Consider the following 72,089-nt stretch of genomic DNA (forward strand, 5'->3'; position numbering starts at 1 on the left):
TGTCTTCAATTGGTAGCTGGCTATAGACCTTCTCTCTGTCAATCATACAATTCTTCTTCCCCTAATCACATAGTTCTTCTCCCCCTTTGACAACAATGCCAAAGTGAAAGTAGAACATGCAATGTCAAACTTCATTGTTAAGAATCATCAACCTACAACTTGATGCTCCCCCTGTGGAATAGCTCCACTCTACACCAATCCTGTTGTAAAATTCTACAAGTAGCTTTGGGACTGATGTAATCCACATCATGCTCAATTGACCTCATGAAGGGGTACAACCCCTAGCTAACTTCTAAGATACTCAAAAGTAGTCTTAGGCAAAGGTTTAGTAAAGATATTTGCAAGATGCTCCTTGGTAGAAACATGCTCCAATATCACATCTTTACTCTGCACTTTTTCCCTCAAGAAATGATATTTCAATTCAATATGCTTGGTTCATGCGTACAAAACAGGGTTCTTTGAAATATTTATGGCACTAGTATTGTCACATAAGATCTTTACTGGATCTGTAATCTTCAACTTGAATCCTTCCAAAATGTGCCTCATCCAAATAGCCTGGGTACAATTCATATAAGCTACAACATTCTCAACTTCAGCAGTAGACTATGATATACAACTCTTCTTCTTGCTACTCCATGAAACAAGTCTTCCTCCAAGAAAGAATGGTCCACCTGTTGTGCTCTTTCTATCATCAACATTACCTGCCTAGTTTGCCTCTGTATACACCTTCAAATAAAAGTTACTTGCATATGGATACCATAATCCATAGTCAATAGTACCTTTCAAATATCTTAATATCCTCTTGGTTGCTATCAAATGTGTTTCCTTAGGATTCTTCTGAAATCTAGCAACTAGACCAACTGCATGAGCTATATCCAGTATGTTGTGAACAACATAGTGCAATTTTCCAATCATTGACTTGTACTCCTTTTCATCAATAGATGTGGCTTCATCCTCTTTAGACAATTTACAACATGTAACCATTGGTGTCCCAACTAGTTTACAATCACTCATTCCAAACGTCTTCAATACCTCTTTCACATATTTATATTGTGTGATGAAAACACCACTCTTCATTTGTTGTATTTGCAAGCCTATGAAAAATTTTATCTTTCCCACTAGAGACATTTCAAACTCATTTTTCATCTCATTTTCAAAGTCATTGCTCATGTCATCATTGCCTCCAAATATGATATCATCTACAAACACTTCACTAACCAGTATCTTATCTCCTTCGGATTTGAGATATATGTTGTTGTCTTCATTGGTTCTCTGAAAACCTATCTTCATCAGGTGTGAATGAAGCCTCTCAGACCATGCTCTCGGTGCTTTCTTTAACCCATATAGTTCCTTGTATAATTTGCATACCATGTCTTTTTCATGAGTCAAAGCATAACCATCTTCATTCAGTTTATTCCTGAATACCCACTTAGTACCTATCACATTTTTATTCACCGGTTTGGGTACTAGGGTCCATGTGTTATTCTTATCAATTTGATCAAGCTCCTCCTCCATATCTTTGACCCAATGATCATCTCCAAATGCTTCCTTAGCAGTTCTAGGCTCAATAGTCGATATCATGCAATAATTCTCTCTAATTATTCTTCTAGTTAACACTACAGCATCTTTATCTCCAATAATCTGGTCAGGATTGTGATTGAGTCTCACATACCTCAGAATAACATGATCATTATGTTTAGGTTCTTCTTTATTATCATCATCTTCTTCTGAATCTACCTATTTTAGTTGAACTGGTACAACAGCATTCTCTTTACCAGTTTCAGGCTTCACCAGTTCTTGTTCCAAAATCAGAATGTAAGGATCTTCATCATTTTTCTCCACACTAGTTTCCTCTAAGACTTCAGGATACTCATCCACTCGAACATCAACACTCTTAATAATTCTTTGTGTCTGGTTTCTATAACATTTGTAGGCCTTACTCTTGGTGGAGTAACCAAGAAATATACATTCATCACTTTTAGCCTCAAATTTGCTAACATAGTCACCTCTCTTAATAAAACATTTACTGCCAAATATCTTGAAATAGTTGAAATTAGGTGATCTACCATACCAGTAATCATAAGGAGTCTTATCCTTGCCTCTTTTTACCAATATCTGATTCACAATGTAGATAGTTGTGCTGACAGCTTCTCTCCAGAAAGTTTTTGCTACACCTCCTTGTATCAACATCGTTCTAGCTGCTTCAACAACTGACCGGTTGTTCCTCTCTACAATACCATTCTGTTGTGGTGTCCTCGGTGCAGAAAGCTAACGTTTGATACCATTTTCTTCACAATATCTAGTGAATTCCATATAAGTGAAATCACCACCTTGATCAATCCTCAAACACTTTATCTTCTTGCCACTTTCCTTTTCAGCTAAGGTCCTGAATGCCTTTAACTTACTAAATGCTTTTGTTTTATCCTTCAAAAATGTGACCCACATCATTCTTGAGCAATCATTAGTGAAGATCATAAAATATATGTCACCTTGAATACTTTTGGTCCTTATTAGTCCACAGAGGTCTGTATGAACCAAATCTAACAGATGTTCCACTGAAAAAGATTTGCTCTTAAAAGTTGTGGATGTCATCTTTCCCAACTGACATTCCTTAAACGGAGCATTAACTGGTTTGTCCAACTGAGGCAAACTTCTCACTGTCTTGGACTTACTCACTTTAACAATGTTATCAAAATTTATATGAAAAAATATCATATGCCAAAGCCAACTATCATCTATTTTTGAAATTAAACAGTTATTGACTTTAGGATTTAGGTGAAACATGTTATCTTTTAGTCTTCTTGTCGATTCAAATCAGTTCACCTTTGCTCCCATAGATTTTGCACATTCCATTCTTAAACTCCAATGGATATCCTTTGTCATTGAGTTGTGCAACACTCAAAAGATTGTACTTTAGTCCTTCAACCTAGTAGACATCATCTGCACTGTTCTTCCCATTAAGAGAAATAGTTCAATTACCTTTTACTATGCAGGGTGAGTCATTACCAAATCTCACAACTCCACCATCAAATTCCTTCAAGGTAAGAAATTTGCTCTGGTCACCAGTCATGTGATGTGAACAACCATTATCAATGATCCAATCATCAGAATCATCCATGCAAGAAACTAATGCTTTATGATCAGGTGTCTCCTCTTTAATAGCTACAAAAACAATGTCTTCATTAGCATCTCCCTCGGATTCCTCGTCAGTGATACCACCATCAACTGCAACAAGACAAACTCTTTTGCCTTTTCCCTTGTACTTCTTAAATTTATCACGCTTGTGCTCATTGTCACCATTAGGACAGTTAGCTACAATGTGTCCAATCATGTTGCATGCAAAACATTTCAAAGCTAATTTACCTTGGTACTTATCGGTACCTCTGAGCAACTGCTTGGCCAACAATGCTTCGAGCTCAACCAATTTGTCTTCATCATCAACTTCTTTGTTGGATCTAGATTCATAGTTGTGACTGACATCGCTACTTTTCCTCATAGATGGGTTAGAAACTGAAGCTCTAAATGCAGATTCATATTTCTGAACACAACCATCATAACCATTTGATTCAAAAGCAGTAAGCTTACTAATGATGGAGTCAAGGGTTACCTTAGTTTTGTCAATTGACTTTCGCTCCTGAATGGCTGCAACTCGGATAGCGTAGACCGGTAGCAGGGTTCTTAACACCTTGCTAATCACTATGGCATCTTCCACTTTACCACCAGCACTCTTGATCTCACCAACTATCTCTTTGATCCTCTGACCATACTGTTGTATATTCTCACCTTCAGCCATCTGCATGTCATCAAATTTTCCTCTTAGACTCTCTTCTTTGGCAATCTTCACATGTTCATCACCGCTACAGATCTCTTCAAGTTTCTTCCATACCTCATATGCAGACTCCAGACCATGGACATCTACATACTCTGCATCAAACAAAGAACTAATAATATCCTCTAATGCTTGATTGTTTTATTGTTGCTCTTTCTTCTGATCATCAGACATAATCTCACTAGGTGCAACAGATTGAGTACCAACATGTTCCCAGTATTGACTTCCTAGACTCTTGATATAAATTTTCATTCCATCACTTCATATCCTATAGTTCTCTCTATTAAACTTCGGACCTTCCTTCTTCATCATGTTCTACAAGATCTTTACCTCAAGTTGTTAGGCTTAGACCTTAGAGGACCTGAAATGCTCTGATACCAATTGATGATATGATGAAAGAATAAGGATCCGATCAACTACTGAGAGGGGGGGATTGAATCAGTAGATAGAAAACTGATATAAACTTTCACCAATCTCAAAATCAACCTCTCAATGAAAACTCTAAACTGACAAGTTAAACACTGAACTTCAAATGCTTTAATACTGACAAGTTAAACCGGTTGATTGTTATAACAGACTAACAGTAAAACATCTCTGAAACTCTCAAACCATTTAACTGAATCATTCAAATACTTTACTGACATAAGAAAAACCTCGTTTCAGATTGTTGTCGATTAACATAACATATCAAAGTGGAATTAGCAGTTAAGCAATTCAACCATAGTAAACATAACCACAAAAACATTCACCACGTGAGACAATATTTTTGACGTGGAAACCCAAATGGGAAAAACCAGGGCGGGGATGAATACCCACAAGTATTCTAAACTCTTCTAAAGTTTGCCCTATTAGGAGCCAAGCCTGTTAAGCTTTACAATAAGTCTTGTTAAGAACAAATCCTGTTAGGGACCACCTGGTTAAGGGATTGACTATAACGCCCTATTAGAAGCAATACCCTGTAAGGAGTAACCTCGGTAGAGGATTTTAAATCCAAGCTAATGGATCACCTAGTTAGAGGATTTGAATAACACTAAGCTTATTAGAGCTTACCCGGTTAGGGGATTTAGCTTTTGTAATTTTTAGAAAACAACAGGGATTTGCTGATCTATTTGAATAGCACTACACTTGCTTGTTCGGATCCTTTTCATTCTCCTATCTGCCTTTACACAAACTGCAGATACATCATCTAGTTTGGCAACCACTCTCTCACTCTCAATTACAAATTTCCAACTCTTCAACAAAACAACTCATCGAACTTATAAACAAAATAATAGGTCGATAACACATCACAAACCTAATTCTCTCATAGAGATTACAAACAAATCGGTTCAAGTATGACCATTGGATTACATAACAATCATTGCACATCATTCAAGATAACCTCAACCACTCTTTGATCACCGCTTCATCAAACATTGTAACTCATCATGTGGTTTACATTACATGAAATGAACTTGCTCATTCCCAAGATAAAAATTGTTATCTCTATGCGCCAAAAATCATTTGAAACTCTTCTCATACAACATGCATGCGTGTCATAATCATTGCCGCTCATCATCATATCATAAACCAATATAACCGATTCACCAAACTTCATCGATTAGGCTTTATCATATCAACAGGTAGGGTTTACCAGTTCACCTTTCTATTTCATAGCAATATCAATTTCCACCACAAACTCACCTACCGATTGCAGTTCCCTTCACTAGCTCTTCCTACTAGTTATAAAACAACATTATAACAACATCATTACCGGTTAATTGACATCAATGACAACATAAAATTTTATTAATGCAATCTTCATGCAAATGCCAACATGCATGTCTGACCTAGTTATTTGGGGGATTTCTCCCTTGGTTAATTTTTCTCACTACCTACGGGTTGTTGTATTAAGGGTCAATACCCTTGTTTTTGTTGCTATTAATATCAAAAACATGGAGAGATTCCATGGAAATATCCTCGAGACCACTATGATGTTGTATTGTAACATTTTCATATTATTGTAATTATTTAAAATTGGGGAAATATATTTAAAAAGAGAAAACTTAGTACCCAATACTAAATGTGGGGTCAAGTGTTAGGTAACACATGGTTTTAGGCACATGGTTTTACGTTACCACTCGTTATTTTTTGTGCAAGGTTTTGTCTATAAAAGCAAGCACATGTTTAGTGGTCAAGGTTGGATGGTGGTTTGGGTTGTCATTGTATTGAGTCCTTTGGAGTATTGCATTTATGGAGCATGGCATGGGATGTGCGGATTCATGCTTGGACACATGGGATGCATTGGAAGGCTTGATGGTTCGAAGGCATTCATTGTAACTCCATAAGTGCTTTGTATTGTTTTGCAGCTGATTAATATGATGGAGTATGGATGCTTTTGGAGACTAACTTTCTACCTCATGAGGGTTTTCCCAAGGTTTTTTCGTATTATCTTGTGTCATGGTTATTTGATATTTTCATAATGGTGATTATGTCATCTTGTATGCATTCTTTGCTCTCATGGGTTATGTAAGAAATGGAATAAATGTAACTGGGTATTCCTCATTGTTTCCTAACAATTTCATATTATTTGTGAGCATGAAATTATTCTTTTTGAAATGTATTTAATGTGATGGGTGAAAATGGGATAGAGTAGGCTAAGGCCTAATCCCACTCTCATTCATACATTGGAATACAAAAGAGCCTAAGCAAGTCATTCACATTGACTAACTCTTGTGCAAGAGAGTCAAGGAATACTTTTAGGGTTTCTATCCCTTTGCTAATATGAAAAGGAATGAGTCAAATGTGAGGGAATAACAAACTAGACTAATAGAATGAATTAAAACAACTATAATAACAACAATAACAGTCTAATACAAAGATGAAATTGAAACACAAATTATAGGTCCTAAAAAGTGAATTATGATGTGCACCTAATACTGAAATTTGGGCTTGATTTGATAGGAGCAATGTGTTAGGCACTCTAAAATTGAGGACCAGGGTGTTGGGCGCTCCGGTATTGAGGACCAAGGCATTGGGTGCTCAAATCTCTGAGATCTGAGGCCAAATTTTGGAAATGGGTATGTACCTATCCACTGAGATCTCCCAGAAATTGTCCGCTCCAACAAAAACCTATAATTGCACCTACAAGGTGAAAAATGGTGTGTTTGTGACTATATAGGGTTTTGCCTTAGTCAAACCCCTTGTTTTGGTGATTTCTACCTCCACAAATAGCCAATAAAGTATCGAAAAGTGTGTGTGCCCTAGAATCTCATGTTTTTGTAAGATCTTATGAACTAAGAAGCAAACTAGAGTTCTACCCTATGTTTGGAGTAAAAACCCTAAATGAACATAATGTAAATGCTTCAAATCACAAATGCAACATGGAGCTAAAGCAATAATGTAAGCCTAAAAATGAATGATGTGTAGATCTAAAAACTCAAATAGAGATATGAAAATAACATGAAACCATAGCAAACCCTATGAGAGGTACAAGCCAATCAACAGTCAATGATCTCATTATTATTCTTCAATATCTCCTAAGCTTCCATGGATGTTGAAAATGTTGATGAAGACTTAATGAATGATGAATTTGGTGATTGAAGACGTCACATAAAACCTGCACTTTTACTTCTTCAATTGCTTGATTTCAGGATCCTTCAAATGAGGAAAGAAAATGTTATATATATGAAACCCTAACTTTAATTTTGATCATAGGCCTACCTAGAATTGATTAAATTTCATAGAAAATGAAATTTGAACATTATAATACCACCAAATTAAACACCCAAAATTCGGAGAGAAAAAGTCGGGACTAATGTGGTGGTCGCTATGGTCCAACCAACATTTTTCCAAAATTCTAGAGATGCAAAATATTGTGATTACAAAGTCAAATCCAGCTTGGCAGGTCAATCCAAGGTGTTTAGATGCGAAAAAATGTGCTCTGAAGTTCAAAATTAGTACTTTATCAAGATTACTTAAAATGAAATAAAAAGGGGCACACTTAAGGTTAAGGGCCCAATTGTATAATATGTGAAATGATGAGAGAAGACTTTAGATTTATTTAAATTAATAATTAAATGCTTCAAGGATCCTTGAAAATGCAAAATGAAATGAGACACACTGAGGTAGATGCTAACCTAAGCGTGGAATTAGACAACCCTAATTAAGGGTGTACAATTTACGATGCTACATTTACATATGTTACACTTATTTCAACAATTTAATTTTTGTAGCTTAATCAATTTGTAGACTTGTTTGTTTCTCAATAGTTTTATTGTTGGTCTTGAATTACTTGTTTGTTCTTAAATAATGTTGTACATATATATCACTAATAGTAGTTGGTCGTTCATTGAGATTTACTTAGTTTAAATCTAGTTTTATTTATTAGCTTAGATTAGTTCCTCTAACAATCATTTGTTAAGGAATATATGTACATTATTATTTATTTTCCCAATTATATGTTCTTTGTGTTCAATCCATTACACTTGCAATTTAGTAATCAGATTAAAGTCGAGTTTAGTTTATTATTTGCTTGAACTTATCTTTCAAGATGCCATTTCAGTAGTTATCTTGATTAGTGAATTAATTATAATGCAGTTTGATATCTTGGCCTATGTAGTCAACATACAATTACGCTTTGTTAATATGTTTATATCCGACTATGTATCAATTGTTTATCTTCTTTGAAGTAGTTATAGGAGTCCATAGATGGTTTTTTCCACTTGACAACATTTGAGTCATTTAAATAACCCGTGTAAGAAAGAAAAAATATCATGATTCTCGATTACCTATCTTTGGTCCACTTATGTAATAACTTTAGTGCAAATAAAGATACATTTTACTCCTTTGTCCAGTATGTGTTGTAAATATGTTATTAGTTCAACTATTAATTTTATCAAATGAAATAGAAAACATTTTGGCAACATTGCCTTAAAAGATGCATGATAGATTTAAGAGATTCATATCTTTGGGCCCTAATAAGGGCGGGAAGAGACCACGATGTGATCAAGAACAATAGATTAGGTGATCTTTTAAGATTAATAGAGAAAAGAAAATGGAGAAGACTACAAGAAAAAGCAAAAGAAATCTCATCTATACAAGTTCAAAGTCAAAGACTATCCCAAGAAAGAAGTTGAAATCCAAGTGAGTCTATTGTCAAAGTTGTAGATGGAAAAATGAAAATGCCTCTATTACAAAGAACCTTACAAGGATAGAGTGGTAAGAGATAGCAAGGCACTTACCCCTATCCAATGAAGCATGGGTAGATCTTTTTGACCAAGTGCAAAAACCAGTACAACTAGTAGATGAAGAAGAATGGTAGATGGAATCCAAAGACTCATTGACCATATGAGAGAAATTTTCAATGTATTGAAGAATTGATGATTGAAGGAACCAAGCCAAAAACTCTTGCGTTAGTATACAAGAAAGTACCTAATGGCAGCTCAAGTGAGTGGAATGCTAAAGCAAGATGAGTTGAAGATTCTCATGTGATAAAAAGAAGAAATGAATCTTGTGAATCATAATTCACTAGAAGGTTGTATCATAACATAAATATGGCAATTGTCCCATAAATTCTTAGTATCAAAAGGCAAAAGTTGTCCTAATTCATAGGCAATGGGTCAAAGAACCTTGCAAGGCATTATAAAACATAAAAGAAAATCTACATAAACAAATGGTGAAGATGATAGATCCTATCAATTGTAGTCCTTCTCAACAGTACTAAAGGGCATAACTATTAATTGGCAAACAAAAATTGACCTCACTTCCAAAAATTCTTGAAAAATATTGAAAAAAAATTAAGAGTTCAAGATAATTCAAGACAATAATGAAATACTAGCAAAGATTTATAACGCAAAAGAAGGCAAACACAGTAATGTTAGAGCCTATAATAGTAGGCTCAAGGAACTACTAGTAAAGTTAGAAAAGGAACTAACCAACGAACTCAAGAAGATACGGTTCATTGAAGGTCTCATTCCATCACTACAAAAAAAGATGAAGGTAGTACCACCCTCTTCCTATAATTTCTTCATGTGGCAAAAGAAAAGCATAGGAAGATGAGAGTCTAAATGACAATAGAAAGAATGAGTATGGAACCATGATAGCCCTAAGAAGAGATATGACGTAAATGATGAAGGAACTAAAGCCAAAAAAAATTAAGGCACAAAATGTAAAGGTAAAAATCATATCAAAAATAATTATCCAAAAAAAATGGTAGTATTTTTAAGGTTTTGGATCATTCAATCAAAGATTGCCCCATATAATCTGAGTGGGAGCACACAAGTGCTATCCACACAATGAGAGTAGCTCACTCCACCTAGCACTCCACCAAAGCCATAGAACAAAATAAAATGCATCTTTAGGTGGCTAACAAAATAAAAAATGAGGAAGTCGAAGCCAATATAATGACTCTGAAGGTCATCATATTGTACAATGTCAACAGTGTGATGAATGGAGATGTTTTGCAAGAGACTACTATAGAAAGTATACATAGTTGGATTACTATGCAAATGATTTTGTCCTAAAGATCATGAAAACATTGTATATTAAAAGCAAAAGGCCAATATCAATACAAAAAAATAAAAAATTAGTGATCATTAATAGAACCTAAGCAAAGAAGGTTGTGTACTTGAGCCCATGTATAGAAAAATAAAAGACTTTGTGAAATAAGAGTTAAAGTAGAGGATGTTATAGCTAATGAACATCATCACTCAATTATAAATGCAAAGCGCAATAATAAATCAATTGCAATTTGATTAAAAAAATATTATAGAGAAAGTTTGTACAAGAATATCTTGTCAAGAAGGATGTGCAAAAGCATTTATGATAAATATATGGTGTTAAGTATAAAAACATTAGTAAAAAGGTTGCATTATGGTTATAAAAGCATTTTTATTATTGGTTGGTCATATGATGTAATTATTACTTCATATGAGAGTTCTTGGGAATTGCACATTTTATCTTACACAACGGAAATCAAATATTCTTGTATGAGTCCTTTTCTATTCCTAAATGACTCCACATGTGTGAGGAGTGTAAGAATTCATGTGTTTGTATTATTATTTGGTAGTTTTTGGGACCTAGTTAAATCTATATATTGGAGGCATGGGATAGAATATGTATGAGTAGCATTTCTACAATGTCATGCTGTCATATTTCTATTAGAAAGAGGGGATGTTGATCAACATGGAAACAAATGTCTGATATTGTATTGTAACAAATTTATTGTAGTTGAATAATATATTGGCTTTGTAAATGTTATTGCAATTTCCAATTTAATGAACAAGTTATATGCTAGATGGTGTATTTAAGATTTTGGTATTATTACTATGACAATAATATTATCGTCTTTCTTTTTTGCAGGTAAGGAGGATGAACATGTATCGATTTCAATGTCATTCATTTTCTTTTGAATGACGTATATATAGTAAAGCAGTCACGATCAAGTGGCACCTTGATCGGACATGTCTTTTAGACATGTCCGACCAAGATGTCACTTGGTCGTGACTGTCTACCGATTCACTCGGTGTTTATGATAACTGAATCGGTGCCATTGTAAATGATAACAGATCGATATAAACACACCCGATAATGAATCGATGTCAAATCAAATGATAACAGATTGATATAAACACACCCGATAATGAATTAGTGTCAAAGCAAACAAGCCCGATAACTAATAGCATTATATATGCTATCGGGTTAATACCCCGATAGTATATTAATACCCCGATAGTATATTAATGTCGATTCATATTTTCTTTTGAATGACGTATATATAGTAAAGCAGTCACGATCAAGTGGCACCTTGATCGGACATGTCTTTTAGACATGTCCGACCAAGATGTCACTTGGTCGTGACTGTCTACCGATTCACTCGGTGTTTATGATAACTGAATCGGTGCCATTGTAAATGATAACAGATCGATATAAACACACCCGATAATGAATCGATGTCAAAGCAAATGATAACAGATTGATATAAGCACACCCGATAATGAATCAGTGTCAAAGCAAACAAGCCCAATAACTAATAGCATTACATATGCTATCAGGTTAATACTCCGATAGTATATTAATGCCGATTCATAAATGAATTGACATTAATATGCTATCGGGTTACTAGCCCGATAGCATTTAGATCAACGCTTAACTATGTTAAGCAGGTCATCGATCTAATCCATCTTTATCCAATATCAATATCATAATCAAGATCAAGGTTACAGTCTGATAAACATATTCAGTTCGGAAAACATAAATCAGATAATCTAATAGCATATATGAGTAAACCAAAACAGAATGGAGGAAATTAATGAGTTAGGAAAATCTTATCTTGCAGAAGCTACTAATGCATTAACAGGCTTGATACTTCGAAGGCTTTGTTTTTCTAAAGAAACTCTTCCCACTATGTCATCTCTTTCATGTGGTTGATTTTCCTCTCTCACATTCCTTTTTTATGTGATTTACATGCACAAAAATACTACTGATTTTTTTGTAATCTGATTAATGTGTTAATCTTTTTTAAAGGTTAATTTGAAAATACTTGTATACTTAATTTTTCTGCAAGGGTTTTGTGAGTACTTTTGATAACATATTAATGCTTTAAGATTTTCATATGTATCTATGTATCTAGAAACAAAGCTGTCAAAATTTTTCCAACTGGTCGAAGCCTTTTTAATGGATATATTTACACAAATTCATGAGTTGTTACATTTTAAGGTTTGAAGCATATAAAACATTGGCTAGATGATTGCCAATGGCTTTGTGAACTGTAGTCCCCAATTTTGTTGACAAAGAACGCTAACCAATACTACAGCAATACTAGTAAGTTCCCCTACTGCCTAGGAAACTTGTTTCCCACTCTTCATTGGAGGGATTGAAGGGAACCAGTATCAAAAAAAATATCCTCTAGATCCAATGACCTTTATTTTACATTTAATTTCAAATTAGTTTTCAACTATCCAACAACCCTTGAACCAAAAGGTTAAAGGTTAACAACGAAATAGGGTCTTTTCTTTAAAGAACCATATGTGCCATTGGACTCCATTTGTTATTAGAATGTCAATAATGGGTATTAATTTCAAAATTCTGATTTGTATTTTCCTTAAAGAACCAAATATGGCATTGAACTTGATTTCTCACTGGAATGTAAATGATGGGGACTAAATTCCAATTTCTTATGTAGATTATAGATTTGATCCCTGTAAATTGTTGCATATAAAATTCAGTTTTTCTGCATTAGAATGGGAATTACCTCCTACCAACTATTTGTTGTACGATGGAGGATGGCAGCACCGTAGACTCCCCAAGATCAGAAATGTCAAATGGTTTTAATGTATCATATGGGCAGTAATTATGGTTATATTCTGCAGCTAAAAAGAAACTAATTTGTAGAACATTGGCCAATTGGTGAAGACTATCCCATAAAAAAATTCATTATACCCTTACGATATGAATGTTAAATTGATGCCGGTACCTCTGATGCGATGTTATTCGTTACAACACCCAGTCAGCTATGGACTACCATTTAGAATGTTCCAACAGTTTATGTTCCAAAATTGAATAGACCTATGCCTATTTTTGGAGTAAAATTTTGAATAAAAAAGGAGATCGTTTGAGAATGCATAGACGATACAGAAACAGGTGAGGTGAAATTTTTTGTCAGCTTTATTCACAGCCCAGAGAATAATGTTCACATTATTGTAGGAAAATTAAAATGGAATGATTGCATCAATCAATCAATTCAACAAACAAAATTAAAATCTACTCAGGCTGTTACTGGTCGAATGAAGAAAATTATATCAGCTGCAGTAAGCTTCAACAGCTAAACTTTTTGAAGCCCCAGGGCATGGATCCTCTCCAAATTTCTCTACTGAGAGTGTCACTGAACAAGACTTACATCCAATACAGTCCTGAAATGCATATCATCAAAGAAAAATCAGATCAAATTTAGCCAGTAATGAAAATTATATAAGCAAACAGCAGTGAATTGATAAAATCAAGGAGTACTTATAATAGTTCACCTTCTGTACTATGGAAGAAGACTGAACTCCATGACAACTGCCCTTCTCAAAAGCTCCACAGGCTCCTTGAGGATTGCCAAAGCTCGCAAAATTAATGGATGAAATCTGACTTCCCTCTGGACACTGAAGGTTAAGAGTTGGTCTGGCTGTATTTTCTAGCTCTATGCTATTGGTTATTGTTTTCCTCCAATATTTAAGGTGTGGAGGATGTGCCTCAGAAATGAGGCCACATAGTTTTATAGCTTCTCTTTTAACAAATCTGATCTGAGTTGGATCACCTCCTTTATCCTCAAAAAGTACGAGCAAATTGTCTGTGGGATTAAACCAAGACCTTGGAACATGATACCTGAAACCAAAAATGCTTATTTTATTTTCCAGAATAATGGTTGGAAGGGGAGAAAACTTCTACCAACAAGCAGGAATAATACACAATGACATTTACAGGATAAATTGATTAAAATTTCTTACCATCTCTGTGTAGGATTGCCACAATCTGTACTGCATTTGTTTGGAAGGAATTTTCCTCTATAGTTGCATTTACTTGGGCAACCCGCAAAAGGGGAGCTAGATATTGGCCAGTATCTTCCAATCATACGACCATTTAACCATGCTTGGCCTTTACCCATACTTAACATATCCAAAGCTACAGGATCATTTCCTGGTGGAGCATTTATTCTAGCCTGCAAATATAAGAAACGAAGCAAGGAAAATTTATGCATTGCTGAATTTATCACTTCAGGCAGATTGATACTAATCTTGTCTTGTGTGCTTGCCATATTCACTTTCTCTAATAATATTACATAGAAAAGTTTGCAGAGATACTTAGACCATACAATATTGTCTTCCATATTTCACAAAAAGGCACTATAAAGCTTATCACAATAAATCCTACATGGACAAAGGGAAAAAGCTAGGGTATTTGGAAAATCTATATCTAAAAGAATTATTTGAATCAAGACAATAGAGAGTTGGAACTCTGTAATATATATCCTGAGAGTTGTCATACATTATATTACATGTCTGAGTTGCACTAAATAACACTACAGTGTAGTATACATGCATCTACAGAGGATGTCACAATTTTATGATGACTAAAACGTATATATTATCAAAAGATAAACTACATTATAAGATACATCAGAGATGTTCTTCAGACTGCATCAAGAAGAGTATTGGGCATAAGATCAAGCTCAGTTTGTAACAGCTAAAAGTATAAACTCTAACAAATTAAAAGAAAATGTATAACTCTTAATTGAGTAATTCTATATAATCTCTTGTATACAGATTGAGGAAGTCCCTAGCTACTTTGTGAAATTATCTAGACCAGAGGTATTTGGCGTTTTACATCTAGGAAGCAGTATTTCAAAAGTTAGGCTCTACATGGGACTCCCAAGAGTCAAGAACACTAAATTGGTTTCTTCTTTTAGTCTATTTCATCCATCGCCAGTGTTAACTGACCATTTTCTTCATTGGCCATTAGATACATGAAACAAAGTACCACTTGGACCTCTCAAACATTGTATTCTCACACTCAAAACAGAAATTCAGCTACCTAACCTCAGTCACATCCCAGATTCCAAACTAATGGGATAAGATGCGTATTACCAATTTCCTCTCTACATCTAGAGAAGCATCAGCCATAACGTTGGGAGAAGCATTATAAAAGTACCCTGACTCTGATTCAAACAGGATCCTTAAGTTTAGCCCACTTATACATCATTAGAACTTTACATTTGCCCATTTATGGTGATCAATGAGAATGGTTTCCCTTATGCTCTCGAATCTAATCTAGACCATAGTATTGCTCTACATTGCCCCACTCTGCCTCACTTTTTTCGGAAGTTATTTTGGTTCTCCACCATCCCAAAAGCTTGGCCCAAACTCCCAGAAACTTGCCCTGCTGTTTTGTGCTACTTCTTATGGAAAATATTTATTGACCAAAATACCAAATTTAGTTAAGATATCAATTGATTTGATTTTTATGTTTGACTCAAATTTAAATTAATGAAGTTGAGTTTTAAACTCAGGGCTGACTGCAATCAAAGATAATTACAGTTGTTTTTAAGTTTGAGCACGTAATCATGTGGGATGGAGAAAGATTATTTCCTAGCTGTCTAGTCAGGAATGATGAAGACTGATTAGTTGTTAACCAACAATTTAAGTAAAGTGGCATGCTATTGGCCAACAATCCTATAAAGAATGGTAGTAGACTCTTAGCTAGCAATCCCATCAGGGATGACAAATCATAGCTTGCAGTCCTGTAAAGTATCCTAATGAATTCTAATCATTTTTTTGTTTGAATATATATAGTAATGAAAAAAGGTATTACAAATAAGTACACACCCAATTACAAGTCATTGAGTTGTCAGTAGGGATCCTTGCATTAGAAGGCAGAAATATAATAATATATACAAATAATTAGGTGTAAGAGCATTCTTCTAAATAGTATCCAGGAAATAGGTATAGGAGTATATCATTTGATGGTATACTAATGGTACTTGGAAAAACCGCCCACTGTAAGAGTTGTCGGCAACAGATATATAATGAGAATCTAAATGTCAATGTGAATTGCTGAAAAGGATGACGAAACAAATTGTTTGAAAGCTGACGTATATCAGGGTACAATTGACAATGCCTAGTCCTTTAGAGGAGGATGCGGCTAATTGTTCCCGGGCATTATGCTTGGAATATTTATACAATTGAAATATGATAACACAGAGGATTAGAACCCCAAATATCAGTAGGATGTATATGGGGACGAGAAAAATATTAAATATTGTAACTTGAATGAAATTATATATTTTAAATCTTAAAGACGACTTTCAATAATCATGTGGTTCAAATCATATTATCTAAAAGAAAAATATAAATGTTGTACTCTTTCTTATTCAAATCTAAAATAAACCACATCCCAAAGTTCTACAGACTCATGTCATGTGTTGTGTTGTAACTGTATTTTGTAGGACATTTATGTTTCTTAATGAAATTAAATTTTCTTTTTTATTTGTTGGGTTTTGCTGAGTCACAAATCAGAGTCAAAATTGGCCCTGCCAAGTTTTACTAAACTTTTAACATTATGGGTAGAACCATCTGGTATATTTGAGGCTCTTATGTGATAACTGGTATGTCTGGATTGTCTTGTGGGTTGGCATTTGAAGATTGATTTGGAGAGTGCCAGCTAGGCATCTGATACCTGTAGTTAGAACCATCTAGTGTATAAGAAACAGGTTATGAGATGAATGTGCATTATCTTGGATGTTGACTTCAAAGATTGATTTGGAGAATGCCAGCTAGATATCTCATACTCTAGGTAGAACCACCTCATATATTTGAGACGGTGAATGGATAATGATGGTTTAATGTGAATAGGAAGCATTCCATCAGTTGTGGGGATGAGAGAAGGAGAGACTTGCAGACCAACTAGGCAATAAAGTGTTGAGGGATAGCTATGCTTTAGAAAAGATTTATCAGAAAACTATGCAGCATCAAGACTAAGGCAATCATAAAAATGCAATCAATATAAAAAATGTGGGAAATGTAACAATTTGTAAATTCACATATGGTTGAGATTCAGAGCAATTTTGAATAACTTTTTAAATTAAAGATTCCTTGTGGCTAGGTACATCAAGAGAGGCAACATATTGAGACATATTCTGTGTTTTTTATGTTAACTTGAGTGATACGTGTGTAGGTACTTAAGTTTGTAACTTTGTATTTCATTGTTGTCTGTAAGTATATGGTGAATTGGTCCAAACGCAATGGCTAATTGAATGAATTTCATCAAAACAAGCGATAAACCTGTCAAAGATTTAAAAGTTCTAGAGCTACTAGAACAGAGAGATCCTAGATACAAAATTTACAAATACACCTTGCAAACAATGAGATTATTTTTCCTATCAAAAAGAAAACTGACTAGAAAACATAAACTATTCTAGTTCCTTCCACTGCTAAAGAATTATTCATGGATGTGACACTTCTCAGTGATTAAGGATAAAAGCTTCTGAAATTTGTGACTTTTCTAGAATGTGTTGATCATGAAATACATGCACACTCGTATTTGATTGAATACTCAAATTAGTTGTTGCCTATATCAGCTATCAAGAAATAATTCTCATTCATAATTGCATTAGTTTTTAATTATTCTCATTATTCATCTGCATAAGCACTTTGAAAATTTGAATTATTTATGCACTTCCCTGAAGAAATATATTTCTGACAGTTTCAAGTCATTCTTGGATTATAATTTTTTTGCTCTTTCTATAAAGATATGGCTGACAATATTATTTTAACAATAAACAATCATATAAATTACCTTGTACCAAGCTTTATTTTTGAAAGTTTCAAGTCAATCTTGGATTATAATTTTTTTTGCTCTTTCTATAAAGATATGCCTGTCAATATTATTTTAACAATAAACAATCGTATAAATTGCCTTATACCAAGCTTTATTTCTGACAGTTTCAAGTCAATCTTGGATTACAATTCTTTTTTCTCTTTCTATAAAGATAAGGCTGTCAATATTATTTTAACAATAAACAATCATATAAATTACCTTGTACCACGTCAAAGCTCGATTCTTAGGAGGACTGGCAGCTTTTTCCCATTGCACATTTCCCACTCCACTCTCTAAATAAAGATTCAATTGTTCACCTTTCAACCCAATCTGCAGAATCATGCAAAATTAAATTGAGAGATCAGTCCATCAGAAATAATGCAAAACATGATAGTTTTCTTCCATTCATGAACAATCATAATGTGGCAAGAACGCTTAAAAGCTTGCAGGAAATTAATGGTTTCAAGTTTGCTAGTAGTACTAACAGCTTGGATAAAAGTACTAAAGTAGTAGGCCTGATTGGGCAACCGGCAATGAATATATTTCCACAAGAAAAAAGAAAAAGTATTAATATGATATCTCTTCTTGTTAGGATATGATGATCCATTCTTTACGTGTGCTTTTTTTTTCATGCAATACAAATCTCAGTTATTCAACACCCCCCACCAATAAAAGGAAGAAAAAACAGTATATCAGCAGTGCAAAAAATAAAAAGGATAAAATATAGATAAGAATGCAGGGCCCAAAACATTTTCGAATTGAATGGAAACTGGAGTAATGCACATAAGAATTGAGCTAACAAATGAAGCTCAACAAGCTCATTGAATGGTATTCACTTTTTAACACCTTTAATTTCATGCAAGACAATTCGCTACATAAGCATTCTTATAAATGGAATGACAAGCATGTTGCTGATGCATGACATCACCTGATATGTCCAATCATTTGTGGACAAGTTTATTGATCCATCTCGAAAGCCTTCTAATTTGACCTTGGAAATGCCTGCTCCCACAAAATCATAATGTGGTCCACCATTCTGTTACCAAAAATAAACCATGAATAGTTGTAAGACTATGATATATATAGTATTTTCATAGAGGGAATCACTCCCACACAAACCAGGTTAGATCAAAATTGTGAAAAATCATGCCATAGGGTCAGATATTAAGAGCCTGAAATAAATTAACGTGTTGGTACCATTATGGTGATAAATGTGCATATGCACGTACAAATGAGGAAATCATAATTTGAAGAGGTCTCTGGTCTACAAAAATTTAGTGCAATGATAAGATTTATTACACATGTGACTCCAACTATTTCCTGATGGATTCTTAAATATTCCAGTATTATAATACAATATTTTTAATAATAAAACAAGAGTGGAGAGTTCTTAGTTTACAAGTGTATCTTTTCACTACAGCACAAACCTGTGATTAAGAATCCTTACCTGTAAACCCACTGTCATGCTCAAGAAAACAATGTCATTTTTTCCTGCCCTTAAATGAATAGCTTTTTCATACTTGAATGTGATATCATCCCCATTCCCTGATGCACTTCCTGTGGCAAATGAAACACAGTGCATATATGAGCATTTGGCATGCCTTCTTAAAAATGTGTTAAAAAATGTAATCAGATGAAGTTTCACTAACACATTTCTAATATATATCCTCATCTGATCAGCAATTATGTGCCTTTGAAAGGATGCAATCCACAAGTTGATGACTCAAAACTCATTACTTGGATATACAAAAAAATTTAAGGTTAATGATTAAAAGAACCCATTAACCTAGATTGACAAGAAACTTAAAATGATCATATTCTGGGAATCTAGAGAGAATTCTGATACAACTTTTTAGCAAGCAAAATAGAGAAATTTCTCTGATGAATTTTCTCTTTGTGATTACATCTTGCTGTGAATAATTGGCATAAAATAGGCCTCCTTAACAAAAATAAAACAAAATCAACATTGCACTCCCCATAAACCTAATAATAACAAACCTTTTACATCTTCTTCTCTCTGAATGATAGGAAATGTAATTCTTTCAAGGACTGCTAGAATATCATTCGTAACACTCTGGATTATACACAATCTAACAGAGTCCATGGCAGAAATATTGTGTTAGTTAGTAGCAGCTATTATAAAGTAATAATAAGATTATAACACCATATCTTCAACGTCAAGAAATATGCCAAATACATATACCCTTTTGAGTGCATTTATGTATATGCATTTGGCCTTTAAGCATACATACCAAAGACTTGCAGTGCTAGATGATGGACAATTTCACTGAATGATAAGACTGATAAATTGCACTAATTTTGAAATCTCAATCTAGGGTATACGTGTTTTACTTACAGCCCAAGACTTGTGAAGGCATAGTTTGAAATTAAACCATAACACCGTGAGTCAAGATAGCTTTCCAACAATATATAATAAGCCCATGTTTAACAGTAGAAGCCTTGTAAACCTAATGAGTCATCCTATGAGAATTCTCAAACCATGGGGTTAGAGTGGTATCATATGAAATTATATCTTAAGATAATTACAACAGTATATTGATATGCTTATTTTTCAGCTAAACAAAACCCATGGAGATTGTCAGACAAGTTTACGTGTCAGCTAAATAAACTAGACAATTTTCTTCATACTAGTCTTATTGCAGACAGTTATTTAACCAGGTAAGATCAGGTTTTCTAAGTTTGGCCAACCAAAAAGATATGCTTATATCTGGTCAAATCATAAAAAGAAAATGATGGCTACAAAAAAGGGTCTAAATGGTCAAGTGCATGACCAAAATTAAAAAGGTAAACAGGCACATAAAGACACCAACATTAGAATGGTGGGTTAACCATTTAATAAAACATACTTACTACTCAAAAAGAGCCATGTAAAGAGAACAAGCACAGAAGCTAGTTCACTGCATAAGCCATAAAACCTATGTTACTGGGTTCTCTCAGGACCCCCTTTCCGCTCACCGCCCAACCCATATGTGTCCAGTCCAAGGCCAGGTCTGAAGCCAGCACCCCATTGGGTTCACCCAAGGTTCTACCCTAGCAAGACCCTCCCCTACCCAAGGGCTGCCCAAAGAAAAGAAAAATTCACATTTTTTAAACATTTTTATAAACAAACAAAATGTCTACTACCGAAAAAAATTGTGAAAACGATGTGTGCCATGAAAGTTTCTGTGGTTTCAAAGGACTTTGCGCCTCAACCCAATTGGGGTCTCCACTGCTAGACACACCCTCCTCCCCCCCCTCCCCCCAACTAGTTATAGGGATTTCTTGTCACATAAGAAACTTGATTGCAATGAGAGAATGACAGAGAATTGGAGTCTAACTCTTGAATGTGCTAACTTAGATGTTATTGTTGCACAACTTGCCAAAAATCTCTTCAGATGAGGCAGCTTCTAGATATAACATGGCTAGCGAAGTTGCATTGATCTCATTGACAGAATTGTGAGATTGAAAGAACAAAACAAATGTAGAAATGCAGAATTGTAGGATTGGAAGACCAACATGATTCTCTTTAGAATATGTTTTTTATTTTTATGCCGGTAGTGCTTCACCAGTGTCAAATTGAGCCAGCAACACATCAAAATGGGGCAACAAAGACAAAAATAAATCCAAAAGTGCTCGATGATAATCACAAATTCCCCTATGAGATTCTATTGGCAGAAAGAAGCACATTTCATTTAGAAACAACAGCTATGATCTGCCTGCTAGGATAAAAGAAGAAAACATAAGGCATAGAGAGTAATAGATGGCGTAGAATAGCAAGCGGGGAGTTGAATAAAAGAGAGGCACATGAATCAAAAAAAACAATATGTGGATGAACAAATGGTACATGGTTCCCAAGGATGTCAAATAATAATCTGATATCAAAGAATATGTATAAGAAAAATTTAGAATGACCATATGGATAAAAGGAACTTGGAATGAAACAATAACGCTCCCTCAATGAATTCAACCCCACATATGTACTCTACCAGAAATCTTAAATGGTGACAGAGATCCAGTGGAGGACAAAGATGTTCTTAGCCCAATGAGTTTAAATCAATTAAAATGTTAAAACAATCAATGAACAACACCCAATGAAGACTGGGAGCAGAGATCGTGTTTCTTTTGCACTTCGGGGTTGCTACAAACAAAAGGGAACTTCACAATGGATTGTTCTACATAGAGTGACATTTGGTCTGTGTGCATTGTTCCTACTAAATTCTACACAACCAGACAATAGAGATGGTATCAGAAGCAAGTGTACACAATGAACATCTGACAAGCAGATATTACATATAGTGATAGTGTCTAATTGTACCAAAAACAATTCCCTTCACCTGTTATAACACTTAGTATTTGAATGTAAGACTTGTGGTTATTGGTTACACAACCATCAACAACCTGTCATGTCCCCTTTCTAGAGTGGACATCGGAGACGAAGGAGTTGGCCTATCATTGGAGTCTCGTAGGCTAGCAGAGGTTGATTGGGACTCATTCAGTGCATATAGTGATTGGATTTTGGCTTTACAGGCAGTTTGGAGCCAGTTTGGATCAGTTCCTAGATTTTAGGGGGTATCCCTAAATTTTAGGAGGTCGTGACAGTTGCCAGTCGTGAGGTTATTCATGACCTTTTAGATGGTTTCAGTTTCAGGAGATTTGGGTGTGTTTCCTAGTTTCTAGGAGCATCCCTAGATTTTAGGGATGAGACTGCCAGTTGATCCATGATTTCCGACTTCAGTCACAGACAGGTGGCAAATTTCGTTTCAGGTTTTTGGAGTCATTTGAGCCTTCTACAGCTATTTGGGATATATTTTTAATATATTTAAATATTTCTTAAGTTAGCGTTTAATTATTTAAATAAGGCTATGTTTATAGCCATTTTGGAGTGATAAGGGGTTTTTGGCCTCATCTGGATGCGTATCCCTTGGTGTGATAGCTCGTTGGAAAGGTCTTGGACTTTTCTAAATATTTCTCTTTTGACTCAGATCCTTTCGGTGAACGGATTTCTTTATATTTGAAAAAAGGTCATTTTCTATGCACTTGACAACTTAAAATGAGAAATATAACATTTTAACCCTAAACGCCCCATTGAGTCACTTTTAGGGTTTGAGCTTAGTGGGAAGGTGTTATAAGGAAGTTGAGACCTAATTCTTATTATCTTTTACACATTTTACATCTTGGATTTGAGATTTGGCTCTGGAAGAGCTTTTCAGCATCTGGGACGCCAACCCCAATGCCTTGCCTGTTTGGGACGTAGCCCCCAATACAGTGGTTTGGATTTGTTTGCAGCTATTAGCATCTTGGAGATTGTACGGCATTCTTTCTGGAGGTTCAGCAATTCTGACAGAGTTCAGCGTGGGGTTTGGGGTTTCTAACCAGTTGGGTGTACTTGGCAGCCGTACGGCTGTACCTGGCAGCCACTTTCCTTCCCACGTGCAGCACTTGGAGGGCTGGAATCTTGCCACAACTTCATTCCTAGATATGTTACTCTTTCAGCATCCAGGTTGGAATTATTCCTGATTGTAATCTTCCTGAAATTATTGGAAATCTTCATCTGGTCAAATATTTGATTTTATATTCAGAAATCTGCCTTGAATCGAATTTGTTTTGGCTGTATATGAACTTCATTTTCAGTACTTTGTTCATGTACTTGTACTTCATTATTTACTTGTTGAAAAATCATCAAAATACAAAAAGAATTCAACCCTTCTGCAACTTCTATCTATTTCTGAAAGAAAATATTAATAAGCAGGAAAAATCAATTTAAATAAATAAAAATTACAGCAGATTGGTAAAAGAGATCCATCAGGGATCTTTCACAACCAAAGCACAAACAGTTACTACCTAATGCTGACAAGGATTAACATAACAAGTCAACTTAGAAACAAACATTATTTATTGCCACAGTCTACATACATCAGTATCTTGATGGTTGATTTATGCCTACTCTACTAAAATACGACAGCCCAGAAAAAAGAGGGGTCCCCAATTAAAACTACCAATAGAAGCTCCAGCGTACAAAAGGCAGCAACCCTGAAGTCCACATCAGAATACAAGTTTGACTTTTGGATTCTATATGATATTTTGTTCTCATGGACGTTAATAAAATCATTTCATTTCTTCGTATTCTGTTAAAAACAGAAGCAAATGAAGGTGATTTCACCCTTATTGGGTAAAATTTCTTAATCTCTTTCACTGTTGAAATATGAGAGACTCAGATTTGCAAAATGTAGAGGAATCTGACTTGATTTCAATAAAAGTTACTTTTATACAGATTTTCAACATCCCAGCATGTATTTGGTCCTTGAATGATGCATGAAATCTATACCAGTAAAAACCCTCTGAAATTTCAATTCCTTATTTCATGGCCAGTTGCATTTGCTCTAATTGGGTTGTTTGAAAATTTGAAATAAATGTAACAAAAGTCATTTATAACCAGCGGAAAGATATACTGCCTTCTGCTGTTAGATTATCCATCTGCGGCCTTGTGGAGATAGATATATTGCAACACATTAGAATTTCAATTATGGATCCTTTAGGAATATATGTTGCCTTAAATCTGATACATTTCATTTATAACCCCATTATTATTTGTGCCTAAATTCAAAGGTGATCTGTTTTTGGACCTCACAAAGAGGTAGTCATTTTACACACCTGTCTCTGATATGCAATACTAATGTTTCTTGATGACTTCCTTTTTATGTAAGTTGGATGGGTATGGCAAGTTCTTTGAAACCATAATATAAGCACAACCTCCATTGGGAGGCTAGCAACGAATGTTAAAGATCACCTATCTCTTCTAGGTTTGGTAATAGCTATTCTCCAATCTTCACTCTAAAGTTCTAGAAGAGTCTTCATACAGCTTTACACCTTCTAGGCCTGCACAGTGGCATCATTATGTTGGCAATATATTGTGTACTTGCACATGTATTTGGTGATGCTTTATTCAAATCAGATATGTTAAAACCATTTGTGACATTTAAAGCACTATATTCTGCATTTTATAAGCAATCAAAAGATCTTCACTTGATAAAAAAAACTGACTAGCCATACGATAATGACCACAGCTTACAAAATTAAAAAGTATCTTCCTACAATAAAATCAAAAAAGTTCTGTATTCAGAAAATTAGTATTTAAGTTCATTAAGAAATTGAAAACTCCAAAATAAAAATCTAGTTTGTACAGAACCAGCTTCATTATGCATCTTAACACAAACCTATAAATTCATTATTGATGAAGAGGTGCATTGCATGTCCCCTTGACTCAACTATTAGCACTGGCAGCAACCCATTACTAAAAAATGGTTCCTTTTCATCAACCTGCAGACTGTCAGTCATAAAATGAATTGCGTCATTAACTGTTCTGTGGTGAAAAACCTTATGAAATCATTCTTTATCATTATAACAGCAATTGAATATTTGATGAAGTAAATTACTAGGTATGTTTTTGCTGATAATAATTCGTATAAGACCTCAGAGATATTTGTAAAGTAACTCATAGAAATCGCTAAAAGAAGAAATGGAAATTAAGAAACTCCTTGTAATCATGCTGGAAAAAACAGTACAAAACAACACTTCTATGCAAGACTGGTACCACCAAACCAGCAAAATATCTAGGGTAGAGTTAGTAACCAAGGTGACCTGCAAGATTAATCTCAGTAGACTGTGACTGCATACAAAAATCAGATATAAACTTATAATCAACTATTAGATGTGATTTTTCAGTCGGCTGCATGAGAACTGCAACTGCATCTGTCTAGATGGCAATGGTATAAATGCTCAACAAATTTAGCATCACCTATCTAGACATTTATAAATCAACAATTGAATTCAAGGGTTGAGAATTAAGATGTGGAAACTCTTCCTTGCATTTACTATTAACCGACATAGCTTTTATTTGTATTCTCTTGTTGCAGCATTGTTTATCTCGGATTATCAGTTACTGTCTACAAAACATGAATCTCCTGGGCAGTCTTATGAGTGCTTGAATTTACACTTGCAGTGGTAGCATGGGAAGGGCCAGCAGAAACAGAAACCAATAGGGGTCGAAACATAGATGTAGTGATATGATCATTCAAAATCATTTTCAGTTCTTTGCTATTATTCCAACTTGGCAATGGGGAGTCCATAATTTAATCTTGGGTTATATCGGAAAATGGCAAGGTATTTTTAGAAATGAAACTAGAATGTCCTTTTGTCAAATTGGTCAGGGGAAAAGGGACATCTGTCAACATTGGGATTTGCAGGAAACGACAGGGTTTTGCAATTCCAAAGTTGAACAAAGAGTCTCCACATTTTTAGTGTCTTTCTAACCTGTAGTGGGGCAACCAAAGTAATGTCAAGGCAATAACAATTGTAATTGATCCTTCAACTGGCATCTCTGTTTTTTTATCTTTTTATTTGCCATGAATGAAATATTTTAATGGCATCCACAAGACTAAAGAGTCTATGGGACCAAGATCAGCATCTTTAGTTTATCTTCAGATTCTTTTTGATGTCAAATATCCTACTGTTAATTTTGACTAGGAGGCTGGCTGTCTGATTAATCTTATCTTCTTCAAATAACTGGTGCATGTTGTCCACCTGCAAGCCATTTTTATACTGAGTATGGATATCCTCATAAGTCATGCACTCCATGATGAAGTATCATTTTATTTCCACTGCTCCCTTATTGCAGAATATGCAAGCTCTTTCCTCCCATGTTTCCTTGGGTATCTTCCACCTACCAATCTCACACCTAAGATGATGTAATCCTATTCTCAATTGTGCAACTAGCATCCTCACTTTCCCTTTAATAACTGCCCCTAAATATGTTTTTTCACTGTGGTCCTTTGCTAGGTTAAAATCTTTGATGTAGTATGTTTTTTTCCACCCAATCTGCTTTGTCCACATGGCAGTTTGAAAATTTTTTATCGCATAACTTTTTATTTCACCATTGGTGCCAAGACACTTATGCAAATTGATGGCCAACTTGTTCATCCAATTGTTGTTCTGCTTCATCCAGGTTTTAACTTGAGATTGCTTGTTATTAGATATTTCTGAATTCTTTCTAGTTGTCTCCAACAGCAGTTTGACATACTACTTCCCCACACTTCACAACCATAAAGGACAACCAAGGTAACTAGTAAACCAAAAAGGGTTTTCTTGGTTTTCCGATCCCAAAGTTTAGCTTTTCTACACCTATTTTGAAGCAAGTATGAGGCTTTCCAGCCCCCTTTAATCCATTTTGTTCTACAAGTCTCTTGGGTGAAGTCAAAGTCAATCCCAAGATACTTGTATTCTTTCACTATTTCCAACGGTCTGCCTTCAAAAAGAAAGGTGATTCTAATGAGAAAATCATGATTTTGGTCTTGATGATGTTCACTTGCATCCCAGCCTCTTGACAAAAATGTTTTAACTTTTAAGGCCTTCAAATGTTCTCTTAACCCATGAGCTGTTGTAGAAATTAGGAAAAGATCACCAACATATAAAAGTAGTTTCACCACATAACCTACCAACTAAACACCATCTCCATCTTTCTTACTTAACCATGCTACCAACTCATCAATATACAGAGTTGGATTTTTTTAAGAGGCTTTATGGACACATTTAGAAGAAAAGTTAATTTCATGTTTAGAAAGCACATGTTTATTCTTGGAATTTTAGAGAACATAGCTAATTTTATACCCATCACACTATATAACCATAGTAGAATACAATAAAAATTGGAACCTCTACCAAAAAAATGGGAAGGCCATAAATTTTTTCGAGGGGAAAAAAAGATGGAAAAGCAAGAAGCCAAGATGATTGAGATCGCAAGGGAGTGGAATCGATCATAGGTGTCTCAAAATATCTCTGCTCTAATAGATTTGATGTGCCTTTCTGATTCAATAACCTTATGGATATCTCTCCAAACTTCACATATGGCTAATACTAATATAGCTGTGTTTTACTCAAAGGCATGGTTTGCTAGATAACTTACAGCCATATTGGCTTTTCCCATATGGTGTTCCTTACTGTAGAATCTTGCATACTATCCAAGATGGAGTTAATCAATTTTATCCTTCTTTTCAATTTCCAATTTATCAAGTCTCTTAGCCATATAGCATTTATGCATACCATTGAGTATCCTTTCATTTCGATTCTTGTGCTCACACAATTTCAATCCTTAGTATAAAGCCTCTAACTCTACCTCATTATTGGCTCCATGAGGTAATTTTCTTGACACTGCCCAACGAGAGATTTCCACCTCATTCCTGATAATGTATCTAGCACCCAAGGCCCCGAGATTGCCTCATGAGGTCCCATCAAAATTCAACTTCAACCTTCCACTAGAAGGGGCCAACCATTTGGCTCTCCTTTTTTCATTTGAGCACTCAAGGCTTACTTTTGAAGAGTTACTAGAGGGAAAGAGGGAACTTTCAACTTCAATGACTTCATATTCCTTTCATCTCACTATGTATAGCTTAGATTGAAGTTTTGAGGTCTTGACCTCGGCATCAAGGAATTCACAAATGTCAATTTCAATCTTCTGTATTAACTCTTCCACACTTGATTGCCTCTCGTTAAAAAATCTTTGATTTCTCTCTTTTTACAAATGCCAAATAACATTAGACAAGCATACAAACACAACCCTACCCAATTTGATTTGTCGTAGAGCCATGACCAGCTTTGGAAATGTTCCAATATATCCTTTTGTAATGCATCTATCCAGTTCAAACTCTCAATCAGCCAAATCCAACATTTATTGGCAATGTTGCAATTTAATAGCAAACTGTCGTGCCCTAGCTAAAGAGATCACATCATTCATAAATACTAATCGAAGTCTTTAATAACAATAAATCTGGGTGAAGTAATTAAAAAGGGTTCACAATTGAATGAGGAGGGCTGACTAGATTAGAAGAAGTTAAGATAGTAACAATTTATTTAAGGAGGTCTGACTAGCTTGGAAGAATTAAAATGTTAGCAATTCATTTAAAGAGGACTGACTGAGAGAATATGATTATCAGCGATTACCAAATTAAAGTTAAATTAAGCTTGTTAAGGCAGCACTCAAAGAGGTGCAACTCTTGCATAGGAAAGATCAGCAAAGGAGAATTAAAGCAATCAGTGAGAACAATATTGATTACAGCAGCAAAGAGAAATCACTCCTTCCAGCATAAATTATAGAACTACATTCAAGCATTAACTTGTCAATCCATCAAGAAATATCAATCAGCATTAATCAAGCAAATTCATCAAACAATCAGTTTCAATTTCAAGAAGTGTCTTGTAGGAGTTGGAAGGACGTAATCCTTTCATGATCTGGGGCTAGGAATTGGAAGGCACAAGGGCCTTTCATGCTCCAGGCAAGTTAATTCCCAACAAATTCACGAGTTGATTTATTTTGAGGATTGTGCTATGATTGGTTGATCTGATTATTACCTTGAAATTCTGATGTTTGATACAATTATCATCATTTTGAAGTAAAATAATTGTTTGAGGTAAGGAAATCAGGAATATCTCAAAGAGGGCATTACACAAATGGTCAATTGTCTCCTCCACATTAAAGCATAATGGACATTACAACAACCCAATAATGCCGATCATTTGTAACCATTCACCAGTATCTGCTTGTCCATAACTGTCCATGCAAAGGTGCCAGCCTTAGGAAGAACATTTGCATCCTAGCAAAGGTCCTTATGCCACCAATTGTTTGTAAGAATACATTGGATACGATACCTGAATTTTACTAAAGAGTATCCATATTTAGCCCCACTCCAGATTATTTTTGTCCTTCTGAGAGATTAAAATTCTTCTTTTATTGAGCTCCTTCAACATTTTGATTAAAGTTGAGGGTGAGATAGGGGCATTATTGAAAATTCAAAACCCTTTCATCCCCAATCTATTCCATTCACACTAGATTTCTCTATTACATAATCAGTCACCTTCTCCCTCCACACATCTTCCATTATCCCTTTGCATTTGATATATTCCGAGATATCTAAGAGGGGCAGAAAACCATTCCAAGAGTCTACCCAAAAATTTGCATTCTTTCCATTATTTATGACCCATAACAAGTGTTAAGTGATGACAAGTACATATTTGTGAACCACTCAATGGATTGACAATTGACAAAATCCTACTTCCTGTTGTGACGTTTTCACACATCGCCCCATTGCAAATGGGGACCCCCTTCTTTTTAGGCCCTCCCAGTCTTTTGGCTTGCATTTTTGGGGTCTTTTCGCAGCAGTCTCGTCAGTCTCTCTGCTTTGCAAGTGTTTGGGGGTCATATTGATCAAGTCTGCTCTTCGTTTGGGCGAGTTTTATGAAGTCTAGGGCTTGTTTTGTCCCTTTTTAGGGTTTCTGCCTTCTGTCCTAGATTTTAGGGGGTTTTTGTTAGGGTTTTGTAAAAACTGAACATACGACTGGAATTAGGACCCTTCAAGGAACCTTCCAGTAAAATTTGAGCCAAAACGGAGCAACTTTCTATTTTTAGAAAGTTCCTATTTTTTAGAGATTTTACTGAGTCCCAGATTGGTCTAATTTTGCCAAAAATCAAACTTACTATTTTTAGTAAGTTTCTATTTTTAGTAAGTGCTTTTCTGAACTATTTTGCCCAAACCTTGACATTTTAAAACACTTACTGTTTGGGAAAATCTATTTTTGGCAGGATCTTCACAGGAAAACACTGAAAGTTGAATATCTCCGAAGACGCTGAAGACTGAACGTTCCTGAAGACCATTTCTAAATCCGGAAAAGTCAAAAGGCAGTCAAGTTGGATCAAAAATGGTTAAGTTTGGAACTCCTATTCCAGAAGAGGAAAGCATGCAAAATCATCCAAGTCCAGAAATTCACATCAATCCACCAATGTCATCCTGATCCGAAAATGGCCTGAAATTTGACTAAGTCTGGAAATTTGGAAGATCTTCCAAAATCCAGAATTTGCATTATGATTCCTATGGACCTGAAACCACTCTCAAACATCCTGACAATATATATGAAATATAACTTAAAGTATAAGAAAGGAAAAAGACATATTGAAGATGCCACTTATACTTAAATGTTATATTTCACATATATATCCTGACGAAGAGCCTGAAATGATGGAAAAATCCAAGAATCCATGAACATGGTGAAAATGCGCCCAAGACTGGACTGGGGCGCTAATTTCAAAAATGCATTCACAAGTGGAAAAATCCACTAGTCCATGGACAGGGCCAAAATGTGACCAAGACTGGGCTAGGGCACTAATTTCAAAAATGCATTCACAAGTGGAAAAATCCACTAGTCCATGGACAGGGCCAAAATGCGCCCAAGACTGGGTTGGGGCACTAATTTCAAAAATGCATTCACAAGTGGAAAAATCCACTAGTCCATGGACAGGGCCAAAATGCGCCCAAGACTGGGCTGGGGCGCTGAAACCAAGAATGCATTCACAGGAGGAAAATTCCATGTATCTGTGGACAGGGCTAAAATGCGCCCAAGACTGGGCTGGGGCGCTGAATTCAAGAAGGCATTCACAGGAGGGAAATCCATGAATCCTTGGCATGGTGAAAATTTCGCCCAAGCTAAAAATTGAAATTTTGCCTAAGGCACGGAATCCAAGGAGTCGAGGAGGAATAAAAAGCAGAATTTCCCTCGAGCGAATTTTCGATTTTTAGACACCAAATCCCGACCAAATGTGGAAAATTTTATAGATTCAAAATCGGGGTGAAATTCTTAATCCAATGAGCCTGGCTCCTAAATTTTAGAAGGATCCCTAAAAAATAGGGATGTTGAAAAAGAGACATAGACAATTCACAAAACAATGAATTCCTTCCTCAGGAGGAATTTCCGCCCCAGCCTTGTGGAGGGCGCCAGAATGAACAGTGCACGAAGAGATGAATTCCTTCATCGGGGAAGAATTGTGCCCAAGAAGAAGAAATTCCAAGAAGGTGAAAATTTGGCTAAGTGTCGAAAATTCCTTCCTTCGGGACAAAAGTCCAAGCAAGGAAGAAATACATCCAAGGATGAATTGAACATAAAATTTCTAAGGCAAGGAAGGAATCAAGGATGAACTGAACAAGAAATTTCCCCTCCAAGGAAAAATTTGAAAAATCCATTCTCGGGCATCAAATCACATCCAAATTTCAAAAGTTTTACAGATTTGGATTCGTAGGAGAATTTTCTGTCTCCTGGACTAAAAACCCTAATTTGTGCAAAATTTCTAAAAAATAGGAGATGTTGAAAAATCATTGAAAATCTTTTCCAGAGCAAGGCAAGTTCAAAAACTTCAAGAAAATACTTCTAGCGTCAGAGATTCTCCCTCTTGAAGTTTTCTCTCTCCAGGGTGTTTTTTTCTCACCAAGTGGCAATCGAGTCAATGGACGTTGAATTAATGAAGCATCTCCCTGCATGCAGCCGTCACATTTATGGCATTATGACAGATTCCTTTTGCATGCAGTCGTCACATTCAGAAGATGATGGTGCATTTATGGCATCATGGGCGATTTTTGCATGAAGGTACATTCATTGCATAGTGGACACTTCTGGAATGTAATTAATTGTAATGGGATGGAATTAATTGTATATGGGCATGATGGGTTATTAATTGGAGATTCCCACCTTGTTGCATCTTGTGTGGAGAATCTTTTGGGCAAACCCTAATTAGGGTTTTGCATGTAATCATGGCCTGAGGCCTATATAAAGGGGTGACCCCCCTCATTTGAAAAGAAGGGAGCTTTGTATGAAATTGTTGCGATAAGCTTTGAGATAATAACAGTGAAACATTGTCTTTGATGGTGTCCACTTAAGTTATTTTTTTAAAGCTTGCATGGTTTCACCTTCCTCACTTAGATTAGAATTAGTTTAGTGCTTTGATTCCAATGGAGAATGTAATGGTGTTTGATGAATTTCCATGGTTCATACTTTTTGCATCTTGTTGATCGTAAGTTGTAGTGTAAAGTTAGCCTGAACCCCCAAATTTGTGCCAAGTTCAATTGTGAATAGTCGTTTGGATTGCGTCGTGTTGGGTATTCAGATGCACTTTTCTCAAGTATGAAAATCCTCCAACATCCTCAGAAGATTGCACCGGTTCCTGCGGAGTTGTAGTTTATCTTGGCGAAGCAGAGCTTGGTTTATTTGGAATCTGTCCACCAAAGCACTATCCATTGTTATCACTGCCCTTATGAGTAGATTTAGATCCTTCTAAACCCTTTCCCTTTTACTTTCAGTTCATTTTAGTCCCTTCCAAACAGCAGCATCGCAGAATTGCCATATCCGATGATGGAGTTCCGGCCACAGCAAAGAAGTGAAAGAAGGATGCACACGTAAGGCCCCTTGGATTACCAGCAATCACATCAGCCAACTGAGTCATGTCCACGCATTGAAGGAACCTTGGAGTAGATTGTTTGAACCTCTTGCAGTCTTAGCATGCAATCGTACTTTGATCAAGAGAGAGTGAAGTGACCGTTAGGCAACTTTATTCTGTGTTCGATGCTGTCATAAAAAACACATCAACAGGTCCCCCCAAGATACTTCTTTTGTAAGATTTGGCTCCACTAGGATGCAAGGTTATCATACATCTGCCATAGTAACTTTGCTCCCAATGTGATATTATGTATTTATGACCCATAACAAGTGTTAAGTGATAACAAGTACATATTCGTGAACCACTCAATAGATTGACAACTGACAAAATCCTACTTGGGTCCCCTAAGTCAAGATACTTCTTTTGTAAGATTTGGCTCCACTAGGATGCAAGGTTATCATACATTTGCCATAGTAACTTTGCTCCCAATGCGATATTATGCTCCATGATGGATCAAATTCATGTTCATCCTACAAACTTGCTTTTTCTTACTATATCCTAACTTATCAGCAGCATTTTCCTATGGATCCTCCACACAAGAATATCTTCATTATCCCATACGAATTTTGCAATTGGAGGCATATAGTGTAAATTGGGATTGCTAATAATATTACCTTAATCGTTAAAATATTAGCAACCACCATGAGTCATCAACACTTCCATGCCAAAAACTTTGTTTTGCACACCCCAATTGTATCTTCCTAAGGCCCAATCCTTACAACCCGCTTAAATAGCAATATGCCTAGGTATCTACTCAAGATGGATCCAATGTTGAATCCAAGGTGTGCAAGAATCCTTCTTTGAGCCAATTTGCATGTGAAAAAAGAAATTTTAGATTTGTCACAATTGATAATTTTCCTTGATGTGAAGATGTAACCACTCAATGTGGTCTTGATCATGCTTACCACCTTCATCTAGGCCTGCCTATAAAGGATAGTTTCATTGGCATATCGTTGGCGGATCATGGGGTCCGCGTTCCTTCTATTTGCACACCATACTAATCACCCATAGAAGCCTTCACTTTGGTGGTTCAACTAAGCACTTATGTCATCAACACAAAAAAAAAGGAGACAATGGGTCACCTTGTCTAAGGCCTCTCATAGCTTTGAACAAACCACAAGGATTTCCATTGACTAGAATAGAAAAACAGAGAGTGCATATTTGTGTTGTTAAATTTTCATTTTCTTCTGGACTTCCATGAGTCCTCTACAACTTGCCACGCCTCCCTCCTAATTATGTTTAAACACTTATGATAGAAGCAAGTTGTTCATGGAGTTGTGCCATACACTTTTCCTCTAATTACATGAATCAACCTATCCTAACAGTTTTAAATGTTTATGGCATTAGAAAGAAATACAAATTTCTAAGAAAAACTTTGTGGTCAGTAAGAACAAGCTGTAGTTTATAACAAAGGATAACAATTCACAAGATTTAAAAAGAGATGAAAATCATGGGCATGCATCAAAGATAGCTTCCAAAACTTACCTGTAAGGAGACACGCTCCTTAATAATTTATGGACTAAACTAACTGTTAATAAAAGAGAAGATTGTAAACCTGGTTGTGTGCCACAGATAATCAGTGAAGTGATTTTAAAAAGAAGAGATGCAGAAAGTTGCAAAATTCACATCATTGTTTAGGCATTAAAATAATTCTACATAAAAGAGAAGATTGCAAACCTTGTTGTGTACCACAAATAATCAGTGGTGTCTTTTGTTGTATTAATTTGGTCTATAAGGGTGTTAGTAGTAAAAACATCATTTCCCCAAACTCCAACTTTTTCCTTGAATGTCTCCCAATGTATTGCTGCATTTGATTCTTCTTCCAGCAAGGAATTTGCGGACATCATATCTATAGACTGCATTTCTACAATAGAAGTCTGCACTCCAATCTGTGACACAACATTCCATTTGGTCTGTAGTGAGACAGATGAAATTCTGAAATCTATCTATTCAAAGAAAATTTTAACATTTTCATACTCTAGCAACAAATAAACCTTGCACATAAAAATAAAAATCAAAGTAATATTTGAGTGGCATTATGGAAACATGGTACTTTGTTACAACTTTTATTGGGGTTTGAAACTTGCCTTCATATGAAGCAAATATATTCAACTTTTTTTTTAAGTCTAAAAACAATAAGTTGTAAAGTAGAAATTTTTGAAGGATAACATGATCATTTTGGACATGTTTAAAGAAGTGATATAGTGTTACATTAGTAACGTAATCTATTAAAGAAGTGATAGTGTTACATTAGTAAAGTAATGTGTCAATATCAAGGCAAGCAAAAATAAACAGGACTGGTTATACAAATCACATACATAGAAAATGAAGATAACATAAGGGATCTCTATCCTATATAAGAAGTAACACTATGAATAGCAATAATATGCAATTTAAATTAGAACTCTGATGTCTCTGGTAAATTGGTAATAAAGTAGTAGCAATATCAAGTAGCACTAAAATAGTAATAATAATTAAAATTGACATGTCAAATAAGTAAGGGTTGTATTAAATGCTGTTGTCTCTCCCTCATTAGGTTGTTAGTAAATTGATAAATCAAGGTTTGAACCTTATCAAGTAGGTGATTGTTTGCAACATGTCAAATTATGTGATGTTTAATTAAGATTCGACTGCATAGTTTTTGAATCAATCTCATTGACCCATATTTCACAAGAATCCATATCTCATATGCTCACTAGTTAATTACTCTTAGATTGAAGAGTGGTACTAGGATGGGTGACCAGATGCTTCATCCATATGAGCATCATCTAGATGTAATAAGTTTTAAGTGGACCACTCAAATTCATGATAGATGGGTTCTTTTGAACGGCTACTTATGAAATACAGGTCAATTAGAATGACTTAAAATTTATACAGTTGAATCCTAATAAAACATCAAATAAATTTTGAATATACCTAATTAATTAAACAAATAATAAGTAGAGAGGAATCTATATATAAAACTAGAGATTAGAAATTTTGTATTAGATAACAAGACTAATGTTTGCTTTTTATCCATGGTGTCTTTAAACAAGAATAGATCACTACTCTCGTCTCCAAGCATAGACTTCAATCCTCAATGATGAGTCTAGATGTGTGAGCTCAAAAATTCAGACCTAAAAAATATACCCAGTTGTGTCTCAAATAGGCTAACAAAATGTAGCACTGCAGACAAATTTTCAAATCTTTATAACTAGAGCTACCAAAATTATGATCAGAAAATATTGGTGCGGGTCCCTCAAAAACATTAATCAGGAGAAAGCCATATATTGAAGAATAAAAAAATAAAACATTTTTTGAATGTCTTTTTTTTAATTTCAAACTTCTCTGAAAAATAGGTTCTTGTCTCAAAGTCATAAAGTTTTGAAAATTAGGAAAAAGCATTACCAGACAACAATAGTACTTTTCAATACACTTGAGTGTAAAAATATCATAGTCAGTACAGAGGAATACAGCAAGTTGGCTTGTGATCTATGTCCCTAATAGAATCAGCAGCAAATACCGAATGACCCCAAAAGATAGTATCTAAGATGTTTGGCGATTGCCAAATCCTTTTCCGTGGGTGTTTACTAGGAATTTACTCATCATTTTTTCATGGTACTTGATCAGGGGCAACCTGGCATGCTAGACTAAATGATTCCAATTCTTTTGTTTAACCTATACTCCAATACTAGCAAGACCAATCCATAACAATTATGGCTGGGCTAAGGAAGAAACGCAAATATTTGAAATTTCCAATCTCCAAACACCCTAACATAAGCATACAAATAAAACTAACACATTAGATGAAATCCCTGAGAAATCAAATCCAGGCTCTCTCATTATAGACTTTTAAGGAGATTTTTCTTTTAGAAGTGATGGTCTTGGCATGAGCAAGGTGCAAAAAGAATTCAATTGATTCTGCATAATTATTAAAGATTTCATGCCTTCTAACACCATTCATTATCAAATTCACCTGATCTTTTAACAAAAAAAGAATCAGATGATGAGTGTAATTACAGTTCTAACTATTTTCCATGAATACAAATAAGACACAATTTTCCTATTTTGAACATTTATTTTTGGTTGGATACTGTCATGCTTTTTAATTTATGTTAAAAATAATTCACTAGTTTAAATTTGAAAGCAAGAGTTATCTCACCTTTGCTGTATTAAATGCCACATTCTTGCAGTCTGGAAGAATGCTTACAGACCAAGCAGGTAGATGGTATGATTTATTTTGGAAGATGACATCTTTATCATGCTCTTCATCAGAGTTGGAAAGGAATGCTGCACAAACTCCTTGGCCAGTATAAACATTTGCCTGCCATAATAAAATCATTTTAAAGAAGAAAGAAAAACCATTTTATCCCAACAAGCATTTCACACGTGAAAACTAAAAAGTTATGTAGCTATATCCATAGTGTATTTCCAGTTTGTTTTTTTAAAAAAGAGAAAAAGTAAGCTAGGAAATTATTGTATTTAATATAGATAAATAATGCTCATTATAAAGAAAAGAACTTGTCTACGAAAATATTCACAAATACATACAACTCCATAATTTAATCTTCTTACAAAGTTCAATTTAGCAGACAACCAGCTATACCATAACTAATAGACAGTTGATCCTATAATTAAGCGACAGTGAACTGTAATCCTAGTTATTAGCTCATGAAAATCAGCATTGATGTTCTTTAGTGCATCATATGTAGAGAAAAATAATCATTCTTCAAGAATATTTTTTAGATTTACAGACAATTTAAGGTGACATCAATTTATTGGATAATTTCTGTACAAATAAATTAGTTTGCTTGGAAGTGTCTATATTTATGACTATGATTACTTATTTGAGAACAGTAGCCACATTATATCTTATTTTGAATGCAAGAAGCAATTATATCTGCTGTCACCTCCAAAGTTCCTTGCAAGGATTGCAATGTCAAGTTACTCTTTAAATTATTAAAAATGAACATTTAGTGCATTATTTTCATGCAGATTTTGGTTGAACATATAAATGCTAAACTTTATTTACTTTCTGCCATCGCCAAACAAAGTTAAGGTGTCAAATAGGGTCAAGTTCATACTTATTTTCATAGTTTGGCTCCATTTCAATTCATAAAATTTTACCTAATGAATTTGCTGAAATGTTTAGTTTTTATTATTTTCCTCATTACAGAACTGCATATGACATATTTTTCTGCATTGCCCATGTCAATTTGTATCATGTTTTATTTTTGGGTGTGCTACTAAAAGAAATGACTTGTCTATTTTGTCAACATTTCTGTTTGTCGACCATCTATATTTCCAAACTTAGTTATTTTCCTCCTCCCCATGTTCCTCCTCCCCATGTTGGCATATTTAAGAACAGTAGCCACATTATACCTTGTTTTGAATACAAGTTCCTTGCAAGGACTGTATTTCAAGTCTCTCCTATATTATTAATCTTTAATTAGTGCATTATTTTCATGTAGATTTTAGTTGGACCTATTTATGTTGCCATTGCCAAACAATGTTAAGAAGTCAAATAGGGTCAAGTTCAATATTTATTTTCAGAATTTGGTTCAATTTCAATTCATAAACTTTAACCAAAGGAATTTGTTGAGATGTTTAGATTTTTTATTTTTCTCATTACAGAACTACATATGATATATTTTTCTGCATTGCCCATGTCAAATTGTATCTTGTGTTTTATTTTTGGCTATGCTACTAAAAAAATGATTTGTATATTTTGTCAACATTTCTGTTTGTCAATCATATATGTTCTCAAACTTAATTCTCCTTCTCCCTCTATCTCTCCTTTAGTTCATCCAGGTTACTTGGACCTTCACTCTAAATTCTTTCAGCCTCAAACTAGCTTTATAAGCTGATCATTACTTACCAGTTATTGATGAGACCATTGTTCAGCCCAGATATCTTCAGCATTATTGTTCTCATGGTTTGAATATTTCCCTTGGCCAATTGGGGGTGTGCTCCCATGAGCGGCAAGTTAAGACAGACCACAATATTTTGCAGAGTGTGAATTTACAGCCTTTATTCTCTCTCACAGGTCAAGACTAAGGAGTTTTTATTTTCTAGTGCCCGGTCTACCATGAAATCCATGGGAGGTACAATTGTTCATACAAAGATTATGGTGATTCTCTATCCACTTTTTCCTGCTACCCTGATCAAAGATGCTTCACTGTGGTGGCTAAATCTACCAAATTGACTACTTCATTCTTTCAGCCCATCACAAATGTTGAGGCATTAAGTGCCCTTTGGATACTCGTATCCATGTACAGATTGAAGAACATCAGCAAGTCACTGCTCATGTCTGCTATGGTTAAGGCTCCTTGGCATCCCGGCTCTCATTCTAATGGTTGTGGCTCTATCTCTTTTAAACATCAGTTACCCTCTCACATTCCTCTTCCACAACACAGATCTCAAGGGAAACTCACATTACCAGTGCTTTACCTACTATCAGCAATTATTCATCTTCAAATGTTCGAAAAAGTTCTATGCTGAATTACCTTTCAGGATTGTCCAGCTTGGCCCCCTCAGCCCTAGACTTTACCCAAAAAGAATTATAAATATTGCATTGGTACTCCTATAGTATTGATGATAATATCTTTGGATCCTCCAACAAATCCAAAACACTATCACCTAAGGATTTTGATTCTCTACAAGGATGGTCTTCATCTCCTTCCACTACTTTGTATGGTCCTCTCCTCACACATACTTGTACTATTTTGGGTTTACTCTTTTCATGTTAACTCCCATGTGTCTTTAAGTTTATTTGTGCTTTCCTACTTTTCTTGCTTTATTGTATTTGCTTCAAGTCTAGGACTCTTTTGCCCTAGTTCTTTGCTACTGTACCTGCTGTATGTTCCAGTCCCTTTGACCCATTCTTGGTCACGCATGGACATTAATACAATTTCTTTCTTTCTTTCTCTCTGTCTGCACACAAGTGCACACACACAAGAAAACAAGCACACATGATTCTTCTATTTCTTTGAACAAAGACCACTCGGTTGATTTTGGGGGGTTCTATATATCGGTCATCTATCTCATACCTGTTAGCCATGCTTGTAGGTTTGATTGTGTGCACTCAACTCCTTTTAATGTTTTCCACTTTAAGTTCCTAACTACCAGGTTTGGAATGTCAATTTCAAAATGCTTAATCTTACCTTCATTTCATTAGTAAGCACACATCATATTGCATTGAAGAATTGAAAATTGAGAGAGGCAGAGCACCATAGGACTTTGCATTAATTGTGGACAAGACAATTACCTCCTGTAAAGGGCCAAGGGACAGATTCTTTTCCTCCCCGTACAGTAGTGCAGAATCACATAACTTTATTGCTTCATGTAATTCTTTGAGATGGCCCCATTTTGGCTGTCTTAGTAATCCTGCACAAATGCATTTATCATCAAACACCAAAAGAAAACAGTATTGCAAATTATTACAAATATCTCACGAGCATCATTATCCTTCTTTTCATGTCTATATTATCATCCACAGTCCTGATTAATCTTGTGAATATATAGACATCATAAACAAAAAAACAGACATACCAAATTCATCTATAGGAGCATCATAATCATAACTCGTTGTGATGAATGGCCCCCCAGCTGTACGTGCAAAATTGGTTCCTCCATGATACTAAAACACTCAAATATGCATTTTCCCTCAGTTTGAATTTTAGTAATGAAGATACTACTCAAGTAAAGAATACGCCCATTCACAGTAATATTTAACTGTTCTCAGTAAATTTAATATACATATGCCCAGAAAATATTAAGCTTATCCATGGTAAATCTAGGTCCATTAATTGAATTTAAAAATATGGTCTCTTTCTATGTATTAAAAACATGCATACCATATAATAATTTTGGTAGGTTCCCCCCTTCTGAAAAAATCGAGCTACACCAAATGCAATGTCCTCAGGTGGCCTGTGAGGATTACGACTCCCAAAAGTTTTGAACCTGATAATGTAGAGTTATAAATAGTTATACTTAAATATTTATAAATGTAATGGATGATTTACATTAGAAGATTTGGTTGCCTCATGCCTTCAATGGATTTTTAATCTAACGAGATTCTGTTATGTCAGAAACTGAAATTATATTAAAAAAATTACCTAGTATGTCAAAAATTGCTATCTAATATAAACCAACTTATTTGCCTACATGGAAAAACAAAGGATAATTATACATCAAACCCATCTTAAAATTAACTTATCAAGATCTGTGTGATTAAGAGAATGTGCCAGAAAGGACAAAATTATATCAGAGTCCATAGATGACCAAAGTAGGTCAATGGAACTTGAATGTATAGCTAGTTACAATAGAGAAGAACCACGGGAAGGAGATCCTAGGCTACAAATATAACTAATTATAAAAGAAAAAGAAAAAACAAAGCAAGAGTGAAACCAAAACCAGTTAATATCTCTTAACCGCAAAATGTTAACATGCTTAACCATGAGAACAGTTTGCAACACAAAAACTAGCGGCATCATGGCTGACTACAAACACTAAAATATGCCATAATCAATTTTCCTCAGTATCTTACAGAGACAAATAGAAAGAAAGAAAAGTATGTTAAATTTTCATTGGAAAAGCTTATTCCTAAAGGGACAAAACAACTAATAACAAGATATTATTAGTTAGAATAAATAAACCCTCAAAAAAATAATATAACATAACACAACTTGTATTTGTAACATGATACATCATTGAATTAAAAATATATATACTTAACAGACAACATCATGTAGTTAGTTTATTTTCAATTACCTGTTGATGTAATTTAAGATGTACTGACTTATAGAAAAGAATGTTAATGCATCTATCTATCAGCTACCTTTACAATTGTTATGCTCCTTTATTCTATCACTATGCTCAGTAGTTGTATCAATCGCTCAAGCATATGTATACACGCATTTATCAACATTTGCAATCCATATCACATCGACCAGATATGACTCTTTTACAACCAATCCACCCAGTCAGATATCCAAACCCTTTAGCCTCCTTCCTCAGAGTTTGGGGGCAGGTTTGACCCCACTCTCACCATCTCAGTATTTTCCCTGAAATTTTTGCTTCTTCACAGTCTCGTATACAAATCTGCTGACCTACCTATAGGATGATTGGCCAATCAACATCCACTTGGTTAGTCTATGCATTGTTGATCCTCATCATTATCTCACCCTGCTGTAGTTATCTAGTTACCCCTTACCACTGATCTGGCTCTTGTCATTACAAATAACTAATTCCATGTTAAGCATGTGCATCTTTTGTTGCTCATCCATGCCTCAGCTTTTGGTATGTGTTGTTTTTTAGGCTCTTGAAATAAGATGACCAAAATATACTTGCATGTTATTACATTAAATAATGTACAAACATCTCAACAGGTAAATATATTGAACAAAGGAATGAATAGGATGGATGTTAGTAGCATACAATAACATAGAATACAAACAGACTTATTTGAAGAAACGCAACCCTTGCTAAAGATACAAAGCTCAATAACTAATTATTAATGGTATCACAAGCTCCCCATGCCTTGCAAAACTCACAAAGATACATGATAAACAGAAAATTGAAATTTGAAGGTGCACTAATGCATTGAATTCATCTAAAATCAAATTAAAGAGACATCACATTTGAAAAAAGTATGAGTGAAACTAATCCCAAGCTATATCCATATCTGTATGTTACTTTGGCAAATAACATCTGTTTTGACAAGAGTCAAAACCTTATTCTTTCTCATGATGATGTGGATACCCATAGATTGTCAAAAACAGCCACTTGTGTGCTTAGGTTGGCAATATGTTTCGGCTTTATTAAGTATTTCAGAGAGAATCTTAGACACTCATCCTTCATTTTTAGTTTATTGTCAAGGATCTTTACAATAGCAACAACTACTTCATCAATTGCAATGAACCCAAATACTTGTTAATTTTCCATTCTACATGCTCTATGTTGATAATTACAATGCAGTTTCAGCTGGAGTTTCTATCATTCATGTGTTGCATTTCATAGTTATAACTTAATTATGCTTTGTTAAATAAGTTATAATACATCAACCTTTTTTGGATAAACTTCTGTTGAACCTTGCTTCATAGTTTCACATTTTTCCTTCAAAATTTTATCTTCAGCCAATAATTCCTGATTTTAATTCTTTAATCTTGAGATCGTTATTTTATTTTGTCAAATTTTCTCTTACAAAACAATTTCTTTATCTAAGCTTTCTTTATTCAATATTTTCAAAACCAATGTATATGTGTATGTATGTGTGTATATGTGCGTGTATCTCTCTATGTGTACAAATCTTTTGTAGCTTCATTTTCTAGAAAAATAAGGCATAGGATTACCAGCTCTATTGTAGGATTACGTAGTGCACTATACAATGTGGTTATCAAGAAATCACCAATATTTTATTAGAAAATTGTGAAGTTTAGTTCTGAAAATCAACAGCTAGGTCTAGAGTGAGAAATCATGCTGTTTTATTTCAAATCTCACACACCATGATTCATGGGTTCAGTTTTTATTTGCAAAATCACATGAATTTTTTTTAGAAAAAAAATCGTGCGGTTTACATCTGCAATTCATGCCTCCCACAAAAGAAAATCATGGCAATTTTTTAGAAGAAAGAAAATCGCACAACATTTTCAACAGTCATGGCTAGGGCTTTAATCATTTTTTTTACAATGTGACAAATTCTAAGGTTTTTTGTGAAACTCACACCTAGGGCTCATCAAATTTGTGGCCAAGGAAAAATAAATGCAACAACTAGGGTTTACTTTGCCATCTTTTTTGTGCGGAGGATTTGATTAAGGTTTTAAAGCCAAGGCACAAGATTTCATTATTTATTTTCTTGGGCTATTTATGGAAGATTTTCTATCAAAGTATTGTGGGCAAGTTGAGTTTTGATCTACGGTCACTACAATGGCTAAGACTATAGGTCCCATTGCAGTGATGCAACAAAGATGGAGCAGACTTAAAAGGTTGACAGCCATGCACTTTCAATATGGATATCATGAAGTAAAATGTACTGAGGCATTTCTAGAAGCTAATGCTGACACACTTTTTCACCATGTTTCAAGGTCTTCCAAATGCATTGCTAAAAAAGCTAAGGATTACTATGCCAAGATGAATTGAACATATTTTAAGAAGCTAAAACTTTGAAGACAAGTAGGAATTCAATGTAGATAATGCTCAAAATGGATGGTTGCCTAGTTAGCTTGGGAGTCATATCCTTGTAAGGGTTATGAGACAACTTAATGGAACCCAAGTGTAGATCAACATGGATTGTTGTCCAATGGATCAAGAGGTCCGTGATTTGGGGAAGTGGTAATCCAAGAACTTGGAAATTTGACTTAGGTCCTACACCTTAACGAAGGTTCGAGACAGCTTGATGGGGTTCTACCTAGTGTAACATAGTCACCTTAGTTACAAGTTATTTTTTCTATTTTTTAGTTTGCTATTTCAGTGTTGGGTGAGTCATGTCATGTTCATCCTTTTGCATTGTTTCATCCTCCATTCTCTAAATAAGGAGATGAACCTCTTTGTAAGAGGTATCTTGTAATTTAATAGAATATTAAAATATTGTGTTTTATGAATTTTTAGAATAGATACATCAACTTTATTGTCTAGATTCTCTTGTGGAAAATTCAAGGTGTCTTGACATTATTTGACCAAGTTATGGTAAAACCACCATTCAATGATTTTCCTATATTTGACATGTCCAGCAGATGTATTTTCACCTAAACAATTGTATGCGCCTTGATGTATCATCTTAAGATGTTGTATATAAAGATTTATCTCTATCCTATATCCTATTAACAATATGTGCCATTAAGCAATCTGGAATGTTTTCTCAAAAGTTTTGGGGATCAACTATGGAATTTGGAGGCAAAAATCTTGAGCATTGAGGAGATTATTAAAGTTCCCCATTATCAATTATATCTATCACACTTTTTCTAGTCAGACTCGCTCCAATTTGGATAATCTTATTGTCAAAAGTTATATCTCAGCACTAATAAATGTTTTGTGAAAATTTTGTTATATTCTTATCAATTGTAGGCTTACGTGGTGCACTATACAATGTGGTTATCAACAATTAGATGAATGGTTGTCTTAAACAAACATTGTTAATCCTACAAATAGTATTATATTGTCAGGGCAAGCATACTGATTTCCCAACAAGTGCTCTGTATGCAAGTGAGCATTGTATTAAAAAATACACAGTCAATAAAAGAATGATTCTCTATATGCTTTGTAGATTTTTGATTGGTAAGATTTCTATTTCCAATTACAACATTTTTTAATTGCAACTTGTAGTTTGATAGTGTATATTTTGTAGTAAACATTTTTTATGTCATTTTCAAGAAATCGAATATTTTCAGGAAATGTGGTTTCATCACAATTACACAAGAATGAATCTTCCTAAACAATGGCTTTCCTAACAAGGCTCAAATTCAGACACTAAAATAGAAAATTCTAAGAACTTTATCCACAATGACCTTTCATAAAGCTATCAGCTATCTTCAATTCGTAGTCCTCAAATTTATCGACCTCCCCTATATTGCATGGCAAGTAAACTTCCCAATTAAGAGTTTCGCTCACGAGCATGGGATTACTTTTAGAAGTCTGTTCCACCTTTTTTGGGTGCCCTTCAAGCAAGCAACTTCAAAATAGTAACACCTAAATGCAAGGATGTTTGAATCATCCTCAAAGATGCAATTGTTACTTATTCTGGAATTATCCAACCTTCTCAAGCAATGGCAAGCATAGCAAAAGCCATATCTTATTTTCTATTCTTATTTTGGCTACAATATTGAGGCTGAAGTACATGTACCTTAAGTTTCTTTATCTTTTTAAGCCATCACTACACTTACAGCCCTAAATATTAAGCTTCTAGTTCAAACTTCAATTTATGTGTTCTCCAACCATATAACCTATTGTTCACACTTCACATCATACACTACATTGTTCTTGTCAAACAACATATTCCATCTATATACTCTAATATTCCTTCTATACACCCTAGTAAGTTTATTACACCATACTAGGATCACTTTCCTATATTGTATGACCAACAACTTTCAATGTATGGCCTTTATCAATTACAATCATTGCATTTCTATCTAGAGCATCATACATTGGACAAACAAGAAAAAGCCTAGCTATGATGTTCTAGAATATGATTTTTATAAACAAATTATCAACTATCTTTTTCCCAACGTGTATGAACACATTAAAAAGTGGCAAGCAAAATTCCACCAATCCTACCTCACCTTGTTTGAACAATGATGATACATACCACATTGAGGATCAGCTAGACCAATTGGATGCACTAGTCAAATCCATCTTGGAAATTCCTTCTATCCACCCTCTTCGTCCATTGATGCTTATTTGATTACAAAATATCCACCCTCTTCACCCATTGTTGCTTATTTGATTACAAAATGCAAGACTTGATATCTAGAGAAGGTGACATGCAAGCCAATACAAGTGCCCCCATGAGCACATAAATGTCAAGTACGAGAGTTCAACTCTTCACCTATAACTTCACAAGCAAGACCCAATAATCCTTCATCCCCTACCAAGGAACTTAATTCCATTCAATTTCCTTGCCTACATAATGTTATCCATGAGATAATTTTTATTTCCTTTAAGTTATGTTGGATATTGCCAACATAATGAAATAAATGTAATTAAATAATTGACTATCACTTTCCCTAGATCATGGGTGAAGAGGCTCATATCCAAGATTTGTAGAGGCTCATATCCAAGATTTGTAGAAGAATATTGTCACTTAGAGTTTGTGCATATTTTTGTGAACCATGGACTTCTTTGTTTGGCATAATCATGCTCTCTTAACCCTAGATGAAGTAGCTCACATCAAGAAATTTGTAGAATAAGACTGAATTTGAGTTTGTACATATTTTGGTGCACTATGATTGGCCCAAGTAGGACACATGGGATGTCTTGCTCTCGACAAAAATTAGCAATCAAGTCTTATCTTTCTATTGCTCCAATATATTCAAGAGTCCAAAACCATACAATCTAATGAGCATCAATCTCACTATCAATATTTGATGTCAAAAACCACTTTGTTTGAGTACCATTGACACTCAAATGTGGATACCCAAGTCATATTTTCTACTAAGGCCTCATGAGTTGACTTAGAGCAAGGAACCCACTTTCAAAGCAACATTCTTAGTAGACTCAACTCACTTAGGGAAATACTACTAAAGATATTGAGTACAAGCAAGAGTTGAATCAATTGAGGACAATAGTAACTAAGATTGAGCAAATAGTATCAAAATCATTTCAAGGGAAAACTCCAAGGGACTAAGCATTTGGTCAAAATTTGTTGAGAATAAGAGATTATAGTTGAGCATTATCTCAAGAAATTGCACAATGGAAGTATACATACATTTAGCTATAGTGAAGCAACTATGATTAGTGGGATAACTTCGTCATGCTATAGGAGAAAATGTACCTCTAGGGGCATTTTCTTCAAATCCTTGGCTTTTGTTGCTCCTTTTGCTTCATTGTATTTATAAGTTGTGTCAAATGTGACTCCAACTTCTTTGTGGAGGGGGATAAATGTAGACAATTATATGTTATAATTATTATAATTTTTTGTGTCTACTTCATTATGTTTGTGATTAATTGTTGACTTAGACCATTTATTTTACATGGTAGTTTTGAATAGATAGATCAACAATTGTTGATCGTCGAAATGGCAATTCCATTGTCAAGATAAGGGCATTGAGTTTATGACAAGTCCTCACTCTAATAGAAAGCATTGTATTGAACATTACCTAAACAATACAAGCATTACTCTCTCTATATTGTTCATCAATATGATTTGTAATTCCAATTGTTCATGTATATTGCAACTCATAGTTTAAGCATAGATATTTATGGCAAAAACCTATAGTAAATCTTTTCACTTAAAAAAAGCAAACTAATACATTTTATACTCCCACATTTTTCTATATGGTTCAATCTCAAGGCCTCTAATATATATGACACTCAATTGCTTTTGAAAATCCTTATAACTTTAAACCCATTTCGAATCTTTTTAATATTGCTCCTTTAATTAAGGGCCTTCCTTGATTAACATATCAGTGTTAAATTGTTCCAACTTTAATAACTCCACATTATAATTAAATTCTATTTCTAAAATGTCCCTTTTATATCATAAACATTCTTGTGAAACAATAATACGCATCTTTTGGGCCACTAAAGTGCTTCTTTATTTGACAAGTACAAGGGTAAAGGACCCCAAGACATGAAAGTAACTTAGCAAGCACACATCTTCAGCATTTCACCAACCCAAAATTTTGGAACATAAGGACTTTTTAGTTTTTCTCCTTCTCTAAGAAAGAAAGCAAAGGAAACAAAGGTTAAATTAAAAGTGGTTAAGAAACCAAAGCTATGCTGGAAAAGGAATGCATCTTTGATAAGGTCAGCGAAATTTTGACAACTCTTCTTTTGGCAGACTCTTAAAGTGCATTTTTGTACTATGTTCTCATCTAATATCTAACAGTTATGTTTATTAAGAAAACATTCTAGATCAGTAATCAGCTCTTCATACATTATAGACCCTACTTAAAACACAGGCTTCTGAGGCCTTGTGTGCTCTACATTTCAAACAGCCATGTAAACTAGACACGTAATCAATTCCAGCCATGTCTAAAAATAATAATAATTTTCGTTATATATATATCAGAAAAAGACTGTCAATCAAGTGAGGTAAGGAGGACCACCACTTTTAGCAATTGTGCCAAACATATACGGTGAAATACAGGCCAAAAGAAAACCTTGGAAATACAGACAGGCAAGACATCTTAATCTATAGTGGATTCACAATTTGGAAAGCCATGGTATATATCATGTTAAAAAAGAACTTTTAAAGATTACTCTCTATAGAAAAAAAAAATTGTAGAAAAAGCAAACAAATGAAATGTATTTCCACAGAGAATCATCATTGAGTACCTACCAACCAGGCCAGTTCTCTGTCCACATTTTAGGCTTACTGTAAGAGTTGGGCGTAAACTGATCACAGTAAAACTGATTGCAAGTATTTATCTGCAGAGCACAGCATAAATATATCAAGTACTGAGAATTATTTAGTTGAAAGTAAAATCCTTGAGAGTAAAAGCATTATTTCTGCTAGATAATGGCAGCTGCAGATATTTTATAAATCATAATACATGAAAACACTGACAAATTATTTATGATCATTTCCAGCAAGAAGTTCCACTCTATTCGAACTCCAAATAATCAATTTGTCAAGCCACATTCTTGGCATTATTGTTAATTTGCTCATCACAGTTTCGAAAGCTATTGTAGTGTTAGTTTTTACAATGTCAGGATTAAACAACAGATGTCTCTAGTTTTTTAGTTGGAATAGTTTTTATTATTCTACAATCAATAGACAATTCATACATGTCCTCCTGCAATATATATACTGGACGATAAACCCCATGCAATTTTTAATTTCCTTAAATAATACTAAAATTATGATAAGCACACAAAATATATTGCTTCTAAAGGAAAATATTTGAAATGGTCATTTACCACTGGATCAGGAGCATCATATTGTTGGCACATTATCCAAGGCACACCTATATTCTGTGACAAGGCCATCTTTGCTGCCCACATTGCATATGGCTTTGCACCTTCTCCATAATTACTTTCCATATCACCATACTCGTTTTCTATCTGTCAAATGGAGTGCATAAGATCTATCAGAATCACATTAAACAATAGATCTATACAAAATTTGTAATAGCAAACCAACCAGTAACTAATATAGAATTGAAATCTGGCCAACCTTATCTATGTCCTACAGCTGTCAAGAAGGCATAAAAAACATGAGAACTGTCAAATAACCATGTAGTCCCCTCCTAAAAAGGAGCAAACACATTTTCAGCTCACCAGATGTTGAATGGTGAATATGATTCAGTCAAAAGGGGCTTATAGCCTCCAGTTCAACAGTTGATCATTACAAATTTTAGTATTGGAGTTTTGTACCATCAATGAAAATGAAACTTTGAAAGAATTGAAATGTGGTTTTGTATATTATGCTGGAAATAAATTTCAAGCGACTAGAAATGATAGAATCTAGATCTAGTTCTTCAACAAAATTAGAATTCAAAATTCTTTCTCTCAAAGCAATGACATGATATTAATTGGAAAGGAAACAATTTCTTGAAGTGGAGCTTTCATTCATTAAAGGAGAGAACTCAAACCCAACAAAAGCATTTGAGTCCAATTCCCTTGACTAACCCATGCTCTAGTACACAAGGAATTGAGCCCATTTGTGCTCAAATGATTGCGGAATGCCAAAAAACCCTCATCTATGCCCAATAAAAGAAAAGATAGAAGCCAAATTGTAGTGTTATTGAGCAAGACCAAATTATATATCAGGTAGAAGGTGGACCACAATCAAGAACCCAGATTCAAGATTTATAAATTTTATGTATTAATGGAACCTATAAATAATTGAACTATAAAGCAATTGAACCCAAGAACACAATCTATATTTATAGGATATCCCGTTCCACTTTCACTCACTAATAGTTTTTTTAATGCCTACCATTTTATTGGATGAAGAGTCCTTATTCATTCAGAGGTAGGCGGTCATTTACAAGACCACTAAAAAAGGAAGAAATTAGCAAAGATGATATTCTGCGGATGACATAAGTGCCTTAAGCGAGTATGGACTTTAACAAGTATACAGTGTTTTAGCACCATTTTAAATCAAGTAGATCACAAGTAAAATTATTTTAATCCACGAGGATTGCTATATGATATATCTTCTTCATAGAAGGCTATCAGCAAATACAAACCCCAAAACTAGTAATGATTATATAAGTTGTGTGAAGGAGCAATATTTTGTAAATCCCTTGGAATTGAGACATAACTAACAAATATTAGTAATCCAAAGAAAATTTACACTACTTTTTTGCAGATAACAAGCAGGGTCCACCGGTCAGATAGATAGTGACTCATCCAATTTTAACACTGTCGTTGCTAATCCTGTCATATGCTGCTAGCTCTATGAAGGTCCAAACAAAAATTTTGTCTGTGCATTCATCCCAAATTTTAGACAATCATTTTGTATTTATAATGTTAAACAAGCTTTCTATAGTAATAGCTTAAAGCATTTTCAATGATTCTAGGCAACTCTATGAAGCCTTGTTAAATATAAAGATAGATTCTATCTCATACACTTGATTCAGTGATATATGACTCAGGATTTGATTCCGCCTTGTAAACTGAGCTCAAAATCCATTAGTAATTGATAAGCTTATAGCACAATTCTTTAGGAAATGTTGACAAAACATTCAGTTGTTGCATAAGGGCGGGGGCACTACAAACAACTAGTGTACAATACAGAGAAATTCAAACAAGCTAGTGCCATTATTTTCTAATAATTAGCCACAAATACTGATACATTCAGACTTCCATAAATGTTACCGAATTAACAGTCCAAGGAACCTGAAAGAAAGAAAAAGTTCAAGCAAATAACATGAACACTTAAATATATGCAAAATCAACACAAAACATAGAGGGTATCCTGCCCATGTACATCTGAGCAGTTGTCTGTGAGAGTGAGTCTAGGTTGTATGTGTGACATTGTGGCACAGAGAGAAAGAGAGAGTGAGAGAGAGAGAGAGAAAGAGAGAGAGAGACCTGTGATAAAATTATAGGACCACCCTGTGATGCAAAAAGTTTCTCATGCTTCATCAGATCGACAATATATGTAGTGAATTTTTCCATGTATCTCTGAACAAATCAAAAGCATATATGTGGTGAACAGATCAGAAACATGTATGTGAATAAAATAAAAATTTCAGGCAAACTAAAAAACGAAAAAAATTGTTTGTTCCAATTCCTTGTCATCTAGTGTGTTCCTTCTCAAACAAGCCAGCTATCTAAATTGAAACAAATCCAAAAATTTGTTGTTCATTTACATCCAAACCTTAAAAGGCTCATTATTTGTTCGAAAAACTGTCCCAGGTACATAATGAAGCCAAATTGGTATCCCTCTGCAATGCAAAATTAACATCTAATCAACTTAAAAGGCATTTTCTGTAGTACAAATCCATGCATACGAAGAATAATAATCTAGCTCTGCCTAGAGAAATATGATTATAGGAACAAGAAAATCCAATTCTAGACAGCATGATTGTACAACACCAAAGAGTAAATCCTAATGATGCAAAGGATCCTATCAATATGTGATGGTTCATTTCACTAGTTTTAATCCCACCACTTCAACCTTATGAGCATCATCTAGTGGAATGAATGCCACTGGGACCATTCAAACTTATAAGAATCGATCAAGGTCAAATGATAGCTCATGAGAATTGTATCATTGAAAGGATCATTTAATCACTTGAGTTTTAGAAACTACATGATGTTAAACCCAAACATTGATTTCTGGAAATATTGTTGCACAGCAGAAACTCCAATTTCATTTAAAATTTTAAAAAGAAAAAGCTTGCGAGACTTAAAATCTAAGTTACCGCGTTAGCCCTTGGACCCCCTTTGTACCGGTCCTGGTTCGAACGGGTTCATGCCTCGGGTCCGGTTCAGACTGGGTTCGACCAAGGTTCGAAAAACCCAGAGGTGGTTCGTCCCTGGTTGAACCCAAGCGAACCCGGGCACTGGGCGGCCCAAAAAAGCAAATTATATGCAAAATTTAATTTTTTTTTTAATTCTGCCTGCTAACAAGTGAAACTTATACCCTAAAAGTGACTTCTAAAACATTATATTCACTCATTTCACCTCTAAAAGTGGCATTGGCTCATCTAATGTCAATGTCAATGTCAATGAGGAGGAGGAGGAGGAGGAGAATGAATTAGATGATCCATTTGATGATTAAACCTTATATTGTTGAAAGTTGAAACAATGATACTTGAATATTTTGTCATTTTGATATTAAACTTGATGTATATGATGCTATTATAGTATCATCATGATGCTATGATTACAAGCTTATGTTTGTTTTGTTGTTTATATGATGCTATGTGACATGCAAATTTTAATTCATGCTTATAGGCTTCACAAATATCAAAATATATATATATAAAAAAGTTTACATGTTTTTGTACTAACGAACTCAAACAAACGCAAACCCCTTTTCAAAATTTTGCCGTACCGGCATACCGGGTTCTTTGAACCTTAACTGGTAACTTAGCTTAAAATAAATGGCTTAAAAGGCATAGCATTTGCCATATGCTTTGTAAACAGGTTAGAAAGTCAAGCATACTTGGGCCAGAGTTGTGTTGGGATGGATAACCTCCTGGAAAGTCATGGTCGCCAGAGACAACAATTGTTGATACTATACATAGATTTATATCACTAGTTTTTATCTCACTGCTTTGCCCATGTGAACGTCATGCGACAGAAAGAGTGCAGAGTGGACCATTCAAACTCATGAAAATAATTCATCCAAAAAGTGACTGCTCATCTGAAATGTGTCATTGAAGGAATAACCTAAGTATAAAAAACTACACTCAGTCTATCCCATTAATGATATTTTAGAAACACTTAACATGGCAGAAACTCCAATTTTATTGAGCTGATAAAAGAATAATTATCAAATTAGATGGGTCTATGTACAGTTTTTATAAAAAGCAACTGCTTATGAGCCCATGGCATTGAAGGTCATGCCAAATACAATTAGCTTTTCCTGTAGGATGTGTGTGTGTCTGTGTTGTGTGTATGTATTAGGTTCATCTCCTAATTTAGCAGAACAGGCATGTTTTCTAGTTGCAGGAATCTCCAGTTTATTGATTAGGATTCAATATGACAAAGTCGTGCAGGAGTAGCCTTGATCTAACTGAGGTTGTCAGTAGGGAGACTCCACATGTATCATTGAGGACACTGGTACTGTGTGGCAGGCATTCCACCTGACAATCTCTGTAGCATGTATTTTTGCACTAGATAATAAGAGTATTCTTTGCAAGCATAAAGTATATCAAAAGTTGTGTAAAATAATCATGTTCTCAATATGATGTCAGATGGTTTGGGAGAGTTTTGCTTAGCATATGATTTCACTTAGCATCCTCATCTGGAATAAATATCACATGTGGTACATACATCCCAGCAATATGCTCAGAATGCCTTTGTTTTGTCTCTTATGGACATGGACATTCAAGAGTACTCCATTTCACCAGCAATGCTTGGAAGTCTCCACCCAGTGCTCTCAAAAAATATCCAAAAAAACTGTATTTAGTCTCACAAACTCAATGAAACCCTATCATGTTCACCCTCTTAACCTAAACCCAGGAAAATAGAATCACTACAAATTTGTATTGACTGACGCCTCCAAAAAAGTAATCTATTTTGGTTATTAGGCTCTCTCCTAGTTTAGCAGAACGGGCATGTTTTCTAGTTGCAAGAGTCTCCAGTTTATTGGTTAGGAGATGGAGGATTCAATAAGACAAAGTTGTGCATCCTCCAATGGAGTAGCCTTGATCTAACTGAAGTTGTCAGTAGCGAACTTCCAAAATATGTATTAACTATTATCTGCATAAATTTACAATGCTTCAATGGGAGCTTAATCTGAAATTTGTTGTGAATTGTTACACTAAAGTTGCATATTGCATTCTTGGTCTTCAGTCAACCTATCTTGAAAGAGAATAACGATGCATGAGTGCAAAAGGCAGAAACACAAACCCAAAAATACTGCATTCTTGGTCTTCAGTCAACCTATCCTGAAAGAGAATAACGATGCATGAGTGCAAAAGGCAGAAACACAAACCCAAAAATCCATTCGGCTGCAATAAACGGACCAATCCTCAAATTCACATAAAGCCCTGCCTGCTGAGCAATCTTCACAAACTTGACCAGATCAAAACGGTCTTCAAAGTAATACTGCACAATCACATATATAAAAAGTTAACTATTTTATCAAACTGCAGTTAGTGTGAAAGAGTCAAGCTTGCAGCAAAAGAAACTCAAACACATGGTGCATAAAATAGTAAATACATATTTGAAGAACAGATGTTAAGTGTCGAACTAGTATTTACTATTTATTATTTGTGCAGTAGATAAGGAATGAAACTTACGGTGCCTTCTTTAGGTTCATGCCCATTCCAGAACACATAAGTGTCGATCACATCAATTCCTCCTTCCTTGGCTTTCGCAATCAAATCTGGCCACATCTGTCCCACCCACACTGCTAATCAGTACAAACTACAACCTATACTGATTTATAAAAAGTAAACTTGGAAAACTTCTCCTCACACTACAACCTTAAATTTACTACTCACAGAATATTAATAAACCTGAGAGTAAGGTTTACTTCATGTAAATCGGTTTTATCATGCCACTGTATTAGATTTGTTAAGTTGCTTGTGTGATAGATAAGAAATTTGCAGCCCTAGCATAGACATCTATTTCTCCCTTTCTTTTCCTGTGCAGTCAGTCCAATATATTCGAGATCAATTGGTACTTCCCATAACATTATGTGATCTGTCATGACTTCATATATTATTAGATTTAATTAGTTGCTTGCACCATAAGAGTTTTCTAGTCCTGACATACTTATTTTGTATTCCATGTTTTCTTTGCTTGCCCAGTAAGTTCGATAAATCTGTCCAGATAGTATTTCTCATACGACCATGTGACTCAGGTATATCATACATACAATGGTAATAGGTTCATCAAATTGTTTGTGCCACGAGAAGCTTATATCCCTAAGACGACAATTTAATTTCTCTCTCTTCCTTGTTCGGTCTGGTTGTAGACTGTATGTAATATAAGACCCAAGGTCTCCAAGGAAAGAAAATATAAAGGTTTTAAACTCCAGCAGGCCACAACGTCCATTTGCAAATAAGATTGCCCACCAAATATCAGTCTGAAGTCTTATTTTTGTTTAATTCAATATAAAAAGTGAATCAGTCTGAGTTTTAGGCCAAAGTTGAAATTTAGTAAACTACGGGCTATAAGACCAATTAGAGCCGAAACACCATTGCATACATGTTCAAACTAATGCATTTAAATGACAGCCAAACTCCTGTTCGTAGTTCCATCGATTATGCTAGTAATGTACGCAAGCTAGGATCCCCCACATCTAAGAAGTTCAAGAAAGAGTAGGCAGGTCAAGAACCAGCACCATGACAACACATACATAAACGTACAGTTGGACTATACAACAATATTTAGTACTAAAAGCACATGCCGGTGAGACCAATTCGACACCAGTGTTTTCTTGTCGGAACCAATGAACATGATTGACAGTCAAATTCCTGATCATGGGTTCATCAAACATGCTAGCAATCTAGACAAAATAAACTCAGACTCCTCCTTTTCTAATTAATTCCACCAGGAGTCCAGCACAATCACTGCGATCACAGATACTCGAATGTGTACTCAACCCATACAAAATCATTCATTGTGAAAAGCAGCTAAGTATCAAGGCTTGAATCACAGTTTTGTATCTGGCCAAAAGGCAACCATTATCATTCTTGTCATCCAGAAGCCTTTTTCAAATTTCCATGGCTGTCTATATTCAGTGAATGTCAGAAACCATCCCATAGCAAAGGGCATTAAATCATCATCATCATTCTTGTGCTTAAGAAGCCTTTTAGTTTTCCATGACTGTCTATATTCAGTGAATACCAGAAACTATCTCATAGCAGAGTGCTGAACTAACTAATTAAAACAGCCAACATTGCTACTGGGCTACCACAAGCTATCTCATGAAACGGTGTACAAAAGTTAGACTAATAAAAACACCCAAACAAACTATTAGGCCATTGAAAACATTTGCATTATAATAAAGTATCTCAATGTGGGCTAATCACTTGTCTAATAGTCTGTCTAGTCTAGACTTGATATACAAAACTATTGAACTGTATATTAACAATGTATTAAGCATACCAATGTATTCACTCACCCGCCTCTAGTCTAGACTTGATATACAAAACTGAGCAGGAAGCAGAGCTACCATTGAACTGTATATTAACAATGACATAGCGTACTTTATGAAGTGGGTTTTAATCATAAGTCATGACAACTAATTTTTTATGTTAGCAGTGGCATTGGATTTCATGTTCGCAGAACAGTTTACATATTCTATGGAAGTGTGGAGAACACAGAACAGAGAAACTCACTGCAGGTACGCTCCTAGGATAATGAATGGAAGCTGACATGAGCAGTTTCCTCTGGCCATCAATAATAAGAGATCTATGATCATATGAAACATTTGCACCATACACCCACTTCAGATCCACCACTGCATATATGATTAAGGCACACAGGCATACTAACGGAGCTCTTTGAGCAACAGTTGCCATTGTTATTGCTTACACAAGCTTATTGGGCACTTCCCCATGCTAATATATACACATTTCTAAGATTATATAGAGAGAGAAATGAAGAGACAAAGCACGTTATGGAATCGTATGCCTTGTGTGCGTCTTGGTTTTGATGAGATTCAGGTGTATTGATTGAGTCGGTGAATTAAATATTTGTTGTAATCCTCAAATAAAAATAAATATTTGGTGATCTTGATTTTGGGTAACTGGGGCGATTGGGTGAAGAGGGGGTTGATGCCAGCCGATCAATGGCAATAAATTATTGTTGCCGGACATTCTAATATGTCTGGTATTGATTTACTGTATGATCTGGGTTGGCTTATAGCTGGCACTGAGTAACACCCCAAATCTTTTGGGGGCAGTGGGAACAGCTTGAGCTGCAGTTTTTCCTTTATCCAGGTGCTATTCTTGGACATTGGATTTTTGGCTGCAACAGGAATAAGGGATTAATCCATTGATTAGTTCTCGTTACAAAGAATTAAATTAAACAACCAAATCTGTTTTGTTGTCGGTAAGATTAAAGGCAAGATTTAAAAGAGAGGGAATTGCAAATAAAGACTACAAGTTGATACAAAAGACAACGGTTTTCAACGGTGGTCTCCGAAATTACGGTCTTTTAACGTGTTATCCTACAATGGCCATCATCTAGTCCAGTCCTTGCCTACTGTAGGCGTCCTCCCCGAGGTAAAACAGATAAAATATTATCATATTTAACATTTAGAAAATGTTGGCATGTTGGAAACCAGTTAGTTCCTCGTATCAATGTCTTCTGGATTTATTTATTTTTTATTATGTTTAAATGATGCAGGGCTAATCCTTTTAGCTAATCTTGTGTATTCATGTATTCTAAATGGTACATGGTTTTTAATAAAACGAAATTGTTGTTTTTAATGTCATTTAAGGATTTTATTGGTTGTTAAAGTATGTGATTTAACTGTTTATAGCTATTGTGCCATCTATTATGTACATAAGAACAAAAAATGGTTATTTAGAGATGTCCTCAATACCTACTTAAAGATTCCCTACAAATTTTAACTAGGCGAAGTACAAATGAACCACTGTTGGTACATGTGAAATTTATTAAATTGACTTTTAGTTATCATTTTAAGGAGTTAGATGAGCAAAGAGTGAATGGTCATAAGATGTTCGGCTATTGGATTCCTTTCCTTAAGAGAGGAGGCTACATCCAACAAAAAAATGTCTAATCAAGGTTTTGTATTTTTATTTTTTATTTATTTAATAAATGTAAAAGAAATGTTTAATTAAGATTTTGTATTTTGATTTTCAATTTATTTAATAAATGTAAAAAAATGTCTAATCAAGGTGCTTTATAAACAATGGCACGAAACATTAATATAGTTGAAATTTGAGCATGTCAAATTAATATTTGAATAAGACTTACATTATTGACTATTAATATTGATATAGTTGAAATTTTATCACAAAAATTTAATGCATTGAAAATGTAATTAAATTTAAACAATAATGTCATTTATATAGACTAATAAGAAAATAAATAAATGATAATAAAAATTAAATATAGATAATAAAATTGTTGCTATGTTTTGATTCTTGTTGATATTTTCTTCATGAAGTTTTTTTATTGTCTTATTTTTATACAATCTATTTATTTACATTGTTTCAATCATTTTTGTATATATATAATGGCATGAAACATTAATATAGTTGAAATTTGAGCATGTCAAATTAATATTTGAATAAGACTTACATTATTGACAATTGATATTGATATTGATATAGTTGAGATTCTATCACAAAAATTCAATGCATTGAAAATGTAATTAAATTTAAACAATAATGTCATTTATATAAACTAATAAATAAATGATAATAAAAACTTATTTATAGATAATAAAATTATCACTATGTTTTAATTCTTGTTAATATTTTCTTGGTGACATTTTTTTATTATCTTATTTTTATACAATTTATTTATTTACATTGTTTCAATCATTTTTGTATATAATAAAAATTCATCACAAAAAATATTTAATTTTAAACTTATAATATATTAATCAAACAATCAATATAGAAAAATATTAAGAAGTTATTATCTTCATACCAACCAAGAATATTTAAATCTAAATTTATAAATATATAAAACAAACCTTCTTTCCACTAAAGTGAAGTGTTTTATCATATAATTTTTTTTCTATTAGAGGGACTTTAATTATTATGTAAAACGTCAAAGATCTAACAAAACAATAAATTCTTTTGATATATTGATATATAATTATTAAATAGAAAATAGTTTATAAATAAATATATTTCATCTATTCATATATATCTGATAATAATAATATTTAAAAATAGAATGTGGTTTGGACAATTAATGGTGATCATACTAGAAATGAAATAAAAAGAAAGATTTTAATAATTTTAAAATCTTGATGATGATCTCAAACGGACACACTTTAGATCAATAGCTCATACATTGTGGAAACTTGATGTCTCTTAATTTGAATAAGATCATGTAGTTTATAGGATCATTACTTTAGCAAAAGTGTAACACATCTACAAGACAATGTTTTCTAAGTTTTCTCAATTTTTTTAATTATTTTTATGTTTGATTTTCCATTATGAATCTTGATAAAAAAAAAAGTCTAAATGTTTTGTTTGGTGTTGTCTCTCAAACACAATGGTTAAATTGTCTCCTCTCAAATTGTTTCTGTACTTGATAGAAATATTTGGATATAGTATAAGTTGATGGCAACATTTTTAAGGATAGACTTTAAGTAAGAGGTTTTTTAGGGATAGAAATATGCTATTGAATAAAACAAATAACCGAAACCAAACATTTGACTTCCATACCAAAAAATTAAATTTATAATTTAATTTTCAATTTCACATTTGAAAATGTGAACCTATCATCATTTTATTGCAACTACTACTTTAGATGGTTGGACTCCTCCTACTTAACATGTTTTTTAGAATATAATAATAAAAAAATCGTTTTATTATTTTTATTTCCAACATAAACTTTGACGCATGCTCTCTCTCTATTTATTTTATTTTATTAAAGATGAAAACATGGAAATTGTTTTTATTTACAATAACAGTCTTTTAAATAAAGCCAGCCGTTAATAGTCGGTATAATCATTTTCTTAGTTCTAGAAAGATTTGGCGGGGAGAAGTGCCCACAACTAAATAAGCATTAAATGAAAAAAAAGTATAAAAAAATATTAATTATTATTTATGAGCATTAAATAAATTAGTTACCATCTGAATGGAGAAGTAAATACCGTCCGTGCACGTTATTTTTTAAGTAGATCTTTTTCTTCATTCAGTTGCTTCAGTTTCTATGGAGAACCGCTAGAATCGAATGGGAATTGAAAGAAAAATTAAATAAATAATGATTGCCTCAAAGAATAGGTAGTAAGAAAAACTTCTTTAAAGATTTTTTAATGTTTAAATATATGTATTTTTAATTAGTTAAATCAATAATTGTATTGAATTAATTTTTAACAAAATTTTCATAGATTATTTTTAGTTTTTATTTTAAATTATTGTAAAAATATTATTTCTTTCTTTCTATTAGTTTATATTCAAAAGTAAGTACAAAATTTCTTTTTTTTTTTTAAATAATTTAATGTCTTTAATATAGCTGATGTGTCTTCACCTCTCACATTACCCAATCAAAAATATTTTCTTATGAGTTTGTTCTTCCTATTGATGTTGAGAAAACTTGGGAATTATACTTTGATGGGTCTAAGAGACGAATGTGTTCAAGAGGTAGTGTTATCTTGATGTCTCCATTAGGAAAACCTATCCCTTTATCCTATCGTCTAAATTTCCTTTATACTAATAATATTGGTGAGTATGAAGCCCTTATTGTTGGTCTTAAAGTGGTTTTATCTCGAAATCTTCCACACTTACATATTTATGGTGACTCGCAATTACTTATAAGACAAGTTATGGGAACCTATCAGGCTAAACAAGACAAACTATCGCAATACTACAACTTGGCTTTATCATTGTTAGAAAATTTCACCTCTTACACCATGGAGCTCTTTCCCTAAAAGGATAATCGACATGTGGATGCCATGATGTGTGTTGCTGCTCTTGTATCCCTCGAAGATCCTTTGGTGGACCTAAATTTCACTATTCACGATCTTTCTTCCCCATCTATTACTGGTAATCCTAGTGATGTGTCTTATTGTTGTGCTATAGATTTTAATGAATGGTACTCACATATCTCACGATATTTGACTAATGATACATTTCTAGATTCTACAAGTAAAAATGCTAGAGCTAGGATTCATAAGTTAGTTACAAGATACATTATCCTTTCTAATGTTCTTTATAGAAGAGGTTATATTGGTCTTCTCAGGTTCGTTGTCTCAACAAAACCGAGATCCCAATTGCTCTTGAGGAAGCACATTCAGGGGCTTGCAAGGGGCATTTTGGTGGTAAATCGTTGGTTCAAAGATTGCTCTGAATGGGATACTATTGGAAAACCATGAAAAAAGATTCATTTGTGTTCGTTAAAAAGTGTCATTTGTGCCAACAACATAACAATTTGATCTATACTCATGCACAAGAACTTAGGTCGCAAGTGGCCTCTTGGCCCTTTTCTTTATGGGGTTTGGATCTCATTGGTAAAATTTCCCCTCCTTCATCCCAAGAACATGCATTCATCATTACTTCTACAGATTATTTTATGAAGTGGGTAGAAGCAGTTCCTCTTCAATCCACTACCGTTATTCAAGTAATCTATTAGTTTCTCTTAGATAACATTATTTCTCGATTTGGTAATACCTTCCACTTTGATTTTTGACAATGGTACCTCATTCTAGAACAGAGATGTGAAGAAATTCCTTGAGAAATGTCATATTCAACATCGCTTCTCTACACCTTATTATCCTCAATCTAATGGTCAAGTCGAAGCTTCTAATAGGATTATTGGACAAATTCTTCATAAGACTGTAAATAAGCATGGTAAGGATTGGCATACTCAATTGACCTATGCACTTTGGGCCTATAGGACAAGTGTTCACATAGCTACAGGTACTGCTCCTTACAATCTTGTTTATGGTGCTGACGCAATTATGCCTTTAGAGTTAAAGATTCCCTCATTGAGAATTTCTCTTACAGGGATAGTTGACGATGACTCTTCTCGAGAACAACGCCTTTAAAAACTTGAAATACTTGATGAACAATGGATAAACACTCTTGAGAATATTCAAGCATATTATAAGTCCTTGCAACAAAGTTATAATGACAAAGTTATTCAACAATCATTCTCTATGGGTGATTAAGTGTTTTATGAGAATCAATGCAACGTTAATGCTTTGCCTAAGGAAAAAGGAAATTTTAACCCAAACTGGCTTGGACCATATATCATCGCTAATGTCTGCAAATCAGGTGCTTATAAAATCGTGGATATGGAAGGTGCGCCTCTTAAGGAACCCATAAATGTTATGCATCTTCGTAGATATTATACCTAGAAATATTTTCTCTTGTTTTCTTTATCTTTAATTGTATGATGTGTTAGCATGTCTTCATTAAAGTATACAGTACTAAATTATTGTTATTTAATCTATATTGCTTCATTCTTGACAAACATTTTTAAGCTTTGGTTGTCTTGAATTCATTGTGTAAATTTTTAGGAATTTACATTATGTTGTGCTAGCTTATCATGTAATTTTCTTTATGTGTTTGAGTTAAGATGCATCATGTTGTGTTTAATTAAGTCCTTAATTAGATCACAGTAGTTATGTAGTTTGAACTTAAACACATCTCTACATCATCGCTTGTTATATTTAATTAAACAATTAGTTGTTTACTTAAATCACACGTGTATTAATTTAATCATGAAGTATTGAGCAATCAATCACATAAGAATTAAATTAGACATACATGTAAATTTTCAAATTTGTTACTTTTGATCAAAGCAATATAACACATTGTTTTGTAATTAAAAGAGCACATTTGAGACATAAGATCATCATATATACACATCATCAAAAGTTTTAGGTACATAATATATAAAATTGTAGCCTCTATATCATCACTATCTATGGATGGTAGCTACCCAAGCCTCTAGTCCCTGTCGTGGTGGTCCCATGGGTATTTAGCGGTGGGTAGAGGATCAAGAGTGACTCCTAGATGAGCTCCTTCAATCTCGGTCCATCACTATGGCCCGGTACATGTCTGACTCCATATGTGCCTCTGTACGTAAGCTCACATCGTAGTTGCTCCCTCTCCTCTCATCGGAGTTCTAGCTCTATCCGCACTGAATCAAATAACTCCTCATGTCGTCCTGCACTCCTTTGGGGTCTATGCATGATCTGTGGAGACCGGGGAATATGTGATGAAGTGATGATGTCGGACGATGTGTGTTGGATAAGATCTCGCCATCCTTGGACGTTGACTGTAGAAGAGAGAACAAGATTATATAAAACATTATCCTTAGAAATTCAAATGACTAACGTAAAATAATACTAAGCCTTTACTTGGGTCTCCTTCTTGCCAGTGTGGGTTCGATATGATAGAGGTATGTGCTACAGTCGTTTGTGGTCTAGAGCCACTCCCCTCTCCACACTCATAGTGCCTCGATACCTCAGGATGTAGGCCCGTCAAAGATGACCAACGTAAGCTCAAGATCGACCTCTCTAGGGTTGTCTCCTCCACATCTCTCACCGCATTCTCTCCTCTATCCTCTATTGTTGGAGGATATAAGGATATGGTGTTAGGACTTTTATGATTGGGGGCATCATCCTCATCCTCCTAACCATCATCCTCCTCATCCTCCTCCTCCTCCTGCTCGTCCTCATCATCCTCCTCATCATCTTGCTCGTCTACATCATCATTCTCCTCTCATCCTCCCTCATCCTCCTCAATATCAACCTCCTCCTAATCTCCCTCCTCTTTCTCATCCTGGTAATCTTGAGTATCCTTAGGATCCTCGAAGGCCTCATGATCTTCGCTATGGGAATCAACTGCCCTCATCCATGGGTCGGGGTTCCTCCTCAGATAGTCTAATGGGAATATGGCTCTGAGGTAGGGTGAACTCACAAAGTTGGTTCCCACTTTCACCAATGAAGGAATTTGGCAAAAGTGGGAAGTTTATTTTTTGAGGGGTTCGAGCGAAATAGGCTTGTTCGATCAAACTACCCCTCCAATTTTGAGCGAACCGGCTTGCAATCGTGGGTTTGCTCGAACCACGGGTGGATTTTTTGGTTCGAGCGAACCCACCAAAATACTCGTGCAAGACAAAATTAAGCCCGTGGGTTCGAGCGAATGGGGGTTTGCTCGAACCCTTTATGGTTCGAGCGAACCCAATTCGATCGAAGCACTATTCATTCGAACCATGCTGTTAAAGGTTTCTCCCAAAAAATTTCAAAGTTCTGAAGAATTTATGACTTTGGAGCTCTGGTTCAAAGCACAAATGAAATAATCTTGATAACCCAAAAATATTAGATGGTAGTACTCGGAGCAAGCTTTCCAACGAGTATAATTTTGTTATATTTTGAATTTATTATGTTCTTGTTTTTTTAATTTTATGAAAAATTGGTTTTTCACCGAACATGAACTTCTTTGTTCAACGCATTGGGAAAAATAAGAAAGTAATTCAAAAAAATTCTGAAAAATATCTAAGCCCCAGGTATTGATGTCTTCTTTCTAACAAAATAAAATAAAATTGAATTTTGATATATATAGAACAAGTTATGTGTTCAAACTTAAACCTATGTTTGAATTATGACTGGTCGAACTTCAAAACTTTATAAACTGAAAAATATCGAAGATGCCACTATCAAACCAAATGCAAGCCCTGGATATTGATGTTACAAACCAAAATTCGAAAGAATTGAGTTTTTATAATTTATAGAAAAAAAGTTATGCGTTTCGGGAGGCACGTCACTCTAAAAAAATGTAGTTTGTTGTAAAAAACTACTTTTCGAGGGAGATTGAAATTTTTTTTAAAAATCCTTCAAAAAAACTTGAAAAAAATGTATATAGAATCTACAAACAAAATGCTACAAATCACTAATTTACATCATCTTCAAATTTTTAATAGTTTAAAAGTTATAGTTCTCGAAAGTTGAAGATTATTTAAAAATTGTTTATCTCAGTGTCAAAAGTGGCAAAAAAGTGGGAACCATTATTGTGAGTTCACCTAGTAGTTCCTATCCCACCATGTGATGTAGCTACACTGCACTCCGACATCACAATTAAATGGGACCACTATGTTTGTCTCCTCATCATTTGAATCTGTCAACTCTATCTCATTAGTTGTAGGTCTAGGGACTTCTCCCAGTCTCACAGCAGATCGAGAGTGTCATATGTAGATCAATATGGCTGAAGCAACACCCTGCTCTAAACCAAATTATTGCCTCGCTTAGTCAAAGTATAATAGGATGACAATGTAGTTATGGCAACCCTCTAGAAAGCAGTTCCTTTGCATGAGGTGAAGCTGTCAATGTGAGATCTGACTGATACCTAACGATTTGTCCTCTAATAGGCATTTTTTAAATGCAATACACATCCTCTTATGTGACTGTCATCTCCCCCATAAGTAAGACAAAGGTGGAGGTATCTAGATCCCATCTCTCCATCAAGGCCATGAGCTTTGTCAGATGAAACTTGACGGAAGGCATATTGCACATGTACCATAGGCTCACTACCTCAAGAAGTTGTTGATCCTCCAATGATAGTCATGGAATATGGCTCCTCATATTCCTGTACATGAGCCTGATAGTGTGCTCCCGTGTAATGCCCCACTAGGAACCCCAAAGAAAAACCCACAACAAGGGTGAAACAATTTTGTTTTTTAAGTATAAACATAATAAGTGCATTAAACACAACATGCACGATAACACGAGCAGAAGACTTACACCAGAATTCCTTAAGGGTTACCAACGAAGAATTAAAACCAAAAGATAAATTCCACAATTAAGGTTAATCCAATAATCCATCATTAACTCAATGATCATGAGAAGCCATAAGCAATAACAGATTACACCATTGAAAGATTGAAAGGATACAATATAATTTCTCTTCAATAAGCATGTACACATAACATAAAGGAAACTGATAAATAACATCCCAATCATAGGATTACATTGCTCTTCTAATACATGGCTTCTCAATATACAAATAAAGATACAACTTAACCAAATACAATGTTACACAAGATCTTGATACAATGACCACATAGGTCTCCAAATAACAATAATATCCAAACATGAGATAAGCATGAGCCATGATCCACATAAACACCTGCGAAGCCAATCCTCACATGAAGGTACAATCAAGAACATCTAATGGGAAGTGGCACTACCACCCGACCATGTAATTCCCAAAATGGAATCACCCCACCATGCTAGGAGATAGTTGAGGACCCTCAAGCAAGCAAAAGTATGACATGGTCGACAAAACAAGACGACTCCATGACCGCACCATATGACTCCACAACAATCCATGTGACTCAATATCACAAATACACAAGTGACTCGATATCACAAAACAGAAGTGAACTGACATCACACACACAAGTGAACCTAAAGAGAGAGTGTCATCACATAGCTTACGATGGTTACCATGGTTGGACTCTATAGGTCCTGGCTCACTGTCCTGGTAACCTTTCCCGAACCTCCGGCTTCAACTAAGTCTCATGCAAACCCTACCAGCCTTTCGTGAAGACAAGGTGGTCAGTTTGCCATTCCAGGCCTTCTCACTACATTATGAGCCTCAGTACAAGCACTCACCTATGCGTGAGGTACAATATCTTTATTAATGTTTGAGAACTACCCACCTAATCAATTAATTAGATTATCACTTATTATTTTACTTTCGAAGGGTCATCCTGCCAACCTCTTTGGGCATAGCCCCCATTTGAAGGCCACTCTCTCAAAGGACACTAAACAAACATGGTCACTCCACGAGGACCCTATGGCGAAGAAGACAACCACAACACCACTATCTAGAAACAAGTGGTCAAAACAAGGACATACTGACTCTTGGTTAACCATAAGGCAAAGACACTACATGGTTAAGACAACGAAGTCATCATATATCACTCGATCAAAGGTACCAATATGCCACCATAGGACGACCGAACCACAGACCAGAAATAACACAATATAACTCTTTGCAAGGAAAGCTAATTTCACTAAGTCCACACTCAAACAATCTTTGAGAAAATCAACATCATAAGCACTTGCAACATCATTGATTGAAAATTAAATAAAACACTCCTTTTCAACATTCACATCTATTCAATTTCCAAATCAATATTCCATCAAGGATAAAATTCACATCAAATATTCAACCAAATAAAACATGAATTCCTAACAGGCATTTAATTCATTTCCAGAATATATCCAAATTAACCAATTTGAATTACTAATTCATGCCTTGATTTCCAAAGATAACTTCATTAAACCAAATAATAAAAATCACTTGAAATCACTATTTTATTTAACATGAAAAAATCCACTTTAAAAACATTTCATTTAATAAAAATTAAATTCATAGCACATACTGGTTTGTACCGGTAAGGGTACAAGGTCAAGCGGGGGTCAAGGCCAACCCGCGGTAGTGTTGTTGCCGAGGCAGCATAAACTACATGTCGGTAGTACTGCTACTGTTGGTAGCAGGCCTACCGACCGGTAGTGCTGCTACTGTCGGTAGCAGTTGCTACCGACCGGTAGCGGTACTGTCGACTAGTAGTACTACTACCATTGGTAGCAGCCGCTACCTATCGGTAGCGGTACTGCCGACCGGTAGTACTGCTACCGCGAGTAGCAAACACTACCGACCCGCGTGGTGGGACTAGCCCGCCACGGGGTAAGGTAAGGTCTACGATAAGAAAATAAAATACATGCCTTCCAAAGCATTAAAATCAATACGCCCAAAATCGTTTAAACATGAAAACGATTCATTCTTTGATCATTTCACGGGCACACATACACAGTGCCAAGATCCAAATTCCAAATGGATATTTACCAATACGGTAAATGGTGAAATACAATCACACAAGAACCCCAAATCCTGGGCAATAAGATAATAGGAAGCACACAACAAACTAAATCCAATTCATTCTATTCCAAATAAAAGAGGCAATCCAAGAAGTTGATTTTCAAGAACACAAAAACATACAACAAATAGAGAAATGAACCATTTCTTTCCTATAAGCAAACATATGATATAAGCTTCACAAAATCAACAATAACAGGCATTTCTTCTTCCATTCCAATCATTCCACAAAATTCTACAAGAAGAATTGTATTTTCTTTCATACACAGGAAGCAACTGAAAAATCAAATTTAAATTTCAAAACAAGAAGAGATTATCCAACCTTGAAGCAAACTAGAAGCAAAATGGTGGAAGAATCCCAGTCCTTGCAAACCAAATCAAATTCCATCTCCTCTTCCAGAATGTTTTTTTTCTAAATTTCTCTTCCCAATTTTATGCCTCCTCTTCCCGTGAATTTCCAGGAATATATGGGAAAAATAATTTCAACCTAAACTTTCTAGGTTGAAAGTTTTCTCCACCAATCAGATTAAATTATTTAAAAAGTAAAAAGCAATCGGATTTACTCTTTTCCAACAATTAAAATGCAAAAGTCAAATAGAAAGGTAAAAAGAAAAGCTTTTTATTAAATTTTCTATTTTCCATAATACTTTTCTTCAACATAATCATTTAACACTTAAATGGCTAGGCAATTATTTATTTCCTTCCACAAAATATATTAATGCAACTTTACACGATGAAATAAGCCATTTAACCATTTTAATCTAGCAAAACATTAATTTAATTAAATCAATAATCTCATAGCATAATAATTAACTAATTACACCAAGATAAGATAGCATCATCCATTCAATTAAATAACCATTCAGATGAATGAAAACACACAAAATGAAGAATGATCAAATGACAACTCACAAATGACCAAACCAAAGCACTATGACTCGCATACCGGCTAGACAGGAAAGACAACCGATTGACAACACTCACATGAGTGTAACTGTGGGTCAAGTTAGGGTCCAACAACTATCACCTCCACTCCCATCAGACATATAAGGCATGCTCACACACACACACACACACACACACACACACACACACACACACACACACATATAGACATGACACGCACATCGATGAAGGAGAATCCTGATGTTCCCTGTCTCACCGGAGTGAATGAAGAAAAATCATCCCCTCGCATCCCAATACACTTGCAAACACGCAACATATAAATAATGCATCACACATATAAGGTAAGAGTGTTAGTCCATGATAATGATCCATAAAATAAAATTAATCATAAGCACTGAGATACTGCATAAAATCATACACCACAAATCCAGATAAAGCATGAAATAAAATCACATAAAATATGAATCAATATACATTAATGTTCCATTGAAGTCAATCAAAAACATACAAAAAGAGTCTGATCGAGGAGGGGTACTACATCCCGCATGTATGGAAATCTTTGCAAAATCAACAATCATGAATCAGTAATCCATTCAAAATCCAAATCAATCAATTCATCACCTAACACCTGATCCTATGCATGTCTGTAGTCACTTTGTCTAGGGACCAAGGCACCCTAGTGGGACCATGGCACCCTAGGAGAACCAGGGTGTCGAGCAGGGACCATGGCGCCCTAGGGGGACATATCAGGTCATTGTCGAGGTATTTTGTACTACATGGGCTCCTCTACTACACTTCGAGACAAAAAGGTGAAAATGACAAATGAATAGTGGCATTGCCACTATTTAAGGCATAAATACTTTTAAAACCCTATTCTACATTTTCACTTAATCATTCATATGCTGCGCTAGATAACTTTGATTCTCGCACCATCGATTGCCTTGGAATTGTGTCTCAACGCTTTTTCTTACCAAATATTCCATGATGTCCTTCGATCTTTTATCAGGCTTCGTTGAGAGAATTTGTCAGCACTTCTTTTTACAATTCTACATGGTAAACATGATACCTTGTTTCAACTCACTAATTAGCAAGCAGAAACAAGGGGCATATAGCTACTCGTAAATTTCATCATTTCCTTAGTAAGCATTTAGGTTATTTTGTGATTTATCTAACAATGTGGTTTTGTAGGATGTGGTTCCTAGCAATGTATTGCAAATACCGTTGAGGGCCTCGTTTGACACCTTATGGATATATCATTTTTCATGAATGTTTACTTTTATGTACTTTAGTTTGCATATGCACGTAGTGTCACATGACCGCTAAAGTGGGGGCTAAATGGAACGTCATAAATTGTACACCCTTAATTAGGTGGTACAATTTCACGCTTAGGTTAGTGTATTGTATTTTGCATTTAAATTCCTTTAAGCATTTAATTAATTAATTTAATTTAATCTAAATTCCTCTTTTATCACTCCACACATCATAAAATTGGGCCCTTAACCCTAGGTGTGCCCCTTTTTATTTTGTCCTTTTAATCAATTAATTCATCAAAACCCTAATCAGGTCCTATTTCGACCTTCAAGGCCCGATTTCGCATATCTAAACACCTTGAATTATCACATCGAGTTGGGAATCACCTTATAATCATGATAACTTGCATCCCTAAAAATTCAAAAAAAAGTTGGTTAGACCAGGATGATTCGCTCTGGTCCCAAGTTTTTCTCCCCGAACTTTAGGATCATGTTTTGGCAGTATTATAATGTTTAAATCCAGCTTCGTGCAAAAATATATAAATTATAGGTTGGCCTGTGATCAAAAACAAAGTTAGGGTTTCATATATATAACCTTTCCTTTCCTCATTTCAAGGATCCCACAACTCTAACAATTGAAGGAGCCTCTTGTGAGGTAAAAGTACAGGTTATGTGAAGTCTTCAATAAGGAAATCAAACATTCATCAAGTCTACATTAACCATTTTCATCATCAATTGAATCTTTGAAGACATTGAAGAATAATAGTAGATCACCAACTGTTGATTGGCTTGTACCTCTCCCTTAGGTTTTGGTATGGTTTCATGTTATTTTCATATCTTTATAAGAGTTTCATAACACTTGTTTTTAGATCTACATCATTGCTTTAGATCCATTATTGCATTTGTGATTTGAAGCATTCTCATTTACATTATGTTCATTTAGGGTTTATACTCAAAGCATAGGGTAGAACTCTAACTCTTGCATTCTAGCTCATTTAGGATCTTGTAAACACGTGAGATTCTAGGACACACACACACATTTCAACATTTTATTAGCTATTTATGGAGGTGGAAAGGTTTGACTAAGGAAAAACCCTATATAGCTGCCCAAACACCATTTTCAAGTTGCAGGTGCAAGTAGAAAG

General features: G+C 34.7%; 1 protein-coding gene across 1 annotated transcript; it reads right to left on the bottom strand.

The window, feature by feature from the left end:
• Nucleotides 1–13,451: 13,451 nt before the first annotated feature.
• LOC131068388 (beta-galactosidase 10) lies at nt 13,452–58,310 on the bottom strand. The gene is made up of 19 exons (XM_058003567.2): nt 57,584–58,310; nt 55,535–55,630; nt 55,228–55,340; nt 52,438–52,504; nt 52,149–52,241; nt 50,028–50,171; nt 49,447–49,535; nt 41,306–41,411; nt 41,001–41,088; nt 40,717–40,835; nt 37,612–37,773; nt 35,148–35,359; nt 25,378–25,487; nt 19,611–19,720; nt 19,092–19,199; nt 18,383–18,493; nt 14,299–14,510; nt 13,831–14,176; nt 13,452–13,719 (listed from the first exon to the last, which is right to left on the bottom strand). The coding sequence occupies exons 1-19, from the start codon at nt 57,764–57,766 to the stop codon at nt 13,609–13,611; spliced, it is 2,580 nt and encodes an 859-aa protein (XP_057859550.2). The 5' UTR covers nt 57,767–58,310; the 3' UTR covers nt 13,452–13,608.
• Between the last annotated feature and the right edge of the window lie 13,779 nt (nt 58,311–72,089).

This window comes from Cryptomeria japonica, chromosome 5, assembly GCF_030272615.1.
Source record: "Cryptomeria japonica chromosome 5, Sugi_1.0, whole genome shotgun sequence".
NCBI lineage: Eukaryota > Viridiplantae > Streptophyta > Pinopsida > Cupressales > Cupressaceae > Cryptomeria > Cryptomeria japonica.

Coding starts and splice junctions, on each gene's coding strand:
- LOC131068388 (XM_058003567.2), bottom strand. CDS start 57,766: ATGGCAACTGTTGCTCAAAGAGCTCCGTTAGTATGCCTGTGTGCCTTA. Junction 19,721..25,377: donor CATCAATAATGAATTTATAG/GTTTGTGTTAAG, acceptor CATTTGCCACAG/GAAGTGCATCAGGGAATGGG. Junction 13,720..13,830: donor CTTCTTCCATAGTACAGAAG/GTGAACTATTAT, acceptor TATGCATTTCAG/GACTGTATTGGATGTAAGTC.